Source organism: Mixophyes fleayi, chromosome 5, assembly GCF_038048845.1.
Source record: "Mixophyes fleayi isolate aMixFle1 chromosome 5, aMixFle1.hap1, whole genome shotgun sequence".
Lineage (NCBI taxonomy): Eukaryota > Metazoa > Chordata > Amphibia > Anura > Limnodynastidae > Mixophyes > Mixophyes fleayi.
The window spans coordinates 210,338,997-210,411,085 of NC_134406.1; positions in this window are offsets into that span (position 1 = coordinate 210,338,997).

Sequence of the window (72,089 nt, forward strand, 5' to 3'; positions counted from 1 at the left end):
CAGGACATTCCGGGAGAGTTGGCAAGTATGCTTTAAAGGCAGGACGGGGGAGGGAAGGGGCATGCAAGCGCAGGTTGAGTACACTAAAGACGTGTTCACGCAAATGCAGCTCATGCAGGTTCACTGAAACACACATATGCTGCTGATACAGCGGTGGACACAGCTCAAGAAATACACTTCTTTTCTGACTTTAAGAGTAATTTACTCTCTACATCAGTCCCAATGTCCCCATAGAATTTTCAATAACTGAGCCCCCAATAGATGTTCTCTCAGCCACTTGCCATCTAGTAGGTTTTTTTGACCCACTCCCCCTGGTGGAGCAGAGATTAAGGAGGTGATGCAGAGTGGGATGTACACCAGTTTGTGTAGAGTATCCTACATGAAATTCCATTGCACATGCCCAGAAAGTGGGAGCATGCTTATTCACCTTGCATGATTATGGCCCTTATGCCCATCTGCACCTGAAGAGGCATAGTGGTGTAGGGAAGGGGTAATGGCAAGTTTGTGGAATTGCAAGCTGTGGCAGACTTGAACACAGACACATATAGGCCTTTACAGCCATATTATCTGCACAAGCCACGGGGTTGGAGCAAATGTCGTAGTGCGATAAAGAATAGTGCCATGAGAGATCTTGTTACCACCGATAGCAGTCAAAGATTTAGAACAATCCAAAGCCTGAGTGGGAAGAAACAACTTGGAGGCCACAGATGATGTGATTAGTTACTAGCTTCACCAGTGTCCAAGAACTCTGATAAAGAAGCTGAACACTTAGGATGGTGCAAAATGACCATGGTGACAAAGTTGTTACTGGTATTCTTGGAATGAGAGTAAATCGAAGAACCTTTCATGGCCTCTCAGGAAATAGTTATGTTTTGCAGTTTGGTGGGTTTTCTGGGGCATGCCTCAAGCAGATAGTATAAACAGAGGTTGTTCTTAAACCTTCTCTCCCATAAGCCAAGAGCGTTATAGTTGCATGGGCTTTTCTGATGGGGAAAACTAGTTTTTTGAAACAAGGCATCATTCTGATGCTGGGACATCTAGTTTGTTCCATTACTTGGGTTTACTCAAGTACAGAGAGAAATGAGGTCAGTCAAAGAGAACGGGAACTCCTGAGGAGCCAGTTCATCCTTGGTCCTGTCAGATAATCCTTGCAAAAAGGTTGCCAGAGCCTCATTATTCTACTGGCATTCGAATACAAGAGTATGGAGCTAGACGGCATATGTGAGAGCTTTGCCGAAGACAGAGGATGCCAGAAGCAGCAGATGAGGCTCGGCCTGGTTTATCAAAAATTCTTCTAAAGGAGTCCAAAAAGGAAGTGAAATAATGCAGAAGAGGATAGTTCAAGAGTGGCAAAGTCCAGGTGAAAGCCTGTACTAATAATAAAGAGATGATAAAGGCTACCTTCACCATTTTGAGGGAACACTTCCTTGAAGAAATTCAAACTGAACAGAACACTGGTTTATAGATCTTCTGCATGCCTTGATATTCACATCAAATTTAGGAGAGTTAGGAATGCAAAGCTGTGAGGGTGCCAGGAGAGCTGCAATCATTTAAATTAATGAAATGTGTTTAAAGTAGTGCACCTTCATTTCAAGTTGGCTAACCCCAATATAACTTTATTTTGCACAAAATTATTTTTTATGTATATGCTCATACATAGTGAGTTATACTCCAATCAGACACAACTTTAAAGCCACTGACAAGTGAATAACATTGATTATCTCATTACAATGGCACCTGTTAATGGATGAAATATATTGGGCAGCAAGTGAACAGTCAGTTCTTGAAGTTGATATGTTGGAAACAGGAAAAATGGGCAAGAGTAAGTGACTTTGAAAAATTTGATGGCTAGATATCTGGGTACTAACATCTCCAAAACTGCAGGTCTTGTGGGGTATTCCTATTATGGAGTGGTCAGTACCTACCAAAAGTGGTCCAAGGATGGACAACCGGTGAACCAGCGACAGTGTCATGGGTGTCCAAGGCTCATTGATGTACATGGGGAGCAAAGGCTTGCCCATCTGCTCCAATCCCACAGAAGAGCTACTGTAGTACTAACTTCTGAAAAAGTTAATGCTGGCTATGATAGAAAGGTGTAAGAACACACAGTGGATCATAACTGTCCACCACCGAAAATGGGGACGTGAGCACCAGAACTGAACCATGGAGCAATTAAAGAAGGTGGCCTGCTCTGATGAATCATGATCTATTTTACGTTTCTTTTCACCGTAATTAAGGCTTGTAGAAGCCATATTGGTTAGTTTCTTAATATGTAGTTAAATTGAGGTAAATATTTTGTTTTACAAATAGCAGTGGAGGGGGGCAGGCATGGAGATCATTTTATCTGTGTAGGTTTTTACCAGAAGACCAATGTTTGATCCAATAAACTTCATAATATCAGAATGGATCTGTATGCCCAAGTACTGAAATTTATTGTCCATTTTAAGTAGAGACAAAGTATGTCAATGTGGATTTATTGCAGTTTACCTTTAAGCCTGAATACCTACCACATTCATGAATGACTTGGAGCACTCTTGACAAAAAGCAATAAGCATCTGCCAAGAAAAAGAGCATATCATTCATGAACAGGGATATTCACTCTTTCCTCCAGCCACCCAATTCTCAACCAAGATACAATGAATAAAGAGGACAGCTAGGAGAGTTATGAGTTTGATTCATGACCAGAGCCTTTTCTGTATGAAGTTTGAATGTTCTTTCCATGTTTGCATGAGTTTCCACTGGTTTCCTCCCACTCTCCAAAAACATACTGGTAGTTTAAATGGCTGCAGACAAAATTAACATGTGTGTTAGTGTTAGGGAATTTAGACTGTAAGCTCCAATGGGGCAGGAACTGATGTGAAGGACAAATATTCTCTGTACAAATTTGCGGAATTGGTGGTGCAATATAAATTAATGGTGATGATGATGATCAGAGTGAATCAGAACCAAACCCTACTGCAACATTCAAAAGGATTTAGTGAAGTACAACTGTAATTAGGATGGTTCTCTAGTAAGCCTATGATTAGAAGTCTCAGGGCAGGATCATCACCAGATATACCTGTATTGAAATTGGGGACTACATCCACATAATGTAGGTAAAGATGGTATATGGTTGATGGCTAGACATCCATTTGGTCTACATTCAGAAAGTCGACATCATTAGGTAGACAATTCAAATGTTAGTAGTATTATTAGGTCACCGATTTTAATGTCGACAGTATTATTAGGTCAATAATTGAAATGTAGACAGCATTATTAGGTCAACAATTTGAATGTAGACAGTATTATTAGGTCTACAATTCAAATGTAGACAGTATTATATGTTTAGGGATAGTGTTAGGGTTAGGGTAAGAGATATGATTGTCAACCTAACAATACTGTCTACATTTCAATTGTCACTCTAATTATTTTGCCAATATCATTACTGTCGATTTTCCCACCCTGTCTATATTATGGTGTCAACCATATGGGTGGGACACAGAATAATGATGCTGATTATTCCAACAAGACTTACCTCAACGTCTTCACACCGAAGGGCTCCTTCCCGACGAGGCTGCAGGACCACTGATGTGCAAGTATGCAGCCATGGAAAATGTACTTTACAAACCGTTGTACATTGTCCATGGCCGCATGCTTACATTACCCCCTTAACAGCTGTCAGGCCTTGTTAAAGACTGGAGTTGAAGGAGGCCACTAACCGGTATTATCACTACTGAACTAGCAGGTGCGGAGTCTAATGTACCCCTGGTATTCGCCAGGGATCCCCGCAAGGAGGTTTGCACTTCACTGCACAGGGCACGCAGGTCGCGGTCCTACTAGCCAGTTGCCGGTGTAGTGATAGAAGGGTCCGACGGTCCGGGTCAAAGCCAATCGGGAATGCAAGGTACAAAAGGAGAATCCAGATGGGTAGTCAGACAAGCCAAGGTCGCAGGAACAATATGGGACAGGCAGACATGAGGATGGTCGACAAGCCGGGTCACAACAGAACAGCGGATACACAGGAGAATGGTCAGGGGAGCCGGGTCACAACAGGAAACAATAACTGGAATGTTGGAGAAAGAAACCTGTTACTCTGGCACCCTAATGGCGCCAGAGCTAGGTTTAAATAGGAGCAACTGGAAAAAGATTGGAGGAGCCAGGAAGAGGCACGCTACATGAGAGGTAGCATCCCGTTGCTAGGCGACGGGATGGAGCAGGGCGCATGCGCCCAACAGGAAGCTCCGGCGGAAGCCGCAGCACGTCTGTTGCTAGGCAACAGAGCGCTCCGGCTGGAGGAAGCAGGCGTCCGTCCCCGAATGGCAGGGGAACAGCGGGGACGGCGCCTGACAACAGCACCGATAACAGCGTTGCGGTTCCCAGTGACGTCATCAACTCACGCCGGTTTCTTCATTCATCACAATTGCTTGCAGAAGGTGAGCACATCAGTCGTCCTGCAGCCTCATCGGGAAGGAGCCCTTCGGTGTGAAGACACCAAGGGTAAGTCTTGTCGTGGTAGTCAGCATCGATATGCTGACTACCACCGAACCATATAAATGTCAATCATGTAACTGTCGAACATATATCACACCCGTAAAGATACACATGTGACCAAGTGTACACTCCTGTTCTCCAACTGCACCTATGTTTCTAAGTTATAAAAAAAAATTGCTGGAAATATAGACTTATGGCAGGCCATGGTAATAACTATCAGAGATAAATTGCCATCCTGTCTTTTGGTTTCTGTAATGTTACCAAAATTATCCTCATGTTTTTGTGTCGGTTTTGGCTTAAAAGGAAAATTTGGTGAAAAATGCAAAAAATAAAAACAACACAAATGGGCAGATGCAATTTTGCACAATGTGCATCACTGCGATGTCCGACTGTTTTATTGAGGTGTTTTTGTTTTTTGTTTCCACATTAGTAGTAATTCATTTACATGTAGGTACACTAATTTACAGTTTCATTATACGTAATGTTTTTAGTGTTTGAGCAATTTCCTGTTTGTGCCAGCACAATTTCTCAGTGTCACGTACCAGGCTCTGATGTTCTTACCCCTCCGCTGTCTTTCTAAGCTGTCCCTGCGGGCCACGGCTCAACTGTTCTCAGGTCTCCCTGCAGGGCGCTGCCCAGTCTGTCTCCACTCCAGAGTTCCCTCCAAAACCAGGGATTCAGTCATCTGCTCCCTCTCAGCCAGTCAGAGTTCCAATCCAGTCTAGCAATCCGGTTCCAGTCTGGTCTCTCCTCCTAAATCCGATCACCGCCTTGCTATTTTTGACTTCTTGCCAGTCTCCAGTGTCATTCACACTTAGTAATCTTCTGAACTCTCAGCAACCACCAACTGCACCTGTTCTTTCCCTCTCATGCGAAGGAATCTAATCAAGCCACCCAGCTTTGTGCACGTAACCACCAGTTCTGTTCCAGAGACACACCCAGTTCGGGTACAGACAAATCCTCAGGTTAGACACTCACATTACACTCTGATTTGTTGACAGAAGCAGTACACATTTGTGATTTTGTTTCTGTCTATCTATATTCTCTCTATAATTTTTCTAGATCTTTTTCCTATCTTTCTTCTTCATCAAAAATACCCTTAACTATAACATAAGCAGTTATTTCAAATAAATGCCACCAATATTCATATTATACATACAGTTATTTTAAATCAAATGCCACCATCATATATCCACCAACATATATCCCACCATTCAGCATAATATACACACAGTAATTTCATAACAAATGGCATCATCATTACAGTATATAAAAGCAGTTACATTATGTCCAAGCACCAAATTAATCCAGAATAGAGAAGCACCTATGAGATCCCCAGGAATGTATAACACAACACTTGATCAATATAATACACAGAACCAGGGCATAGCAAACCATACAATCAAATGGACCATCAAACACAATGAGTGAATAAGAAGTTGGAAAATTAGGTTTCTAATGAATCTACTGTAAGGGTAGTTAAAATGTGGAATTCCTTATCACATGAGGTGGTCATGGCAAGGGGATGGGGGCAACTGCTTCAGGAAGTTTAACCATTTCCTGGGTCAAGATGACATCTGACCTATTTCCATCTTACTAAGTAATACAATGTATGCTAAAACTTACTCAGGGAGAGGAGGTCATTTATAAAGCACAAAATGGCCAAAGAAAATTCCTTTGGTGGTGTTGTGCACCTACATGTATGCAGTTGCAACTAGATTTTCACCAAAGCTCATGAATTTGCAGAACAATATGGCAGCATTTTGCAGATGAGTAGATGTTTACACTGGCTGGTGGTAGGATTTGGATGGATTGAGGGCATATTTTGCTAATGGGATTTAGTTTTGTACAGAGAAATTACTGAAATGAGATAAAGAGGTAGCAAGGGTATATTTTCTAGGAATAGTTCTTTCTGTGTAGAAGGACTTAAATTCTGCAGAGCTAGCAAAGATCAGGTCTTGCATTATACTTTTGAAGGGAGGCATTTTGCACCTTCCAGTTGCACTTCAGTGGAGAAGTGCAAATCTAGGAGTACTTTCCACAATGTAAAAAGATTTCAAACACAAAAAATTACACATATAATAAAGGCAGTGCCGTTGTCCACTATGTCTCACTATTTTGCCCACTATGGCTGGATTCCCCAGAAAGATAGGGCCCACAAAAATAATAATGGAAATGATTGTTAAAAATATTTTAAAAAAAACTCTCAGATGAAATGTGCTCAGGAACTGCCACCGCATAATAAAAAATGACAGCCACTAGGTCTATTTATAAATGGGGAATTTCCAACACTGTCAGAGCTGGGCAGTGGGAAAGTCCCAGTCCCTGTATCTGTAGTGCACCAACACAAAGTCATCATCATCATCATCATCAACATTTATTTATATAGCGCCAGCAAATTCTGTAGCGCTTTACAATTGGGAACAAGCATTAATAAGACAATACTGGGTAATACATACAGACAGAGAGGTAAGAGAACCCTGCTCGCAAGCTTACAATCTATAGGACAATGGGAGTTAGAGACACAAGGGCATGTGCTACATCAAATTGCACACTGGACCAGCTAGAACACAAAATGGTGTCTTTACTATAATAAAATATTTTATTACCCCACACCCACCGCCCAGGGGTGTGGGAAGAGTCCTAGTGCTTTCAGCATGATGCTAGGTACCTCTAGATTTAGGGAGGGCATTTAGATTTACGGACCACACCTTCCTACGGATTCCAGCCCCGTGCTGAACAGCCTGGAGCTAGTTGTCATTATAACAGGGGGACCCCACGCAACAGGTACCCCTGCTATAATGCCACCAGCGCCGGTTGGCACAGCCTAGTGCTGATTCTAGTAAAATCGGGGGGACCCCACAATTTTTGTACCCCTCCTGATATTGCTAGTATATTGTGACTGTCGATAATCACAGTGTCTACAATTTAAGCATGTAGACAGAAGATAGAAGATGGTAGACTGTTGACATGTTGGTGTCAACAGCTTAACTGTTGACAGATTCAGCATTGAATTTAAGACCAAGACCAGATACCCACTGGTGCTGTATTTTGTCCAAAAAAGGTAAGTATAGACCACATGTGAAAATCCACATAAAAGCTATGTATTTGCCCATGTGTTTAATATATAATTCACATGCAGCATATTATTATTATTATTATTATTATTATTATTATTATTATTATTATCGTACCATCGATCGCATGTAAAATCGATCGGCATAAAAAGTTGGTGGAAAATTCTGTAGTGTGTACCCAGCTTTAGGTAGCATTGGGCCATCCATGAGGAGACAGCAGAAAGACAGTTGGTTACACAAGATAGTACAGAAGGAGAGAGGTCAGGGGAAGAGATATAGATTTTGGTGTCATCAGCGTAGAGGTGGAATTGGAGCATATCCATGATCATTCAAATTGATTTATGAATGAGTTTAGAATGCAAGTGGCATGAGCATTTTTACATTCATTTTAATATCCAATTAATTTCAACGGGGTTTTCTGCATGCAGAAATCCAATTGAAATGAATAAGTTCTTGAAATGATTGGGTACAATGCAAAAAGTTCATGTAACATCAAAAATTACGATGCACAATTGCACTTGGTTCCAACTCTAAATTGGGCCATTAGTGTGCTTTGTGAATGAGTGGCAATATTGTCAGAATGCACACTTATTTAATTGAACAATCTTTATCTACTTAGGTGTACATCACATTTAGGTATATAACCAATATTTTATTAAAGAATCCTACCCATATTTGGTGATTGAAAACCAAACTAAGGATCAAACTAAGGATTTCCTTATCAAAGATAATTTAAACACAAGAGGAGGTTGAAGATATGGGCTATCTGTTCAAAGGAGAAAAAAAACGGATAAATTATAGCTTATGCCACAATCACAATCAGTAACAATAACAGATGTTTTCCACTACAACAAGCCAGGAAGAATAGGCCAGAATGTCGATAAGCTCCTTTAATAGATATGTGACATTTGTTTGCTCTTTCAGATATGCTTCCTTACTTTCCATGCACTGTGATTGGCCTGATTTCCAGGGGATGTATATTATTCCGTTAATTGATTTGCTCAAGTCTGCTGTTGAGCCGATACAATGTTTCTTTCTGTTTGATGTCTCATTTCGGTTTGCTTAATATTTAAATATATGTAATCCTTTTAATATTTTGCTTCTGAAACAATGTATCTCTTCACTTGCAGTATTTTATGAAATAGGCATTCACTTTTACCATTATTCAAATTTGAATATCACATGACCAATCACATGATCTTCCTCCAGGGGAAGTCTTTTGATGTCATGTATGACATGGGCTTTTAAAAAATCTGGCACTATTATTTTTTTTATTGTCCCTCATTTGAAGTCTCATTTGAACTAATTTGACAGGACACTCACATCAGTACTCAGTGTTGTTGTTAGTTTTTCAAGTTTCAGTCTGCCTACATATTAGACACCTGGAAGCTGTCTGAGCTGAAACAATTTTTGCTGTGATTAACATTAAAAGATTCTGATTGGCTACAGGTTTGTAACAGTTTAGAAGAATGCATGTAATAGCTGCTTTGATCCCAGACATTTTTATGGGTCTAAATAGAGCAAGACATGCCCCATTGCAGCTTCCAAAGCCCAGTGATGTGCTATGATATGCTTAAAATACCATAGTATATAAGCATATGTTCATTAAATTCTCTTCCTCCTAGCACATATAATCAGCACACATAAGTTCAATAATTAAACATTTCTCCCTGTATACTATTAGATTAAGTTTTATTATTTTTTTAGTAATCAGTTACCCACGGACTATGGGTAGAGAGTGTATTCCCAAAATAATTGTAATAAAATAAATAAAGATACACAATATGTTATATTAATGACATTTGGAAATATTGTTACTAAACTGTTTTGGAACCCATCTCAAAATATGATTAAACAGCATAAAATAAGGAACAAGGAATAAGGATTTTCTTCTGCCAAAATATACTAGCTATCCTTTTCTGACTCATCACCACTTCCCCATTTCACCAACCACATTAATCTAGTAATTTATCCTTTGAATTATATATTATAAAATGAGTCCAGGTGTTTATGTAACAGGAAACCAGATCATTCTGGTTAAAAATGTCTTGTTAATTTGCCTGGTTAAAACCTGCCAGTTTATGGTGCTGATAGACCTGCACTGTCCCAAAGGAGTGTTCAGTGGTTATTAGTAAATTAAACAAGTCTAAAATAATATAAATATAAATTTAAAAAAGTAAAAGATAAGTATGAGTCTAATATAAAAGAGGGAAACCACATATTAAAATTAAACGATTATTGTGAAGAACAGAATCTAGAAGAACCTTTAGTTTGTTAGCTTTTTTGTTTATCCAATGTGGAGCTAGTTAGCTCAGTTAGATGTCAAACTGCTAGGCATATAGAAGGTCACCAGTTTGAGTCTGAACATAAGTGTTAAGTTTAATGGTTGTTTTTGTTTTGTTTACTCTTCAATTTTGATTAACAAAATGTTTTAATATATGTCACAACACACTCCCAGCTGCCGTGACTTTGGGGTGTTCACTGTATGAGGTCACACACTATTTCAGCTCGCGGTCTCTCCCTACCTATCACACAGGTTATAGACCTACGGAATCATCCTAAAACACAGCGCTCTCACACCCCCAGACACTTCAGGTTTGCCACCACCTTTTGAATACGGGCAATAGGACCCCAATACACTGTCCCACACTGGCACACAGGCTTCTAGCTATTTACAGACTAACAAGACCCACACCAGCACACAAGGGGTTACCTCTTCACACCTCCAGACTGTTACACAAATGTAAATGCAAGCACACACAGTTTCTTAATCAAATGTATCAACAAATCACACACTGGCATTCCAAGGGTTAACTTGGTCGAGCAATCTGTCTCTTCTAAACAGGCAATGGATTCTTTTAGAGCAATAAGGACAGAATTATTACATTTTAGATTTAATATACAAAAAGTACAATGTTTACAGATAATAAAAACAATTAGGTAAAGATTTGACATACAAATAAAAAATGGCAAACAGTATAAAAACAAAAGGGATAACAGTACAGAGTATAACTTACTTATCATAATCTGTGTGCCTGGGGGAGGCAGAGATGGCCAGTCCTTTAATTAGATTGATTCCCAAGAAGCTGACAGTTTGTTCCTTCAAAACACAGGTTTTTAAGCAAAATGAAATGGGATGGTCTTCACAGGGACAGTGTTTAATGCTAATAGGGGGCAGGGATGTCCCCTGGGTGTCATTATACTTTGCTCACAAATATTCCCAAAGTCTTGACCTGTGGGTAATTTTTCACAGATATATCCCAGAGAAATAACCCCCCCTTCAATAAACCAGTCATAATCTCCCGCACATTTAAATACCAAACATGACTGAATTATGACAATGTGACATACCTTTTCCAAGGATGTGTGATTTTAGCTGCTCACGGTTACCACCCGTACTTGTCATTCACAACCCTGGTGTGATTTCTGCTCCTCAGTATGGAGTAGCACCCAGATTTCCCAAAAGATGAACTATGACAACATTTTCCTTTGAAGGTCATATTTCTATATACCTGTATAGGCTTTCACATGCTGCCTACCAGGATCTCCAGCTGTGATCGGCCCCACACAGTCTATTCAAGTGTCTAAAACTCCCTCCCAGGCCAGGCTGTCTCACAGTAGGAGCCCTTTGAAGATGTCACAGGTGACACACTTATCTTTTCACACTGGAAGGTGCAAAGCCAGCAAATACATTTACATCAGACTCTCTGTCTTTACATTTTACACTTTCTACACTTATCAATGCACTCATTTGATATAACATATTTACACTGCAGTTATGATTTATCCCTTATAAATAACTGCAAGCTCTCTATGTTCACGCCAATATTATTTTATGTGATTGAAATAAGTCTTATTGATGGTCCAGCCATGAGGCTGCAACACAATCACGCTTTATGAACATCCAGCATGTTTGGATAAACTTGATTATGTGCTTCTGCACAGCTTGAATCTCCTCTCAGTCCAAGTTTTTCTATGCATTTCTTTACACTCTTTACGACTCTGCACAATACAGAGAAGGCAAAGTGCTTTTCCCTAACGAAACCGTGTGCTACACTGACCTGTAGGAGCCTTGGCTGGGCCCCCTGGTCCCGTGTTGCCAGATCTCTACACCGCCTCTCTTCTCACGTGGAAGTGTCGGCTGAATGCTTAACAATTAGTCCTTCTGTCACTGGAGATTGCTCATCATCCGACCTGTTGCTCTGTAGCAGGACCGGTTCTGAAAAGAAACAGATATGTAAATGACCAAGGTAAAAGTCAAAAGCATACATCAGACACAAGATTTCAAACTTACCGACCAGGTCAATGTGGTCAATCCTAATGCAACACATGTGTTGTAGAGAAAAAAAAATTTCATCCGTATTTTGCAAAACTGGAAAAAATTATTATGGAACAATCTCACCCACTGTATGTAGTCCTCTGAACAGTCAAGGTATTAGGATTCCAATTGTTATCTTTTAGTGTACTGGCCAGACACTGTGTATAATCTATAAAGAGATATATTGTACTGAACATCTAGAGTCCATAATATGTAACACTTTGATATAGTTTTTTTGTAATATTTATAGTTTGATTTTAATGTTTTAATAAATAAAATTATTATACTATTATTATACACCGATCATAAGAATTTACTTTATCTACGGTCTGCACATTGTCTAAACCCTCGTCAAGCCAGTTGGGCCTTCTTCTTTTCACGCTTCAATATCAATATTACCTTCCGCCCAGGCTCAAAAAATGTCAAAGCGGATGCCCTTTCTCGCGTATCTAGATTCTGGAGAGCCTTTGGCCAAAAATTAGGAACCAAACTGGATCTTTCATCTGCATATCATCCCCAGACTAATGGGTTGACTGAGAGGACTAATCAAGAATTGGAGAAGTTTCTAAGGTTTTACATTTCTGCCAATCAGGATAATTGGGTTGACCTCCTTCCTTGGGCAGAGTTCGCTCACAACTACCATTTCCATGAAGCAGCCTCCAATTCCCCCTTCTTTATCTTGTATGGTTGTCATCCCAGGCTACCAGCCTTCTCTTCTCTGCCTCATTCAGAGGTACCAGCGGTAGACTCTCTCTTTCACAGGTTTTCTGACATCTGGGATCTAGTGAAAACCAGCCTGAGGAGGTCCGCGATCCGCGGTAAGAAGGCGTATGACAAGAAGAAGAGGGTAGCTCCTCAATTCATCCCAGGGGACAAAGTGTGGTTATCCACCCGTAACATCCATTTGAAGGTTCCTAGCAAAAAATTGGCTCCTAGATTCATCGGCCCTTTTGAAATATCCAAGATTATCAATCCGGTGGCTTTTAAGTTAAAGCTTCCTTCGTCATTACGTATTCCTGGTGTCTTCCATGTGTCTCTCCTTAAACCTGTAATTAACAATCAGTTCTCTACTGAAGAGAGGCCTCCACCTCCTGTGGTCATTCAAGAACAGTCTGAGTTTGAGGTCAAACAAATTCTGGATTCCTGTCGGTCAAGAGGAGTTCTGCAATTTCTAGTGGACTGGAAAGGATACGGTCCCGAAGAACGTTCATGGGTTCCTGCTGCTGATGTGCATGCTCCACGACTTCTACGAGCCTTTCATAAGAAATTCCCCACCAAGCCGGTATAGATTTTAACCTAATCAGCCCTAATTGGCTGAACTGTAACAGCCCTGTGTGCACGCGCCCGGCTGTTTGACAGCGCGTGGCAGGGAGCCTGATGCATCCCAGTTCTTGCCCAGGTAACCAGGACATAGGAACCGGTAGTGACGCCCCGGTCTTCATGGAGACGGCCGGGACGTCAAATACAGCACAGGAAGAGTCGCAGCGGCCACGGGCACCGCCACAACTGCTGACACACAGCAAACAGAATAGACCTGAACTCACTCAAAGGGTAAATAGTTGAAGTCCGTATCACATCAAACAGGATGAAACAGTAACATTGGTGAACTGGAATGGAACCAGGATCTAGGAAGTGTTGCACTGGCAATTAGCTGAGTATAGGAGGAGACTCTTATAGTCTGCAGAAGAAGATAATTGGTGAATGAGATCAGCTGTTCAGAGTCAGGAGGATGTTTAGCAAATGTCTCATCCAAGATGGCATCCAGTACAGCAGACAGAAGTCACGCTTTGTCCCAGGATTTAGAACGCTGCATTCTGACAGAACGAAGATGCACAGTGATATGATACTGCTGAGTGGGATAAACAGGACTAAGACCACTAGTCATGACAACATGTTCTTTAATCGGATATATCTCTAAGCGAGGGGGGTGTTGGGAGATCAGCGCTGCGGCGGTCTCTGGTGCTCTGTGTGACAGAAGTAAGGTGCCGCCGGGTCTTGTCAGGTCCTGTCCTCTTGTGCCTACAGTGCATGCGCAGAGGCTTCTGCTTCCTGTGTAAGAAATATCTCCCTGTGATGTATCTGTGCTGCATATGTGAGTGATAAAATTGGCACTGTATAGACGTGAAGTGTCTGACTCCAATGTGCTGAATAGATAGACGTACTACACAAAACTGTAAGATATATATATACCTGTATTCTGTATGCTGTTAAATAAACTAACAACCTGTTTAAATTTATAAGCGTGTGGATTAACATTCTGCTGACACCGACTATTAAGCATCCGCCAATAAGATATGCCAATAGAAACAACAATTTATAATCGACAACACATGATTTATGTAGCTTAATTATGTATTGGAGAAAAAAACAGTACAAAAAGTCAAATGCAAAACACAAGTTGTAAGGATACAAACCAAAATGTTTCATATGTGATGTATAGTTAAAAACATAAACACAAATATAAACTGATTTTAAAATCAAAATTTTGTCATGTCAGTAAACATGTCTATAGCGATGTCCTATGATATAACATGAGTAAATGCCAGGGCAAACTATGGTGTAGTTGTAAGCAGTGCTTTCATTAATTCAAAATAAATTAAGAGAATTATAAGATATTCTACCTTCACAGTTCAGTAAACATGGCAAAATTGTAGCAGAAGTCCCTGCATTTATTATGTCAGAGCCAAACTTCACTCTGTAGTAAGCAAATTCTAATAGAAATTGAGATCAACCTTGCATACAAATCTGAGTCTGAAAGTTGGCATAAAATCTCTTCAATATAAAACTTTACACTTTTTTCTGCGGGAGGGGGCTACATACCACTTTTTTCCAAAATGCTAATTCTTCCAGTAGCCTCTGACCGGAAAATACTCTTAATGTCAAATACAGATAGTTTCAGTATACCCTAAGCAAAGCACAAGAAATTTTGTGCTGTAAATTCTAATAATCCTGCATCGTGAGCTGAACTCTGAACATTTTATTTCAAGAAGCATTTCCTGCATATTCCTCTTTGTGTTTACTATGAAAACATGGGTGGGGTATGATTTAGCAATGCTTATAATTACGACAACATGTATACCGACAAAACAATTCCGATTACAAGAATGCTGAAAATAAGTAAATGCAGACTTACTAAAATAAAGGTACAGTACATGCCCAACACGCCTCCTATAGATTCCGATTGCAGTAAATGTCGGCAGTTGCAATTTATGCCACTTATCATGGCGACTCTGAGATTTCCGGATTTAAAGCAGCAATGCCAGCACTCACTGCATTTATATCATAATTGTAACTGTTACCCTAATCGTTGCTCTAACCCTAACCGTAAACCTAACCCTTAAATTAGATTACAGAGGCGGTTAGTTGTTTCTGTAACAGGGCAACATAGTTCAACAAATCACCATGTGAATGCTGTAGTTGTTGTGGGAAATAATAGCCTGTTCTTTGTGTTGTACCAAACAGAATCTCATATGGTGTGAGACCCGTATCCTTCCTGGGTCCATGATAACCCTGTTTCAGCCATTATTTTCTGCATTTTCAATTTCAGAGTACCATTAAGCCGCTCCACACATCCCAAACTTTGGGGTCTGTAGGGGGTGTTGAGGGCAGGTATTATTCCCATGTCTTTTGACAGTTCCTGGAATCCTTGCCCCATAAAGTGTGTTCCTCTTTCACTTTAAATGACCTCTGGTACCCCATATCTGCAGATTACCTCACTCATAATTTTCTTGGCTACTGTTTTAGTCAAAGCTGATGTAATTTTATCAGTGTTTCTTTTTTCTTTAATGTACGGTATCAATTCTAGTTTCAGGGACGGGAGTTGGGGGGCATATGCCCGCTTGGCCGGACAGAAAAAAAAAAAGACTATTTTGGTCCGGTCCCTGCACTGGCCCAAGTCTCTATTGGTGGCTGGCCCCTCCTCCGAGACCAGCCACCTTCTATCATTGGCTGTGTATCCTTTCAATCCATCTCCCCCATCCCCTGTGTGGCCTGCTATTGGTGTCACATGAGACGTGCAACACGTGACAGGTCCTGTCCCATGTGTGAAGAAAAACAAGGTCATACAGCGCGCAGATAGAACAAAGTTAGTGGGGATAGTATGTTAATATAATGTGTGTGTGAGAGAGGGGTAGTATGTTAATATAATGTGTGTGTGTGTGTGTGTGTGTGAGAGGGGTAGTATGTTAATATAATGTATGTGTGTGTGTGAGAGGGGTAAAAAGTGTGAGGGAAGGGGGGTTCATAATATAATGTGGGAGGCAGGTTATTAATTTTATGGTGGACTGCAGGTGGGTGCTAATTATTTAATGGGTGCTATTTTATTTTAGGGGGAAGGTGGGGCAATTTAATTTAATAGTGGGGTCTATCAATTTAAGATGGGGTGATTGGACCTTTAAATTTAATGCTGGGGTGGTTTGGAAGCTAATAAATGAATGTGGGGCTGTTTGGGGAAAATTAGGTCTTTTTTATTAAATGTGAATATGAATTATTTAATGCTGTGGATGGTTGTGGGAAATTTTTATAATTTTTAAATGTAAATGCCATCTAATTTATTGATAGGGCTGTTTGGAGGGAGGGGAATGTGTTTATATATTAAATGGGAATACTATTGTTTTAATGCTGGGGCTTGTTGGAATTTTCTAAATTTCATGTACCCATTTTTTTCCCAATTAGGGCCTCCAGCATTCCAGGATCCAGACAAGCAGCAACTGAGCTAAAGACACCAGCAGCCACAGGCGGAGAAAGTGACAAGAACATGTAGGAGAGAGGAAGACAGTCTGCCAACTGTCCTGAATCTGTTGGGGCAGTCCTAAATTTGGGTGACTGTCTCGCGTATTCAGGATTTGGTCTGACTACAAGGACAATTGGGAGGTATGACCCGCTTCACACTGTACTGCTCCTCAAGGCAGAACTGGATGCATCTGACAGTAGTGCACACAGTAGTGCCTGTGTATTTGTCTAAAATGATAACCATGTTACATCTTAGGGCCGCCCCTGTCTAAAGTGCCCCGGGCCCCCCAGAGCCTTATTCCAGCCCTGTGCGGCCTGGTCTACCAGTCTATTTCCTCAGCTTCAGGGGTAGTGTCTCTGGTATGTGCCTTCACCTTCATCACTGACAGTTTGGAGGGTAGCTGGATTGCAGTGAACAGTGCCCTGATGTGTTCTGCATGCTTGACTGATTTATCTGCTGATCCCATAAAATCGCTACTTTTCCATATGGGACTATAGTCATGAGCAATTCCTAAAGCATACCTTGAATTAGTGTAGCTGTTTGCTTTCTGTCCTTCAGCATATATGCATGCAAGTGTCAGTTTCAGTTCAGCTTCTTGTACTGAAAACAAAGAAGTGCCCTATCGGATCCACGCGTGTTGTCCGCTCCAAGTGTGGATCCGATGAATCGCTTCTAATATCGAGTACTAAGGAAGGAACTTTTTTCATGTGGGACTGCCAATTGATGATTTAGTTTCTGTCTGGACAGTTTCAGTGGTGTGTACCATATTCTACGCATTTACCAGGATCATCTACAGCCGGGGAGCCGCGTTCAGCGATTACAAGTGAAGACTGTGAGAGGCATTGTTCACCTACTTTCTCTACACTCTGTAGCCGGATTACTTACCGACCATTGATTCCGGAGTTCTGTACATTGGTTTTCATGCTATCTACCCATTATGACTTCTATGATACTTTAATCTACATGTGACATTTTCATTAAGGTCTGGATCCCTAATATTTATTAGCAGCACTTATTATTATATCCTTGTGATTTTGTCATTTTTATATGCTCTATTGAATCAATTTTATCTGTCTCATTGGTTTCAACTGTTGTTGCTGTGATACAATTATTCCTATTGGTTTATTATAGGATTATATACTATCTTTATGCGTTAATTGATTTTATATAAATAAATATAATTTACATTTCTACCAATTATTTCACTCCTAATATTTTGATTACAATTTTTTCCACTCTAGCCTGGTACCTATCTTGCGCTGGAATTTTGGATTGTTTTTTAGTGGGTTATCACTTCCCCATATCCAGCTGCAGTCAGTTCTAGGTGAGTGAATACATTTCCTTGTAGTGCTTGATATCTTTTCTCTTTTGTCAGCTTCTGTTATGCCTGGCAGAAAATACCATAAACTTGTAGAACAGGCAGGAGAGGTCTTCACCTATAGCAGCGGCCTTTCCCGTAGAACTGGACGCGCTCACAGGTACTCAGATACCCCCAGGTCTTTAACTCAGAGTAGTACAAGTTTATAATATTACTGCAGCGCAGGCGAGGGCCTGATGGTATATGGTAGCGGAGTCCAGAAACAGGCCGAGGTCAGAGGGGCTATAGCAGGCAGCAGAGTAAGGTCCAGGCAAGGGTCAGGGCCGGCTGAGAGCAACGTACCCGGAAAACAGGCAGAGGTTAGGGTCACAGGAAATCCAACAAAGTCCAGTAAGCAAGCCAGGTGTCATACACAGAGAATCAATCCAAAATAGCACAGGAGCAGGAGAAAGGAGCAGGTCAGCAACAGAGAATGGAAGCTATAACCGGCAGTGAGGCTAAGCCCTCACTGCCTAAAATAGTGATGTGGCCCAATGAAAATGCAGAGAGAAAATGCCCAGCACACTAATCAGCCTAGGTGGTAAATGGAACACCCCCCAATCAGCCAAGGAGGTTGAGCTGTGCAGACCTGTGTGCGCGCCCAGCTTTTTAACAGTTGGCCGGACGCGGTGGCAAGGAGAGACAAGCGTCCCGGGTTGTTGCCCTGGCACCCAGGACGAACAGGGCAGAAGTGACGTCCCGGTCGTCCTGGTGAAGGCTGGGATGCCCGAGCAGAGAGAAGCGAGCTGCGGTGGCCAGCAGTGGAGCCACGGCTCGTGACAGTTTCTTGTGTGACCCAGTTCAATTACTATTTCTGGGTATGTGTTTACAGCACATCCTTTATGTGGAACACCATCTATGTAGTATCGTAAACCATCCAGAAAATTAGTGATGTCTGCATCTGGTAATGGTGTATCTTTAATGTCAGATAAAACTAAAGATTCTTGTCTCATTAGTTCTACACAATCATGTTCAGAAACATTTTGTCTGTGTATTTTTTCTACTTGTTCAAACTGGGATTCCTCCAGATCCCTTGGGAAATCCTGGTCTATCCTCCCACCTTTTGAATCATGCGGAAGTAATGTAGCAGAACTCAACATTGTGCACCGTGTAACATTACTGGGAGTCAGCAGTGCTGCTTCATATTTGGTGAGAGATGTTTTGTTTGTGCTTGGTTGAAAATTTCTGTTACTGCATGTGGCACCATTAGGGATACTTAGGGGCATATTCAATTGTCCCAAAGTTCCGCGGTGTTAAAACTATTATAGTTATTTTGGTAAAATCTAGCTGGATTACCAGATTATTTACCGTATTAACTGATTTTCCGTGCACGATTACCGTAATAACGGTAACCGTGCACGGACCGCAGGATTTTCGGCATTCCCGCCGACAATTGAATATGCCCCTTAGTGTCCTAGCACAATATCTGTACTTTTTTTCGAGTACTAAGGCAGCTGCAGCTACTGCTTTAACACAAGTAGGTGCTGCTTGTATGACTGGGCGTAGTTGTGCAGAATAGTACGTAAGTGGCCTTTATTTGTGACCATGTATCTGTGTTTTAACACTTTGGGCATGTGCACTGACTTCATGACAAAATAATGTGAAGGGCAAAGCCAGTGCTGGCGCTGATGTTACTTTAGCTTTCAAATGGTGAAACATTTGGTTCTGCTCAGGGGAGAGTGTAAATGGTTTGCTATCGCCCAGTTAGTGCTAATGCAGGAACACAAATAATAGCTCATATAGTCCTTTTTTTTCCTAAAACACAATAGTCATTACTCAGCAGAGTCTATATCACGTAAATCATTCTAGTGTTTACTTATATTTGTTGTGGCTGTGGACAAAAACATATTGCAAGCTTCTTTTCATTGGGAGATGGATAAATTTAATCTGGATTACCTAAATGGTCTTTCTCTATAGCTGGAGACCTTATGTGAAGAACAAACTTTTTGCATAGAGACCAACATGTATTCATTAAGGATTATAGTAACTGTCATTGATTTACATTTTTGTTTGTCAAACCTTTTTTTTCTGCCGACTTTTATTACTTTGTCAGTTTCTGGTATTAAACAATACCCCAATCAGTGTGTTGTTGTTGCATGTAACATGCTTGTCAGTATCAGTGTGTGTCCACCCAAGATCACTGCCTCACTCTCCTGTATACCATTATCAGGTAACCAGTGTGTCACGAATCTGTAGTATATTTAGTGGATCCCTGTTCTCTGTCAATGAATGGTACTCATTCAAGAGCGCGGAGTCTAATGGGTAGAGGGTTTTCACCAGTGACCCCCGCAAGGAGATATGGGCTTTGCTGCCCCTATCCCGCAGGTTGCGGTCTCCCAAATGAGTGACAGAGAAGTGGTGGAGCTTGAAACTACAGGTTTTGATAATTTCAGGTATCAGCACTGGTACAGCAACAGTTCAAACAATCAATGAGAATGGTTTAGAAATAACTGGTTTATATTTGGTAACCCGGGGTAACAACAGGAGCATCATTGATACAGCAACAGTTCAAATAGTTCAATAGAGATGATAAAACTAGCTGGCTTGCAATTTAGTAACTCAGGGTAACAACAAGAGAATCACTGATACAGTAACAGTTCAAATAGTCAATGAAGATGATAAGACTAGCTGGCTTGCAATTAGTAACTCAGAGTGACGGCAGGAGAATCATGATACAGCAGCAGCTCAAATAGTCAATGAAGATGGTAGAACTAGCTGGCTTGCAATTAGTAACTCAGGGTAATAGCAAAGAAATCACTGGTACAGCTGAAGTTCAAGCAGGGCAGATGTGGAATAGAACTTTAGCTGATCCATTCATGATAATTGTAACTACAGCTGAGTTACTGGTTACAGCAACAGTTCAATATGCACATAATAAGAAAGGAGAGCTTAGCTGATTGGTAATGGTGATTCCAATAACAAGTGAGTTACTTATACAACGGCAGTCCCAGCGTAGAGGCAGTGATGGAGTTGAGCTGGCTGATCTGTAGATAGTGATTCTGGCAGCAGGGTAGTTTGCTCATTACAGCGGCAGGCCCAGCATGGAAACAGTAGTAGGATTGAGCTGGCTGATCTGTCAATAGCGATTCTGGTAACAGGTGACTTTGCTTGTTACAGTGGCAGTCCCAGCGGGGAAGTAGTAGTAGAGTTGAACCGGCTGAACGGTGAATGGCGATTCTGATAACAGGTGAGTTTGCTTGTTACAGCGGCAGTCCCAGCATGGAAGTAGTAGTGAAGTAGAGCTGGCTGATCCAAACAAACGAAGCAAGGCACAATGGATGGGATAAGCCAACAGGAGCCTAATCCCATAGGAAGAATATGTAACTCAAAGAACAGACAATCAACAGAGGGACCATGGGAGGTTTAAATAGCGCTCCATAATCCTATGCACCAATGGGAACCGATAGAAGGTAACAAATAAGGGCAACAGGCAGCACATGCGCAGAACCAACTACATAGGAGCCTTGACACAAAGTAGTAGCCTGGATCAGCGCTTCCAGGAAGGAGGTAACAACGCTGGCACTTATCTATGGGACCGGCGTGTGACACAGTGAACAATTTTGTGCAGTGAACAGCTGCTCGTAAGACACTTGTTTACATGTTTCTTTGTGTAGCTTAACTGTGACACTATGCATTCCATGCCATGAAAATATGATTTCCTCAAAGCGGCAGTCCCTAATCTCACAAACAGGGAATGTCAAAGTCACGTGACCTGCGTGAGTGTTCAAAGCCACTCCTTTCTCATCATCACCTAGTACAGCCCACTTGAATGACTCCGATGTTTCTTCCTGGATTTCAATCATTCATTCACACACAGACCTCTAAACAGGTTACAGGCATTCAGCCATTTCACAGGAAAAAAGGGACATATGGGTTTCTTAAAAAGGTAAGTCCCTTATGCGTTCATTACCCCTGCGATCTTGCCAAAATATGTACAGAAGCCATATTACAAATAGGACAACATCTAATGCTTTCAAGCAAATCTCAATTTCAAAATCCATGAGGTTATGGTGTTAAAAAGCAAACTATAGCAGCAAGATTTACAAGAAAAACACAGTCAACTCCCTGGCCTCTGGCGCCTCACATGGGTACCAACAAGAAACCGCAGAGGACCCTGTCCAGACTCAGTGGGCAGTTCTATCACACTTTTACAGTGCTTATTTAACCATCACTTTTTTTAATCCTCCTATGAGCTAGGAGATTCTAAGATTATCCGACCTAGTGGTCGCAGTTCTCGAGAGACGAGGACAAGAGTTTGGTTGAAAGCGAGAAATGCAGTCTTTGATTGGGTATCTTATTCAGTCATTTTTCCTTAATACATCATATGACAGATACAAAAACATTCATATAGACAGACATACTTCATTTAGGACAAGACAAGTGGGTTAGTAGTCACTGTATAAATCTGAGGCTTACAGATCTGCGCACCAGATACCATACATGGGGCAGCTCTAAACAGAGGAGTCTAACGAATAGAAAGCTACTCACCATAGGTTAAAGTCAGAGTCCTGTGTCCAGGATGACCTCATGTTGCCTCACTGTAGCTCAGGTCAGCAGATCTCGGTGAGACCTCCAATGATGATGGATCCAAGACCCCCGGGTCTTCACCAATCAGTCAGTTCACCTATATCAGTTTAACAGTTTGTGTTTGAGCTCAATACAGCTGGAGAGAAATAAAACACATTGCAAGTTCTGAGTGTTCAAAATATTCTCTGCTTTATTGTTTGCAAGTTCACAATTTTATAGTATTCTGGTTATACAGAATCAGAATTGCGCACTTCAGCAATCTATGCCCCTGTCTTATTTTTGTCTTAACCACTTATTGTGCATGTTTTCTTTACACAAACCTTGCTGCATTCTCCAAGGAATTCTCCCAGGGGGTGTTAGTGGTTTATATCCTGTCTACTATATTCAAGGCTGTGGGCGCAGCTACTTGCAAGCAACAAGCTAATAATGAATAACTCCTAGAAACTAGCTGTCTTTAAGCTGTAAAAGGAAAAAATGGCTGACAGGTAACAAGATGGCGTCAGTTTAGCAGAATCACGTTTCTCAATGCTACCATAGTTAATTGTATGGTGTTAGTTAAGTGTGGTTTTAAATGTAACATGCTAGAATGGAAATTGCAAGTGTTGTATAATAGAAGTGTATGGTTATAGTTAATGCAAATTACTTGTACCGTTGCCATACACTTTGAACCTTTAAAACGAAATCTCCTTTTATCTCTTCCTTTTGATATTTAGACTCATTGTGGCTATGCTTTTATTGCTGCTCATGTGGCTGAGCTCACTAGAATTTCTTGATCTCACCACTGTAATGAGATATTATCTACTCATCCCTTCCTGGGATGTTGTCCGACATCAATGAGGTACCTGAACAAGATTCTTCTGTCTGATTCCACTGTAGATACAGAAATGGGTTAGATACTTAACATTTATTTCCTAGAAAATTCTACTATGAATGTTTCAGATGGTCATAAAGTAGTGCTGAGAGGTCACTTAATCTAGTTAAGCTGCCACAGGCAAAAAAAAACCACTTAATTAACGGACAAAATAATGGATTTGTAAATCTCTCAAAAATAATAACTTCAGTCTGTGAACTTGCTCCACCCACTGTGAAGTTTTTAGATCTGGGGTTGTGGACACAACACCATCTAGGATTGACACATCCAGAGATGCAGTGGTGCAGAGTCTAAGTTACTATCAGTATTCACCAGAGCCCACCACACGCAGTGATGGATTCAGCTGTGTGTAGTAACCAGGTCATGGTCTACCGAACTGACCTATCTACTGTACATAAAATTAATTTTTACAGTTGCTGCTGATTGCAAACATATGTTCTAGCTTGAATCACTAGAAATCACCAGACCCAGGCCCGGCGCTCCCATTAGGCAAGGTTAGGCAATTGCCTAGGGCGCCGGGCTCTGCAGGGCGCCTTGAAATAAAAAGAAAATGACTATGGTCATTTAAAACGGAAATCCACGGGGAGGAGAGGAGGGAAGGAATCTGACAGTGACAGGCCGTGATGATGTCATCATCACGGCCCGACAGTGTCTGTGAGTGGAGGGGAGAAGACAGAGCAGAGAGGAGCAGCTTCATGCAGGTAAGTTAAAGAAAGACATGGGGAGCTGAGGGGAGGGAAGCGCAGCGCCAATTTTGAAAGGAGGGGGCGCCGATTTTTAAAGGGGGGCGCCGATTTTCCCACTGTGCCTAGGGCGCCAAGGACCCTAGCACCGGCGCTGACCAGACCTGTAACTGGTGCAAGTTATACGACAGAAAAACACATACTTTACAGATGCCCAAAGCTTGAATCAGGCACTGCTGTAACTGCATGAGCTTGGCACGCCCTTACTCTATATTGACTACATGCATAAGCCCATTCCCCTCCTAGTTCTGCCTATGAAATTGTAGGCTGCAGTAAGGCCCCTTTGCACTTGAAGATTAATTAGACGTTGCTGCTTTCAATTTGCGTATAGTCTGGTTCGGGGCATGCACAGTATGTTTTTATGCAAAATACGGCACATATCAGCATTTATGCTCCTTAATGAATCAGAATGAGGGTATTCAGAAATTTTTCACACAATTCATTCTTGATATTTTAATCACTGATCATGTCAAACCCCAGCACCTGTCTTTTGCTGAAATGTCCTGGAGCTCTTTCAGACCACCCCTCAAGAGCTATGGAGGAATGAGTAATTGGAATAACAACTTTTCCATTCCTATGGACCTTGCATAATGTACAAGGAGTCTGTAAGATCCATTAAACTAAATGAGCAAACTACAAAATAAATACTTCCACACCTTTTACATAAATACATTTTAATTGGACAAAATACACTCACTTCTTACTCTCTTCACATTAAAACCATTCTTCTTTTTGTGACCCATCCAATACCAAGAATAGAAAAAAAAAAACAGAGTCCCCCAAAAAATCTTTGAAAAGAGACAATGAAATGACAATGAAAGAATGAATAGTTTCAGCATATTTAATTTAGACAACCCAGCTTGCTCATTTCTTATGTATATAGTACAATTTAAGTAAATTCAATTTTGGAACTACAGTTTTTTACGTCATTCTTATTGGCTGGCTTTTGTTTCCTTATCATCCAAAGTAAACATCATGATGTTCTTATTCTAATTATTTTGCAGCATCCCTGAAGTAAGGCTGTGTACACACTACAGAAAATTTCTCCCGATGCAATATCCTCAACGATTTTACCAATGACTGAAAGCCGATTCATGTGTACACACTATACACGATTTAATTTCAGATCTGTGCTCTTCAGGGGTGGACTGGGAACTTAAAGTGACCCTGGAAAAAATTCTGAAAGTGGCATCATGTAGGTGGGACCAAATAAATGGTAGGCGGGGCCAATACACAATTAGGCATGGTTTGCAAACCATTATCCCTAGCCACATTAGTGGTAGACAAGGTCAATGCAACACGCAATGGTAGGCAGAGTCACAACAACAGCAGGCATTTTAGAGACTTCTATACAAGGTAGGCATTTTATGAATTTATATATAAAACAGAGAGCATTTCATTGACTGATATACAATACAGAGCGTCACTGATCATGGCACTTTATGCTGAAAAAGCGTTTGATCGCATCTCTTGGACCTTTATGTCTAGAGTTTTAAGGTCAATGGGTTTCTCTGGAAAGTTTTTAGATGGCCTGTTAGCTTTATACCAATCTCCCAGAGCAACGGTAGTGGCCAACGAAGTTGCTTCTTTCCCATTTTCAATTTCTAATGGGACACGGCAGGGATGCCCCCTTTCACCTTTAATCTTTGCTCTTTTAATTGAACCATTGGCGGAAAAAGTTCGATCTAATGGGACGATACACGGAGTTAAAACAGGGAAATCTGAACATAAAATATTATTATATGCCGACAATGTTCTTTTGACTCTCTCGGATCCTGTTGTTTCTCTTCCTCCCCTTCTTGCAGACATCAAAACTCACAGTTACATTTTGGGATACAAAATCAACCCACAAAAAACAGAAACTCTTGATTTCTATCTCACAGATAGTATTAGGTCTTCTCTCACTCAACAATTCCCCTACAAATGGCACCAAAAAAAGATAAAATATCTAGATATACAATACAGAGTGTATCCCAATTACCTATATACAATATAGAGATCATCCCAGAGACCAATATACAATACGACGTGCATCCTAGTGACTGTTATAGAATACAGAGAGCATCCCAGTGACCACCGTACAATACAGAGAGCATCCTGGAAACCGGCGTACAACAAAGAGAGCATAAAATAAATGTTAGTAAATCGAAGTGACCATCATACTGTCAGGCGCCGCTCGGCGGCCGCCCGCCCGTCCATACAAGAACGTCTGGTTGCCTAGCAACCAGACGCGTCATTTCCCCTTCCGCCCGGCCGGCCAGCCCAGACCCAGAAGCGTCTCCGTTGCTAGGCAACGGGACGCTGCAGATAGAGAGCGCTACGGCGCTGCCCTATGACTAGCGCTACGGCGCTACAGCTATTACAGCACCACTAGTGCTGAGGGCATTGGTTAGCAGCCCTATTTAAGTGCCTCTGACCTCACCTCCTGTGCCAGAGTTTCAGGTCCTTTCCTGTCCTCCAGCGTTCCAGTGTTCCTGTGTCTATCTGTTTCCTGACCCTTGCCTTCCTCCAGTTTATTGCCGTTTGCCTGTGACCATTGTGACCCGGATTGCCTTGACTACCCCTTTGGATCTCCCTTTGTACCTCGCTGTCAGAACGTTATCGACCCGGCTTGACTCACACCCCGTTTGAATTCTCCTTGTGTACCTGCATTACCCGCATCATTGCTGAACCCGCCTGTCTGATATCCCTCTCGTGCTTCGCTATCTGACTCGTGGAAGGACCGCGACCTGCGTGTTTCCTGCAGCCAAGTCCATACCTCCTTGCGGGGGTCCCTGGTGAACACCAGGGGCACGTTAGACTCCGCGCCTTCCTCCGAGTAGTGCCAACGATAGCAGGTACGCTATACTAGTCGTGACAGTAAACTCTGGCGATGACTACCGAAGGAACGGGGGAACCCTCAGCCCGGGACCTTCTCATTCATTTGGCTCAGCGAGTAGAACAGCAAGAAGCAGCCCAAGCACATCTCCTACAATGTGTTCAAGGTATCGCTACACGCTTCGATGCCTTACAAGGCTCCCTGTCTGCTGCTCCTGCCATTACCACCGCCCCAGGGGCGTCCGCCAGTGTGGTTACGGTATCCACTGCAACTTCTGGCATGCGTATCCCCACACCTGAAAAATACGATGGAGATCCCAAGAAATGCAGGGGTTTCTTGAACCAGTGCTCCATCCAGTTTGAGTGCAATGCAGGAGCATTTCCTTCAGAGCGAACAAAGGTGGCGTTTATGATCTCCCTCCTGAGTGGTCAAGCACTAGCCTGGGCTTCGCCTTTGTGGGAAAATGGAGACCCTCTTCTTAATAACACCGGCTCCTTTATTGAAGCTTTCAGGAGAGTCTTCGATGACCCTGGGAGAGTAGCCTCTGCGGCCACCAGCTTGCTGAACCTGCGTCAAGGCAACTTATCTGTTGGGCAATATGCCATCCAGTTCCGGACCTTAGCGTCAGAGCTGAAATGGAACAACGAGGCGCTGGTCGCAACTTTTTGGCAAGGTCTAATCGACCGTATTAAGGACGAACTAATTTCTCGGGATCTCCCCTCTGATCTTGATACCCTAATTGCGCTATGCATTAAAGTAGACCTACGTTATCAAGAACGCACCCAGGAACGTCCTGTCTCTAAGCGGGTGGTTCCTCGTCTGGCTCCTCAATTTCAAAACCCAGTTTTGCCTATGGATGAACCCATGCAAGTAGGACGGTCCCGTTTATCCCCAGAAGAAAGAGAGAGGCGCTTCAGGCAGCGTCTCTGCCTTTACTGTGGCGATTCCGGACATGTTCTCAAGGTCTGTCCTAAGAAACCGGGAAACCCGTCCTCCTAAACGGTAGCAGGGAGGCCGGTTTAGGAGTATCCACAGTTGCTCCTTACTCAAAAAACACCCCTGAGCTTCTTATGGCAGTCACCCTGAGCACCCCTAGAGGTCCCTTCTCCACCACGGCCTTTGTGGATTCTGGCTCCTCCGGGAACTTCATTTCTGCCACTCTCATTGCTGGGCTTCAAATTCCAACTCTCCCCTTGCCTCAACCATTATCGTTAACAGCAGTAGATGGGAACCGTGTCAGCAGTGGCTCCATCTCCTACATCACGTCACCTATTCGGTTAATGGTTGGAGCCCTCCATAGCGAGATGATTCAGTTGTTGGTGTTGCCAAAATCCATCAATCCCATTATCTTGGGGCTTCCATGGCTACGAAGACACTCTCCGCAGATGGATTGGGACCGAGCTCAGGTTACTCGTTGGGGTACAGAATGTCATCATAGATGTCTACCTAGTGTTCTGCCTCCTGATTCCCAAGTTGTTGCTCAGTCCACGGTTACGGAAGTTAGCCTTCCAGCTGCATACACCGACTTCCAAGATGTATTCAGTAAAACGGAGGCCGAGTTATTACCTCCCCATCGGCCCTGGGATTGCTCCATCACTTTGCTTCCCGATCAACCTATACCCAAGGGGCGAACGTATCCCCTTTCTCGCCCAGAGACCCTGGCAATGTCCCAATATATCAAGGAGAATCTGGAACGTGGTTTTATTCGCAAGTCTACCTCTCCTGCTGGGGCTGGATTCTTCTTTGTCAAAAAAAAAGACGGGTCCCTGCGCCCATGCATTGACTATAGACCCCTGAATCGTATTACCATCAAGAATCGGTACCCGTTACCTCTTATCTCTGACCTATTTGACAGAATCAGCGGGGCTCAAGTGTTTACTAAATTAGACCTACGAGGGGCCTACAACCTCATTCGTATAAAGAAGGGTGACGAGTGGAAGACCGCCTTCAATACGAGGGATGGGCATTTTGAATACCTGGTAATGCCCTTCGGTCTTTGCAATGCCCCCGCCATCTTCCAGAATTTCGTTAACGACATCTTTCAAGATCTATTGTACACCTCCGTAGTCGTTTATCTAGACGACATCCTAGTGTTTTCTAAAGACTTGAGTTCTCATCAAGAACAAGTGAGGGAGGTCTTACGAAGACTGCGCAAATATCATCTTTATTGCAAATTGGAAAAATGTGTTTTTGAAGTTCTCCAAGTGTCCTTCCTTGGGTTCATTGTGTCCGGCTCCGGGTTACAGATGGATCCCACCAAGGTGTCATCCATCTTGAATTGGCCTCAACCGCAGAGTCTTAAAAGTATCCAAAGATTCATTGGATTCGCCAATTATTATCGACAGTTCATCCAAGATTTCTCGTCCATCATTGCTCCAATTACAGCATTAACTAGGAGATCTGCCAATCCTAAGATATGGTCTCCAGAAGCTGTTTCTGCCTTCACTATTCTGAAGAAAGCCTTTTCCTCTGCCTCTGTGCTCTCTCAGCCGGATCAACAGCGACCTTTCTTTGTGGAGGTGGACGCCTCTTCAATAGGCATTGGAGCCGTGTTATTCCAAAAGACACCTTCAGGTACCCACTCTCCATGCGGGTTCTTCTCCAGACGATTTCTTCCCAACGAGATTAATTACGGAATCGGAGACAAGGAGCTTCTCGCTATTAAAGCAGCCTTGGAGGAATGGCGGCACCTATTAGAGGGAGCCTTATATCCAGTTACCATCTTTACAGACCACCGAAATTTGACATTCATTCGGGAAGCTCGCTGTCTGAATCCTCGGCAGGCCCGCTGGGCATCATTCTTTGCTCGCTTCAACATGATTCTTACCTTCTGTCCAGGTGCTAAGAATGGGCGGGCAGACGCTCTATCTCGTTCTTTTGATGATACAGACCGCCTGAACCCATCAATTCCTCATTGCATTATTGACCCTTCGAACATCATTGCTATTACCAATACGGTGAAGGATGTTCCGCCCACAGGACGATCATTTGTGGAACCACAATTACGACTCAAGGTGTTGCGTTGGGCCCATTCGTCCCGTATCGCGGGTCACGCGGGCATAAAGAAGACCACATTCCTTCTCTGCCGTCGGTTCTGGTGGCCTACCATACGCGCTGATATACGGGACTTTATTGCAGCATGTACCATTTGTGCCCAACACAAAACTTCCAGGAAGGTCCCTGCTGGGTTGCTCCAGCCCCTACCTACGCCGGATGCTCCCTGGGAGAGTATAGCCATGGATTTTATTACTGACCTTCCCTGCAGTTCTGGATTCAATACTATCTGGGTTGTCATTGACCGATTTTCTAAAATGGTGCATTTTATTCCTCTTTCAGGTCTACCTTCAGCCAGTCACTTAGCCGACACATTTATCAAGGAGATCTTCAGACTTCATGGCTGCCCTAAGGAAATTATCTCTGACAGGGGAGTGCAATTCATCTCCCGGTTCTGGAGGGCTTTCTGTAAAAAACTGGGTACGGAGTTAAAATTCTCATCGGGATATCACCCCCAGACCAATGGTCAGACCGAGCGGATCAACCAGGATTTAGAGACTTTTCTCCGTTGCTTTACCACGGATAATCAAAGCAGATGGTCGCAATTCCTTCCCTGGGCAGAATTCTCACACAATCACCATGTCCATGAATCTACCGGGTTTTCTCCATTCTTTATTGTGACCGGGATGCATCCTATTATCCCAGATCCATTTCCCAATTCTTCCTCCTCTGTTCCAGCGGTGGACTCACTTTATCGAGAATTCTCTATCATTTGGGCCACAACCAAAGCAGCTCTACAAAAGGCATCACAGCACCATAAGATCTTTGCAGATCGCCACCGTAGGGCTATTCCCCTATTGAAGGTAGGGGATCAAGTATGGCTTTCCACTAAAGACTTAAAACTCAAAGTACCATCTATGAAAATGGCTCCACGTTTTATTGGTCCTTACATCATCTCACAAGTTATTAATCCAGTGTGTGTTAAACTAAAGCTACCGGCTTCTTTACGATGTCATAATACTTTTCACGTGTCCCTACTCCGGCCATTGGTGCTTAACAGGTTCTTTGTACCTCCATCTCGACCTCCTCCGGTTCAAACCTCCTCTGGAACAGAGTTTGAGATCAGCCGGATCCTGGATGTCCGCATTCGCTACGGGCAACAACAGTTCCTTGTGCACTGGAAGGGATTTGGCCCGGAAGAAAGATCTTGGGTGGATAAACCGGACCTTCACGCTCCTCAATTACTTAAGAGATTCCTCCAAACAAGGGGAGAAGGAGGAGGGCATACTGTCAGGCGCCGCTCGGCGGCCGCCCGCCCGTCCATACAAGAACGTCTGGTTGCCTAGCAACCAGACGCGTCATTTCCCCTTCCGCCCGGCCGGCCAGCCCAGACCCAGAAGCGTCTCCGTTGCTAGGCAACGGGACGCTGCAGATAGAGAGCGCTACGGCGCTGCCCTATGACTAGCGCTACGGCGCTACAGCTATTACAGCACCACTAGTGCTGAGGGCATTGGTTAGCAGCCCTATTTAAGTGCCTCTGACCTCACCTCCTGTGCCAGAGTTTCAGGTCCTTTCCTGTCCTCCAGCGTTCCAGTGTTCCTGTGTCTATCTGTTTCCTGACCCTTGCCTTCCTCCAGTTTATTGCCGTTTGCCTGTGACCATTGTGACCCGGATTGCCTTGACTACCCCTTTGGATCTCCCTTTGTACCTCGCTGTCAGAACGTTATCGACCCGGCTTGACTCACACCCCGTTTGAATTCTCCTTGTGTACCTGCATTACCCGCATCATTGCTGAACCCGCCTGTCTGATATCCCTCTCGTGCTTCGCTATCTGACTCGTGGAAGGACCGCGACCTGTGTGTTTCCTGCAGCCAAGTCCATACCTCCTTGCGGGGGTCCCTGGTGAACACCAGGGGCACGTTAGACTCCGCGCCTTCCTCCGAGTAGTGCCAACGATAGCAGGTACGCTATACTAGTCGTGACACATACAATACAAAGAGCAGTTACTGATATACCATACAGAGAGCATCCAAGTGACTTCCATAAAATACACTTTACATATACACCAGGTAAATGGTCAGTGACTAAGAGGTCAGTATATTCATGTATTCACTGATTAGGGTCTTGGACATTGAGATGTCTATTGGTGTTAGTGACTCAGAACTCAGTAAACATTTTGATCAGTGTTTGTAGGAAGACATCACCCTCCACTCAAATACTTGAGGCCGGGCAGATACTGATATCCATCTTGGCCTGTCCCAGCCTCTTCTTCTTGAGGCCTAGTTGCACAATGGCGATGGCGGAGGCCCCGTTATTGCTGAGGTTCAGACTTTAACTAAGCAACCTGTTGGAGTCAGCTAGTTCTCTGGTGAAGAATTTCCCTTCTTGGCTGCGATCTGGAGAAGGAAGAGGGGAATCTGCAGCTTGCAGCTTATTCTGTGGGGGAGGGGATGCTCCACTGTAGCAGGAGTTTTGGAAATGTGGAAGCCAGGAAGTGCTGGTGTAGGGAGGTTTGGGGCTGGAGAGATGTTTGTGTATGTCTGCTAAAGTGTATGGGCTAGATTTACTAAGCTGCGTGTTTGAAAAAGTGGGGATGTTGCCTATAGCAACCAATCAGATTCTAGCTGTCATTTTGTAGAAGGTACTAAATAAATGAAAGCTAGAATTTGATTGGTTGCTATAGGCAACATCCCCACTTTTTCAAACCCGCAGTTTAGTAAATCTAGCCCTATGTGTATGTCTCTCTGCTATAAAGTGTGTGTGTCACTGCTAAAGTGTGTGTGTGTGTGTGTGTGTGTCTCTGCTAAAGTGTGTGTGTGTCTCTGCTAAAGTGTGTGTGTGTGTGTGTGTGTCTGCTAAAGTGTGTGTGTGTGTCTCTGCTAAAGTGTGTGTAATAGGGGCCACTAAAGGGTGTGTAGGATTGGATGGGGGCCACTATAGGGTGTGTAGGATAGGAGGGGGGCCACTAAAGGTTGTGTAGGATAGGAGGGGAGCCACTAAAGGGTGTGTAGGATAGGAAGGGTGCTGCTAAAGGGTGTGTAGGATACGACTGGAGGCTACTAAAGGGTGTCTAGGATAGGAGGGCGGCCACTAAAGGGTGTGTAGGATAGGACTGGGGGCTACTAAAGGGTGTTTAGGACAGGAGTGGGGCTGCTAAAGGATATGTAGGATAAGAGTGGGGGCTGCTAAAGGATATGTAGGATAGGAGAGGAGCTGCTAAAGGGTGTGTAGGATAGGAGTGGGGGCTGCTAAAGGATATGTAGGATAAGAGTGGGGGCTGCTAAAGGATATGTAGGATAGGAGGGGAGCTGCTAAAGGATATGTAGGATAGGACTGGAGGCTGCTAAAGGATATGTAGGATAAGAGTGGGGGCTGCTAAAGGATATGTAGGATAAGAGTGGGGGCTGCTAAAGGATATGTAGGATAGGAGGGGAGCTGCTAAAGGGTGTGTAGGATAGGAGTGGGGGCTGCTAAAGGGTGGAATAGGAGGGTCTTAATATATTGTGTGATATGAGGGAACGGAGGGGGACTGTCTTAATAGTTCATGGGTGGGAGGTAGGGTATTAATTTAATGGTGGAGTTTAGGTTGGGGCTAATTATTTAATCGGTGCTATTTGTGGGGTGAAGGTGGGACAATTTAATTTATTGGTGGGACATTTAACACTGGGGCCTATTAAATTAAAATGGAGTGAAGGGACCTTTAATTTAATGCTGGGATGGTTTGGGGCTATTAATTGAATGTGGGGCTGAGTTTGCGGAGGAGAGCTATTTATTAAATGTGAATATTAATTATTTAATGCCGCGATGTGTTTGGAAAATGGTTATATTAAATGTAAATACTATTAATTTATTGCTGGGGCTGTTTGAAGGGAAGGAAATATGCCTAATTATTACATGTGGGTGCTATTGATTAAATGCCAGGAATGGTTGGAGTTTTCTAAATTTCATGTACCCATTTTTTTTTCCAAATAGGGCCTCCAATATTCCAGGATCCAGACAAGCAGCAACTGACCCAGCAGCCACAGGTGGTGACAGTGACAAGAACAGGTAGGAGAGAGGAGGACAGTCTGCCAACTGTCCTGAATCTGGTTGGACAGTCCAGAATTTGGGTGACTGTCTTGCTTAGGATTTGGTCTGACTGAAAGGACAGTTGGTAGGTATGTCCCACTTCACACTGTACTACTTGTGAAGACAGAGCTGTGTGTACCTAACAGTAGTGCACACAGTTTTGCCTATTTATTTGTCATATATGATAACCTCCCTGTCTTAAGTGCCCCAGGCCCCCCAGAGCCTTATTTCAGCTCTAGCGATACTTTAGTGGTTCTCGCCTTGATTCCATTGCCAGCCTTCTACCTTGCACTGGTCCCATTCTCAGATCACTTTGCTGAACATATGGCCAGCCCCCATTGTACTGACAATAAAATTAATCCTGCCTACTTTAAACTTACTATATCACCAACAAACCCTTGGAATAGCTCTCCCCTTCACTTATGCCATTGTCTGCCAACCCTCCCTGCACTGTTATTAAATCAAACCACCACCAATCACTGGGCACATTTAGGGCTCATACACAATTGTTACCAAAGAAGTGTTTTCTTGCAGATGCTTGAATCAGCTTACCTTTCTGGTGATCGCACTGGATAGCCATTTATTATAAAGATTATTTTTAATGCATTTTTTGAAACACACAGTACACATTTTTAAATATTAAAGAGAGAGATTTGACTGGTAGTTTACAGCTCATGTTGTTAGGGAAAGATGCATCAGTGCGGTGAAGTGCTCATATGCTGCTCTGGCAGACTGATCAAATAGGTTTCTGCCAACATGTTTCCTAATAGTTAAACTTATTAAACAAAGTCAGATATGTTTCTATGAAGGGAATTTTGTAAGGATGTGTTAGTAGGCAACTAAAGAAGTTTTAGCACAGAGGCATAAACCAGTCACAGATAATGTTAAAGGATTCATGTATTTTTATAGCACAGGACTGGCAGCTTTTTCCCTGCTTTGCTTTAGAAATGACCCACTGTCTTAAGTCATCACATCTAGGTTTTCCTAATTGTTACTACAATCGAATTCCAGTAGTTCTAAATCCCGCCTACTTTTGTGTTGGCCTCACCGACAGTTGATTTGGACCCGCCCACATAAGGCCACTTCAAGAATTTTTTCCAGGGCCACTTTAAGTTCCCAATCCGCCCCTGCTGACAGCTGTCTCTTTCTAAGCTATCAACCTTTCTCTCTAAGTCTGACTCTCTTATACCTCACAGTCTGTCTATCTCATAGCTGCCTATCAACCTTCCTCTCTATCTCAGTCTGTCTCTGCCTAAACTCTCAATCTGTCTCTCTTAGCCTGTTTCTTTTACCTCTCAGCCTGTGTGCCTCTCATCACTCAGCTCATGTCTCACTCAGCAGGGGCTGGTCAAAACCAGATAAACATATCAAGCAGCCAGCCTTCCTCATATACATAACCACTAAATTAAAGCTGCAGGCTCTGCAATTAATTACAAGACCTGCAGATCTGCCGAGCAGGGTTTGCTGCATCTCAAGGTGTACACACAGCCTGTCACTGGCACATTGCCTTCAGGCGGCCTCAGGAAACCATCGGCCTACTGGGAAAAGTCCCGCTAATGTCTATGGCCAATCCACCTCTGGTGCTATTCATTTATCATAACCATCAGCTGCAAAGATCATGGGGTATATTTACTAAACTGCGTGTTTGAAAAAGTGGAGATGTTCCCTATAGCAACCAATCAGAATCTAGTTATCAATTATTTAGTACATTACACAAAAATGACAGATAGAATCTGATTGGTTGCTAAAGGCAACATCTCTACTTTTTCAAACCCTCTGTTTAGAAAATATACCCCCATGACTCTGTAAACTCTATAAAGGTCTGTCTACACTACTGATCATGAGTATGTACACACTGCAGAATTGGGACGACATTGTTCTATCCTTCCCTGAAATTTTCAGTCCATTTAAAAAATTAAATCAAATGATACGTTTTGCTTTGAAAGATAATCGTTGATCGTTGGAGTGTACACACTAATGTAATATTGGGCTGAACGGACATTTATCATGTGATTGACCTGGTTAATCTGGTGAAAAACTTGTAGTGTGTACGCAGCCTAAGAGCTTGCACTAGCGAACTAAATAGTGTAAGTAAACACCGACTAGCATATGTAAAGACCAATGAATATATCAAAAGTTTTATTAACTACTTTATGACTGGATGTATTTCACCCTTTTAGGACAAGATAAATATTCACATTTTAGCTTGGTTCATGGGGAATAACTGTTTTATTTATTAGTATACACAAGTAAACTTTATAGTGTTTTTTCATAACAGATAGTTTTTCAGTAACATAATGGAATAATCTTTTTAATTCAGGCCCATTAGAGAGGTAAAACAGGCAATAATAGAAGAAAACACTTTCCTAAGGATAGTGCAACCCCATCTATTTCCCTGAAATTTGTACCTCTGCCGGGTATAAATTAAATCAAATGATACGTTTTGCTTTGAAAGATAATCGTTGATCGTTGGAGTGTACACACTAATGTAATATTGGGCTGAACGGACATTTATCATGTGATTGACCTGGTTAATCTGGTGAAAAACTTGTAGTGTGTACGCAGCCTAAGAGCTTGCACTAGCGAACTAAATAGTGTAAGTAAACACCGACTAGCATATGTAAAGACCAATGAATATATCAAAAGTTTTATTAACTACTTTATGACTGGATGTATTTCACCCTTTTAGGACAAGATAAATATTCACATTTTAGCTTGGTTCATGGGGAATAACTGTTTTATTTATTAGTATACACAAGTAAACTTTATAGTGTGTTTTCATAACAGATAATTTTTCAGTAACATAATGGAATAATCTTTTTAATTCAGGCCCATTAGAGAGGTAAAACAGGCAATAATAGAAGAAAACACTTTCCTAAGGATAGTGCAACCCCATCTATTTCCCTGAAATTTGTACCTCTGCCGGGTATAAAGGTTTCAAATATGTGTACATTATACACTTCACCTTCAACTTACCTTGGATAAACCTTGTGTGCCTCATCTGCTCCCTCCTCCCCCCCCCCCCCCGCCTTCCCCTCCTCTTCTCCTTTTTTTGTTATCCACCTACTTTCTTTTCTTATCTTGTGCTATATTATAGTACAACAGTGTAATTTAATACATGTTAGAAAAGGTGCTACGAAATCCAGAAAAAAGTTCTAAGCATTCGAAATATTAGATTTCATATCTGTACTTGCTTCAGTGAGCTTCCACATACAAATATTTAAAATATAGAAAATGTCTTTCTCAAAAGAATGCCCTTGGATCTAGATCAAAAAACCTTCTGGATAGATTTACTAAAGCTTCCAAAAAGGCAAAGTGGAAGAGTTGCCCATAGCAACCAATAAGATTCTAACTATCATTTTCTTGAATGTACTAATGAAATCTAGAATTTGATTGGTTGCTATGGGCAACTCCTTGTTTGTTTTTTATAAGCTTTAGTAATCTACTCCTCTGCTCCTCTCTTATCGTGTTTTTGGAATCCACACAAGCTGTTTAAGATATTAAAATATTTTATTAAATATGTGTAATTGTTACAAATATTTAATAAAAGTATACAATACAACAGTTAGTTATTTTCCAAGCTAGTACAGCATTTGTGTAACTATTAAACAGTTGTCTTTGTTGTATTGCATAGTATATGAAAGCATTTGAGTCTCTGATCCTTAATCTGCTAGGCATGGGCAGAATTTAAGCTTAGCCCATTTTATTGCCAATTTGTTTCTGTGGAAATAATAATTCACATACTTGTTCAAGGCTCCTAGGAACAGGAGCTGGAAAGTACCATGTAATAATGCATTTTCCACACCAAAACGATCAGCATAATCAAACTTAAATGGTGAAAGAAAATGCATAAAAAAGTCTATAAAATGTAAAACCATTTAAAACATGTAAACGAGACATATATACACATAGCAGTAAAGATAACACATCATAATGTTAAAAAAAAAAAAATTGTATCTGATAATACCTTAATGCAATATCCAGCTAAAGCTTCTTTTTGCATACAGGGAAAATGCTATCTACTATAAATACTAGGCAGTGCAATTTAGAATTTAGCTAGGATGCCTCCCTGTGTTCAAAAATGTTTAATCCTCACCACATCCCCCCGAAAACACAACATGATTATGCCAAGGTGCAAAAATTGCACCTTTTAGTGGTATTTACTCGTAACATTATGGACCTGATTCATTAAGGAATACAAATTCTGCTACGTTACGTATTTTGCGTGATATTGCTAAGTGCATGCCCAGAAACGGACTATATGCAAATGCATGCAATTCATCTTCATACACAAGGACACTTAATATCACCTACGATTTGAAGGGTGGAATAAGGGAGGGAAGGTGCAGTTGAATGTAGCCAAAGTACAGTGGAGGTAATCCCAAACAAATGCGGGAGATTCAAGTTCAGCCATACGCAGAAGTACGCTCCTTTTCAGATGTAAGGTTTGCACCTGCTCCAGGACAAGTGTAAGTGACTGATGCTAGTGATGATCAAACATGGTATTCACTCTCACAATCTAATGGGATGATTGACAATCCACCGGCACACATGACTCCACTTCTCTCACCAAACAACACTATTTAAGATCAATGGAGGGGAGAGGGGAGAGGGAGAGACTATTATAGTGCCTTTTTGTCAAAAACAGTCCTTAAAGAGTGTTAAAGAGGTAGATGCAACTTTAACATCAGCGTTTCAGAAAAGCACAGCATACTTTAAGCATTTGTCCCACTGACCTTTTCAAATAATTTACCTACATTTGCAATGTAATATAGGTTTTGAAAAAATAAAAATAAACAGAGCTTGTAAGCTTAAAGTATGATTGGTCTATAATGTATAATGTCAAAGAAGAACTAAAAATCTTCAATGCTTAAGGTAATCATGTTGTTTTTCCCTTCATCTTTATCACATATGGCCAATCATTGCTGATGCAGTGAATCTGGAGGACAACAGGTGTCGTCCTCTCCAAAACCAGCCACTGGCACACTGTCACGTCTTGAGTCCTCGTGTCAGCCTTTTTTGGGATGTCAGAGGCTAAGGTGGTCCTTCAATATTGGCTTCCACCTCATGTCATCATAGACACCCTGTGCATTGTGCAGCGTGACTTTAAGCATCTGTGCAACATTACACTTCTGTTAGTTTCAGACTACAGTGGGTGTCGTAGCAGGATTGTCCAAGGCCACCTTCAGTTGTGTGCTGAATGGTTAGAGTTAGGGCTTTCCTGTTGCGCATTCATTAATTTATACATCTGTCACCTGATAAGGAGTCCCTTGTAAAGCGGCAGTTTGTCACCACAGCTGGGGCAGTAGATGGTACACATACAGCCCTGGTCCTATTGGGTGGGAATGCTTCTATTTTTTCCAATGCCCCGGCTACATGTGATGCATTTCTCCAGATTCGATGGCTAATAGATGCTAGGTCTAGCACCTTTGTATAATTGTAACAATCTTTGCATTATGATGTACTTATATAATCAATCATCGAATATTGTAGCATTATAATAGCGCCATATCATGTAACAGTATCTTCCTATTTGTATGTATGATTTCGTTAATTTTACTGATATGTAGTTTTTTTTCCTCTTTAAAGGATTGCTTAACCTTTACGTCCTTGGGTTCTTACTCCCATTTAAAATTCCCACACAGAGCAAGAATTCACATACAATTCAGCGCATACCTCTAGCAGGAACGGAATTTTGGCCTTTTAGAGTTCAGATTCTGCTGCTTTGACCAGTCTGGTGGAGCTCTTATGCATGCGCTGGATATTGTGTGTGACATCGCAGTTCTGTGTGTGATATTTCATAATATTGCCAACAGGTGTGTGGTTCCATGGGTGGAAGAAGCTGAGGTTGCTGTCCAGGAGGAGGATGATGTTGATGCTATTCTTCCAGATTCCCAAGATTATTCTGCCTTCTCTTAATGTCTTGCAACCTGTGAGAAATGTGAAGAAAGTTGTAATGTATACCGGCAAAAAAAATATAAAATACTGTTGCATAACATAGATAAATATATAAATGTAATATTTTATTGGGCCTAAAGGTCACACAATAATCACAAACTGCTACACAGTCATGATCATTTACACTATATACAGGTTGCAATATAAGTTTGCAAATATTCAAATTGCTATATTTATAAAATGGTTTGGTATTCCCATGCCTTGCACAGCAGTTTTGTGATTGACACAGACCTCCAAATAGCAGCCATGGCATTGACCTACTTCGTGATGTACTCCCAAATGGTGCTTCGCTGGGATGGATAGCTGCTGGTTGTTATGGTGTCATCTGTCCACCACAGCTGCACATGGATTTCCACCTTAGACTGGGCAAAATTTGGCTGCTGATGCTTGGTGGAGGAAGATTGGCTTTGCCCAGATGTCTCTTCATCAGAAGACATCTTGTCAAATCAGATGTTAGACCAAATATACCAGACAAATATTCTAGGTACAAAGAGCTAGATACAGCCTAACAAAATAGCAAGGCACTTTGATTGCCTCACCATCTTTATATAATCTCTACAGAGGCGTATTCATCCGGCATTGGTTGTGTTTGAATGCCCAGGTGTTCAAATGGCACTAATTGACAGGTGAAAGGAAATCCGTCACTTTAGATATGGAATGAAGGGATCTGCGACTTACAAGCCTACACCCACTCATTACTCCCATCTCCATTAGGACCACTTCAACAGCAAGTATTCTTTAGTCTAACGATTGGAGCCTTTCCATGTCGTAATTGGTTGAACTCTGGTACATTTGGACAGCATGGGATTGAACTCCCATATGATTATTACACTTCGTTTGCATCCTTGATAAATATGTGAACTTGCATTATACAGTAGTTCAATGAGTACTGGTTTTAGATGCTTTGTGGGAATCTATAGGCATATATTATGTTGTTGCTTTTGTTTTTAATGTTGTTATGATTTTAACGATTAAAAATTTGTTTTACTATAGCTTCTAGTGCAGAAATATCATATTCACAATCTGATATACCATTGATGTTAGAATTGATAGTTGGCACATCTTCAGCAGACGTTTATAAGTAGTTGTCAGCTAAGGATCAATGCAGCGTGTGTGAGCTCAATCCTTTCACATCCCTTAAGCAAATGTAAAGTAGATGAGAGGTCTTTAGAGACACACACATACACAATACATTTTAGGTACAGACTATTTGACAGTTATTTAACATACAGGTTTTTTTCCATTATACTTATGTTAGCACTGGGTCTGAAATATATATAAACATGCTAACTGAAGTAGGTCTGGACTACCTATAAGATAGATCTTCAGCAGCTCTTTTCTACACTAAGGCATTAGCCCGTATGTTATCCTGTGTGCACAAATATACTGCATGATTCTTACTCCTTTTTTGTCCTATACTCCTTAATGAATCAGGCCCATTATGTTTGGTTTGCATTCCGTGACAAATCAGACCCTATATAAGGCCCAAAGTTTTTTTTATTAGTTATGCTTTGCTTTCTGTATGAGTATAAGCATGAGCTAACCTAGTCTATTTTCTAGATTTTTATCTTGTACGATGTCTTTTAGTAATTTGCAGTAATATCTGTGAATACTGATGCACTTTATAAAGGAGATGATTACATTCAAGTACTATATATATATATATATATATATATATATATATATATATATATATATATATATATATATATAATATATATATATATATATATATTGTGACAAATATGCCTCTTTGTCACGGATCCCCTACAAGGGATCTGATAGAAACACAGCCAGTCTGCAGCAGCAGGCTGCAGACAGGGTTAAAGGTTACCTGGGATCCTCTTTTAGTACACACACACAGGTGTTCCACATGGGTGTGATTGGTTTGCTCTGATTTGTTTGAAGTCCTTGGGCTGGAGGATAAAGACACTGTCTGTATGTGTGGGTGGGACCACCGATGCCAGTAAGTGGCCGGCTTGCAGACAGGGATGTAATGTCTAGCCAAATGTAGGTGGTGGGGATTTTTTTGTGTACTGCCACTGGATATGATTGCTGAACCAGCGTTGGAACTGTTTAACATCCTAACAACTGCTAATAAACAGTTAAATGGTTCAGCATACCTGTGTCAGATTCCTGTGAATGTTGTACTTTCTCACAATGTATATATATATTTCTCACAATATATATATATATATATATATATATATATATATATATATATATATATGATTGTACAGTGCAACCACCATTTTACATTCTTTGAGTTTACGCTTTCCCGGTTTTTATACATGTACATGGTCTCCTCAACCCTCATACATTCCATTGGGCCCAATTGTTTGATTTTAGATGAACTTTCACAAATTTTTACACGAGGCAGTTACCCAGATACAATAGACAATAGGAGAGGAAGCGCAAGACAAATAGTGTAGATGTTATAAAAAAAAAAAAAAAAAAGAAACAGTGGACTAGTATGCAAAAGTAATGTTTGCAGCTCTTTCAGGAAAAAATGGGGGCAGATAAAAACTTACCCTAACGCTATCCCTAGATATCAGAGTGGTCCGCTTGTGAAGACAGCCTTTAGGTTCCAATGTGGCTGTAAACTCCAATGGTGGACCGCAAACCGGAAGTGGATGGATTGCAGTTTGAGAAAAAAAGAAAGAAGATGAAGGGGAGTATTGTAATGGTATAACCCTACGCGTTTCATCCGCTGAACGGACTTTTTCAAGGATGGGCTTGTAGCTGACACTGAGGTTATAAATACTGTCTGCAGCCTTCAATTTAAAAAAAATATATATATATATAACATCTACACTATTTGTCCTGCGCTTGCTCTTCTACTGTCTATTATACTACGTTTTTTAAGGAAGCAGCAATCTATTTCACTACCAAAGAAAGCACTTACTATTGTGTTTTTATATCAGTTACCCAGATACAGTATTTTATACAGCCATAGTATTCCTTAGTGTTGGTTTTAGTATTAATTGACAATTATACAACACAGGTCATATTTTATTTTACACAAAGTTACAAAATACTGTATACAGAGTATACATTATAGGACTAGATGTTTGTTCAGGTAAAGAAAGCTTTATATTTTCCCCCAAGTTAACATTTCATTATAATGCAGTGAGTCTGCCATGTTTGCAGTTAGACATCTTAGAACATTTTGTATCCAAATAATTCCTTAATTTTACGCTTTCTCTTATTTTGCACCAATTTATCTTTCAACAATAGAAATAGAGAGAGTTTGCGCTCAACCTCCACATCATCTATTATCAATTAGTCAGTGAGCGCAGGGATTTTCCATTATCTTTCAACAATGCAAAAATGGGGCTTCATTGTATTACCTTGCTGCCATGATAAAAAAAAATGGTGGCATGTGAATGTGCACCCTGGGAAATGTGGTAAAAGTGCAACACTAAATCGCATTAATTTATCAGAGCATTGTGGCTGGATTACTTATAAATAATTTATTATATAAATATATTTAATTTATTAGCACAGTGCGCTAATTTGTTTAATTGCAAATGTACTGATTTTGATACTATGTTATATTTCTGTATTAGAAATGTACTGATTTCTGAGGCCATAGGCATATGCCAAGGGAGGAAATGTGTTTTCTGTGACTATCTGAAGGCAGGTAATCTAATGTTAATTAGACCTTGTCATCTCAGTGTCCAACACATTCCGTAGCCTGAAGGCACATGGGGTGGCAATTAAACTTGTTAGGTTTCCTATGTCTCTAAGACAGGATGCAGGAAATCAAGAGATTTATGTAAATTTTGTTAAAGCTTAAATTGCGTTAAATCTAGTCTGGAGGATTTTACATCCTGAGATCTGATGTAATATTTTAGACTTTGCAGAGCCATCTAGGATGAGGAGGCAGTGTTACTCCCTGCCAGGCTGTGTCCAAAACTGTATAAAAAAAAGCACTGTTTGACCATTTAATGTATTATACCATCTGTACTTCTGGAGATCACAAGTACCTTAAAACTACTGTGTATTACTGTGCCTATTAGCACACTTGAGCTAATAAGACATCACTGCTTTAAGTTCCTGCTTTGATGACTATTTAACCATGCTGTAATTCCTGTGATCTACAGATTAGACCAGTGGCTCCCAAACTGTGCGCCTAGGCTCCCTGAGGTGCCTTGGAGATCTCACAGGGGTGCCTCGTCCAAGGCTAGTGGTAAGCAAGGTGGGGGACTACTTGCTAATTATTTTGGCTTAGGGGTGCCTTGAAAATTTTTTGAAGACCCTAAGGGTGCCTTGAACTGAAAAAGTTTGGAATCCACTGGATTAGACCAATCTATCCACAGCAACCCTGATCTAAAGAAAGAGGTCAGGGGTACCAGCCCAGGTGCCCAGCGAGGGGGTAAAACAGCAGCTAAAGTTACCCTGAAGGAACAAGTTCTAGGCACTGGTGAAAGAGCCTAGTGGTGGTAGCAGACTCCTCCTACTGCGACAGGAGGGGTGCAATTTTGGATAAGGAAAGGGGACGGTGGCAAGGCAAGACCAGAGGTTCCTCAACACTAGAGACATGGTGCATAGGTGGTCCATCCTGTCACAAGCATTAATGTCTTTTTTGTTTATACTAGGTAAGTCTCTTGCATCCCATTCTTTAAATTAATTCATTCCAACTTTTGTCACGTGAACTAGCCTTTGAAAGCTGTGTGTAGGTAAGCCTGTAACCCAGATAAAAAAGCAAAGCATTTGATCACATTAGGACTAACCAGAATTGGAAGAATTTGGCGTTAGTTGGTCAGCTTAACATATATTGCAATATGTGGAAGTAACATTCCCTGGCTTTAATATAGAAATGTAGTTAGTACAGCATTAATTATGAGTTTGGAGAGTGCACAGTATCCCTGTTTTTTGTCTATACAATGTGGACAGTCCCCTCTTGCACCCCAGTCTGTACATGGAGAGTGTAGAGGATCTCTGTCTGTTTTATGTATATACTGTGACAGAAGCACTGGGAAAGAAGTGACTGACAGGTACATAAGTCCTAGATTTTAAAACACCAGGGAGATTGTTTGTGTCTGAGGAAAAGCTTCTCAAGATGTGTTTCTCAGCTTTAGGAAAGGCTGGTAAGGGTTCCTGGTGTTTTGTATGGAGAGAGTAGGTTGGGCTCAGGGGCGGATTGGTCATTGCCCTGACCGGGAATTTTGCCGGGAGGCCAGTGACATCTGAGGCCGCTGCAGGCCACCTGATTCTTATTTTTATAAGTTATTTTTTTTACTCCTCCCGGCGGCGCCGGCCTCGTTCTATCCGGTCCCCTCTCCCCCGGACCAGGGGTTCCAACGAGGGGAGTGTATAGAACAAGGCCAGCGCCGCTGCGAGGAGTAAAAAGAAATAACTTATAAAAATAAGAATCAGGGGGCTCCCCTCCTCCCATACTTTGCCTCCTCCAGTCCCATTCAAGCAGAATGCCACATGGGACGAGCACCACGTGACAGGTGCTGTCCCATGTGTGCACGCGCGATGCAGCAGAGAAGACTTCAATAGAGCATGACTCCAACAAAGTAAGTGTAAGTGTAAGTGTGAGGGGGGGCTGTTATACTATTCTTTTGCTATGTGGGGGCTGTTACACTATTCTTTTGCTATGTGGGGGCTGTTACACTATTCTTTTGCTATGTGGGGGCTGTTACACTATTCTTTTGCTATGTGGGGGCTGTTATACTATTCTTTTGCTATGTGGGGGCTGTTATACTATTCTTTTACTATGTGGGAGGCTGTTATACTATTCTTTTGCTGTGTGAGGGGCTGTTATACTATTATTTTGCTGTGTGGGGGCTGTTACACTATTATTTTGTTATGTGGGGCTGCTACACTATTATTTTGCTATGTGGGGGCTGTTACACTATGATTTTGCTATGTGGGGGCTATTACACTATTCTTTTGCTATGTGAGGGGCTGTTATACTATTCTTTTGCTATGTAGGGGCTGTTATACTATTCTTTTGCTATGTGGGGGCTGTTATACTATTCTTTTGCTATGTGGGGGCTGTTATACTATTTTTTTGCTATGTGGGGGCTGTTACACTATTCTTTTGCTATGTGGGGGCTGTTATACTATTCTTTTGCTGTGTGGGGGCTGTTACACTATTATTTTGCTATGTGGGGGCTGTTACACTATTCTTTTGCTATGTGAGGGGCTGTTATACTATTCTTTTGCTATGTGGGGGCTGTTATACTATTCTTTTGCTATGTGGGTGCTGTTATACTATTCTTTTGCTATGTGGGGGCTGTTATACTATTATTTTGCTATGTGGGTGCTGTTACACTATTATTTTGCTATGTGGGGGCTGTTATACTATTCTTTTGCTGTGTGGGGGCTGTTACACTATTATTTTGCTATGTGGGGGCTGTTACACTATTCTTTTGCTATGTGGGGGCTGTTATACTATTCTTTTGCTATGTGGGGGCTGCTACACTATTCTTTTGCTATGTGGGGGCTGTTATACTATTCTTTTGCTATGTGGGGGCTGTTATACTATTCTTTTACTATATGGGAGGCTGTTATACTATTCTTTTGCTATGTGAGGGGCTGTTATACTATTATTTTGCTGTGTGGGGGCTGTTACACTATTATTTTGTTATGTGGGGGCTGTTACACTATTATTTTGCTATGTGGGGGCTGTTACACTATTATTTTGCTATGTGGGGGCTGTTACACTATTCTTTTGCTATGTGGGGGCTGTTATACTATTCTTTTGCTATGTGGGGGCTGTTATACTATTCTTTTGCTATGTGGGGGCTGTTACACTATTCTTTTGCTATGTGGGGGCTGTTACACTATTATTTTGCTATGTGGGGGCTGTTATACTATTCTTTTGCTGTGTGCCGGCTGTTACACTATTCTTTTGCTGTGTGGGGGCTGTTACACTATTATTTTGCTATGTGGGGGCTGTTATACTATTATTTTGCTATGTGGGGGCTGTTACACTATTATTTTGTTATGTGGGGGCTATTATACTATTATTTTACTATGTGGGAGGCTGTTATACTATTCTTTTGCTATGTGAGGGGCTGTTATACTATTATTTTGCTGTGTGGAGGCTGTTACACTATTATTTTGCTATGTGGGGGCTGTTACACTATTATTTTGCTATGTGGGGGCTGTTACACTATTCTTTTGCTATGTGAGGGGCTGTTACACTATTTTGCTATGTGGGGGGCTGTGATGCTATTTTACTATGTGGGTGCTCTTATACTATGGGGGGGCTTCTCTACTATTATATGTGAAAGAAGGGGCTGCTATACTGTTATACTATGTGACAGAAAGGGGGGCTGCTATTTTACTATAATGTGTGAGGAAAGTGAGTGGGGGGGGTCTTAATATAATGTGGGTGTGAGGTAGACAATTAATTTAATGATGTAGTGTAGGTTGGGGCTAATTATTTAGTGAGTGTTATTTTTTTTTGGGGGTGATGGTGGGGCAATTTAATTTAATAGTGGGGATGTTAATTTAGGATGGGGTGATGGGACCTTTAACTTAATCCTTGGGTGGTATGGGGGCTATAATTTGAATGTGGTTTTTTTTTGGGGTGAATGTAAATATGAATATGAATTATTTAATGGCAGTGATGGTTGCAGGAAATAGGTATATTTAACATAAATGCTATGAATTTATTGCTGGGGGGGTCTCTACTGTAATTTGGGTGGGAGGTAGGCTATTAATTTAAAGGTGGACTGTGGGTCGGAGCTAATTATTTAATGGTCAGTGCTATTAATTTATTTGTTGGTTGATGGTGGAGCAGTTTAATAGTGGACTTTATTAATTTACGGTGAGGTAACAAGATCTTTAATTTAATGCTGGGGTGGTTTTGGGCTATTAATTGAATGTGGGGCTGAGTTTGGGGAGGAGGGCTATATATTGAATGTGGATTGTTGTGGGAAATGGTTATATTTGTTAAACGTTAATGCTATTTATTTATTGCTAGGGCTGTTTGGAGGGAGGGAGATAGGTTTATTTTTTAAATGGGAATACTATTATTTTGAAGCCAGGGCTGTTTGGAGTTTTCTAAATGTCATGTACCCATTTTGTTTTCCAAATAGGGCCTCCAACATTCCAGGATCCAGACAAGCAGCAACTGAGCTAAAGACACCAGCAGCCACAGGTGGTGAAAGTGACAAGAACAGGAGAGTCTGTCAACTGTCCGGAATCTGGTGACTGTCACGCTTGGTCAGGTTTGGTCCGACAACAAGGACAGTTGGAAGGTATGTCTCGCTTCACACTGTACTGCTAGTGAAGGCAGAGCTACGTGCACCTAACAGTAGTGCACAGTTTTGTCTGTGTATATGTCTAAAATGACAACCACCCTGTCTTAAATGCCCCAGGCCCCCCGGAGCTTTAATCCAGCTCTGGTGATACTTTAGTGGTTCCTATATTGATCCCATTGCCTGCCTTCTACCTTACATTGATCCCATTCTCAGATCACATTGTTGAACATATGGCCAGCCCCCATTACACTGACAATATTATTAATCCTGCTCCTTTGCACTTACTGTATCACCAGCAAACCATTGGAATAGCTCTCTCCTTCACTTATGCCATTGTCTTCCAACCCTCCCTGCACTGTTATTGCAAACCACCCCCAATCACTGGGCACATTAGGGCTCATACACAATTGTTGCAAAATAAGTGTTTTGTTGTATTATGGCAAAAATTTCAGCTTTGTGATGATCGCACCTGGAAAGCCATTTAATATAAGGATAATTTGAAATGCATGTTTTGGAACACACAGACACACACACACAGACACAAAGTATACACACACACACGTTTCATAATAGTTAAACTTATTAACTAAAATCAGATATGTTTCTATGAAGGGAATATTGGATGGATGTGTTAATAAGCAACTAAACAAGTTGGAGACAGAGGTATAAACCAGTCGCAGATCATGCAAAAGGATTCATGTATTTTTATAGCTCAGGACTGGCAGCTTTTTCCCTGCATTCCTTTAGAGATGATTCCCTGTGTATTAAGTCATCACATGCAGGTTTTCTTAAATGTTACTACAGCCAAATATCAGTACTTCTAAACCCAGCCTACTTTTGTGTTGGCCCCACCTACATTTGATTTGGTCCCGCCCACACGAGGCCACTTCAATTATTTTTTCCAGGGCCAAATTAAGTTCCCAATCCGCCCCTGGGTGGGCTCCATACAAAAGGCCCAGTCCGGGTCTTCTGGTTTGCAGGCTTACAGCAGACTAATTAGAAGCTGCACCTGAGGGGTGTCTGTTAAAGGTTGCAGCTCTGCCTCACAGGGATAAATGTATCAAGCTGAAAGCTTTCCAGTGGGTTTGAAAAGTGGAGATGTTGCCTATAGCTGAGCTATCATAGCTGCCTGCTGAGTTGCAATAGCTGCTTGCTGTACCCTGGTAGCTTCCTGCTGAGCTGCATTAGCTGCCTGCTGTTGCCAGTTCGATTCCTGCTGGACCGCAGAAGTTTGTATCAATGCTTTGACTATATCTTCCTTGTTATCTCCGGGTGCAGGAAATGGGCAGAATGTAGTCTTTTTAATCAGCTGGTGACGTCCAGGATTTGGGTTCATACGTTTTGCGATACACAGTCTTTTCCCAAAATTGGGTGCCTGTCTCTTTAAATTTTCACAGTCTCTTTTTGACTGAAATTAAAGTGAAATTCTCCACCATATGTAATAAAATCCTATTGGGGATACTGTCTTCTGGCGTTGATGGTTGCACTTCAGCCAGAAAATCACACATATCCAGTGTTTCAGGTTCAATAGCCTCAGCTAGTTTTATTCACCAGCTTGCACTACAGAACAAAAACATAAACAAAATCCTAGCTGTTCAGCTACTAGCTAATACAAAAGGTATTCCCTCTCTAGAGTGAGGGGCCTAGTGTCCCTCACTTAAACCAAACTAATGTAACTCACAGAAAAAATTTGCAGTTTCTCTCAGGAGCCATCTGGCCTGAGAGACTGTGGGGTAAATGTATCAAGCTGGGAGTTTTCCGGCAGGTTTGAAAAACCAATCAGATTCTAGCTATCATTTATTTAGTACATTCTACAAAATGACAGATAGGATCTGATTGGTTGCTATAGGCAATATCTCCACTTCTTCAAACCCGCAGTTTAGTAAATACACCCCTTAGGCCCCTCCTACTTTTCTATATTAGACTCGGTAATATCAATCTACAATATAATATCTGAAATAAACATGAGGTTCTTAGTGCATGTTTTGATAAAATTGTGAATGGCCATCCAACACCTATCAAGGAACATACCTCGCTGTTGCATCTGTATACAGGTTAGAAATAAGGCTGGCACATATATTATACATATCAGCATAAACTTTTTCCCACACCCTTCAAACTATATTTTTTTCTTTAAAGATTTCCTCCAATTTTAAGAAGCACAATCAATCAATGTACCATAATAGCATGCCACCATATGATAATAATTTGCATCTTTTCCTTAACAAACAAATTTAATAACAAATAAAATACAGTAAAAACATATAAAAAAAACCTCCAGATTTGAGAATAACAAATATTATTTTCCACAAAGTCTGCTGCCTCAGTTTTTATGATGGCATTTTGCACATACTCCAGAATATCATGAAGAGTGTGGTCAGATGAATTGCAATTGATTTCAAAGTCCCTCTTTGCCATGACAATGAACTTTATCCCAAAAACAACATTTCCACTGCATTTCAGCCCTGCCACAAAAGGACCTTACATAAGATCAGTGATTCTCTCGTTAACACAGGCGACTGTGTTGACGATGACAAAGCTGGAGATCACTCTGTCATGCTGATTGAGTTAGAATAACAGACTGGAAGCTTTAAAGGGAGGGCGGTGCTTAAAATCATTGTTCTTCCTCTGTTCACCATGGTTAGCTGCAAGAAAACACATGCAGCCATCATTGCTTTGCACAAAAAGGGCTTCACATGCAAGGAAATTGCTGCTAGTAAGATTGCACCTAAATCAACCATGTATCAAGTCATCAAGAACTTCAAGGAGAGAGGTTCAATAGTTGTGAAAAAGGCTTCAGAGCACTCAAGAACATCCAGCAAGTGCGAGGACCGTCTCCTAAAGTTCATTCAGCTGCGGAATCGGGGCACCACCAGTGCAGAGCTTGCTCGGGAATGGCACAAGGCAGGTGTGAGTGTATCTGCATGCACAGTGAGGTGAAGACTTTTGGAGGATGGCCTGGTGTCCAGAAGGCCAGCAAAGAAGCCACTTCTCTTCAGGAAAAACATCACGGACAGACTGATATTCTGCAAAAGGTACAGGGATTAGACTGCTGAGGATTGGGGTAAAGTCATTTTCTCTGATGAATCCCCTTTCAAATTGGTTGGGGCACCTGGAAAAACGCCTGTCTGGAGAAGGAAAGTTGAGTGCTACCATCAGTCCTGTGTCATGCCAACAGTAAAGCATCCTGAGACCATTCATGTGTGGGGATGCTTCTCAGTCAAGGGAATGGGTTCACAGCCATGAATAAAGAATGGTACAAAAACATCCTCTAAGAGCAACTTCTCCAAACCATCCAAGAATAGTTTAGTGATGAACAATGTTTTTCCAGCATGATGGAGCACCTTGCCACAAGGCAAAAGTGATAACTAAGTGGCTTGAGGATCAAACCATTGAAATTTTGGGTCCATGGCCAAGAAACTCCCCAGACCTTAATCCCATTGAGAATTTGTGGTTAATCCTCAAGAGGCGGGTGGACAAACAAAAACCCACAAATTCTGACAAACTCCAAGCATTGATTAGGCAAGAATGGGTGGCCATCATTCAGTATGTGGCCCAGAAGTTGATTGACAGCATGCCAGGGCAATTTGCAGAGGTCTTCAAAAGGAAGGGTGAACACTGCAAATATTGACTCTTTGCAAAACTTAATGTAATTGTCAATAAAAGCCTTTGACACTTATGAAATGCTTGTAATTTTACTTCAGTATACCATAGCAACATCTGACAACAAGGTCTAAAAGCACTGAAGCAGAAAACTTTGTGAAAACCAATACTTGTTTCATTCTCAAAACTTTTGACCATGACTGTAGAACAATCAATGATCACACTTTCTCTATGTATATCAGGACTCTCACTCAATGTTCTACATCTCCTCCTTTCTCATGCAAAATAATAGGAAGATTAACTGGTAAAGTGCTTATAATGAATCATTGATCACAAATTGTATGATGAAAGTGGATAACCAAAACAATTTATATCGCCATATATCGAGGAAATAAACTTGCTTCCGCTAGTAAAAATACATATGTTCAACTTTAAGTCCGCCTGTTAGGATCGGGGTTAACGAAGTCTGTGCCAGTGTTGAACATACCACCAGCTGCAGACAATCGATATCTCTCCCCTCCAGTAGTCAAATTACGGCTTCTTTATAGTAGCATTCAATTTTATGGGCTTTTCCTCGTGTGTTTGTCACAGCCTTTAAACCCAGGTCTTTGGAATTTTTTGGTTTTGATGTATTAATGGGTTGGCACACAAACAACCCTTTAAGGAGCAGCAAATAATCAATTAATTGGTCCTTTATAAATTATCTGGTATAATTGTTTAACTCTTTATATAAAGTACAGATTTAAGAGTCGAAGTTGATGAGCGGCCATTAGCAGTCCATTTAGGTGGACAGAAATATATGTAAATTTTCTTTAAAGAGTCCATGTCTCAGTATAAAAGTTCATGTAATGTCCATAAAAAATAAATAAAATAAATAATAATAATATTAATAATAATAATAATAATAATAATATTAATAATAATAATAATAATAAAATGGAATTAACTTCATCCATTGTAAACAAATGTACATATATCAAAATAATACATCAAACTGAAATTTTTGCCTCAACATGGACTAAAGCACTAGAGATACAAGCATCAAACATACAAGCAAAAATTACATAATTAAGCTTTTTGATGCATGCAAAGCCACTTCTACTAGAAAAAAAGGCTACCTTACCAAAATTTAAGAGGGTGAAAATATAAAAAGCCCATAGATGGAAACAGCACCACCTCTTATCCATCAGATCCTGGGGTTCCATATTGCGCCTAAGGCTGGCCCAGCAGGCAGCTTCCATTTGGCCCTTCTCCATGTCCTTTATTTTTCAAATCTTGTACAGAATATCACCCACTGCAGGGGAGGATCTTCTGTCTTATAGAAACCAGACACAGGCCATGGCAAATATCTAGTTACTACACTGACTAGAAAAATAGTGGTTAACTCAAAACTCCTTTTGACAGTCCCATACATCCACTATGGGTAATTGAGGCCACAAAGGCACAGAATGCCCAAAGCAACAAAAACTCTCCTGTAAACATCAATGTTGAAAGGAAACCTGAGAAAAAATTTGTCAATTTTACTCCTCCTCCCCTTACGTGGGCAGCCACTATCATCGGCATGTCTATACTTCAGTTATCCCCTGACATAGTCTACCATGAAAAGAGAGTAGGACAATGTCTCTGCATTCCGGGGGTATAAGTTAACCAGAGTTATACCCTCTGAGCAAACATCAGCTGGACAGTGACAAGGGTTTCAGGGAGTGAGACTGCAAAACTCTCCATTCCAACACCCTTGTAGAGGAGCTTTTGACTTCTCCTACCTCAAGTTGCCATCTCCTTGTCACTTTCAAGCGCAAGAAAGTAGGCTGGGAGGTACCCATTTGTAACTCGAAAGCTCTTAACTGCACCTCCCTCTATCCAAGCATTTAGGAAGAGATGCACCGAGACTTGAACACCCACTGCCCACCAAGGAGAATTCTCCAAGAAGAGACTGTCAAGATGGAGTTGAAGAAAAGTGATCAAAAATAAGAGCACTGGATTCATCAAAGTCAAGCCCCGTTCCCTTATGGTATGTATTAATTATTTAAATTTAGCCTATTTCCCCAAAGCATATGGAAGTAAATTTAACACATAGTTGACGTGCAAATACACTTGGATAAGATTGCTGTTTTATGAATATACAAGTCTTTTTGTGGGTGACTGTTTCTCAGCTACTGTGTGGTGTAAATGTGTGCCTATATCAGTTTCACCTATTGTCAAATGTGTGTGACTGTATGGTGGGAGGGCATAGTATAAATCAGTGCTTATTGTGAAGGGTGTGTGTGATGTGTGTGGGGGGCAGGAGCTGTGGGAGAGTGGGGAGGGAGAGACTCTATTTTAAGCATTTAAAACATACTTTCAAACTTCCAAACATATACTCCACAACAATATTCTCACATTCTCACACTATAAACTCCATTTATCTCACATATAAACCATTTATTCACATAACATGAGGTGGGGGAGGGAACCTGATTTTGTTCACTAATCTAATTCAAGCATGGCTGAATCTTTAGCTCATATATTAGAAAATGGAACATAAAATAATAGATTACATATATAATCTTCTTCACTTCCCAACCATTAACAAGACGGAAACTCTCCTCCTGTCTATAGACTACATTGTGCCAATCATCCACTCGTATTGTGTGACCATACCAAGCAACTAAGACCCACAGGTGCTCATGATATAACCTATGATGGGCCATAGTCTGATCCAATGCTAGCCACAATATTTCTATCAACATTGAGAAAAGCGATTTAAATTCTAAATTGTAGATAGTCCTTCCTTTTGGACAACAGTATAAGGGCAGGAGTCCTAATGGATGGAGGGAGGCACTCGTTAAACACCTCAGTGAAACATGGGGCCAAATGTCACAATGGTTCTTATAAAACTCAGAAGTCAAGCTATTCGGTCCTGTGGATTTATTCTGTAATGTGCGTATTGTCGCTAACCAATAACGATTGTCGAACCTCGATTTGTGTTTCCAACGCACAAAGATTTATTCGCAATAAGTTGAAAAAAATATGCTCAAGCGATGTAATAGTAAATACAGCCGTTACTTAACGCAGGCGCTCTGGATCCAGTGCAGTCATTCAATCCTGAAGTCTGGGGACAAGAAGTCTGCACTCTGGATCACAAGCTGCTGCTTATATACACAATCAAGTACAGTAATACAATGAAGATGGTATGGCTTGCATCTATTGGTCCGGGTCTCAGGAATGTCCAAGGGGTCGTCAATCATTGGCTGGTTCATCCTAAGGAATCCAAAGGAGGGGGTCATCTCTGCAGGGGGTATGCTCTGCTCTTCCCGCCAGAATTCCTTACTCTTAAGTAGTTCATAATTCCCTATCATTCATAACTTGCGTATGCACTCTGCGATTCCTTCGCAGAGCGCACCAAACAGTAGGATATGTAACAAGGTTCATTATGATACCACTCATGATGTTATTCCTTTAACCCGTTCTGTGTATTTCACTAATATGCATGTAACTCTGATATAACATATAAATACTACTATATTTCGACATAACTGACTATGTGTTGCAACTACCAATAATGTGTACTATTTTATAAGTATGCGTGTTTGTGCAAATGTATGGTAAAAGACCAATTACTGTTGCTGCCACGTGTAGTGGATGCGTACGCCCTTTCACGCCGTAGCGTGCCCTTGTACGACATAGCGTACCGTACGCATCTTTTCAGACAAAGACAACCAAGTTTGCTAGACTTTAATTGAAATGACTTTATCCAATTTGCTGACTTCGACAGTTCCACCCTTTGATAGTGTAATAAACTATCACCCAATCACCGTTTCAAGTTCAGGATTATACAATACTTCTTCACAGACCATGATCTCGGTATCTGGTACCACCCTTTCAGTCTCTTTCTCAGTGTTACTCTTATGAGACCGTTTTCCACACTTCAACACAGTAGGAACACATTTGACAACTAAACCAATTGCTAAGATGACACCCAGTATAAGGAGAAGGAGCTTACCTACACTCGCAATCATTTCCTGTACCCACTCCCCCAGACCAGAGAACCATTTTGCTGGGTTCAACCATGAGAACCAACCCGCCACCTTTTCCCCGACCTCATATAACGAAGAATTATGGCTCTTTCGAAATTCCCATTTCAGCTGCAAAATTTCATCCATCTTCCGGTCTATAACCTCTTTAGGGTCTTCCGTATTATTAGTAATGTACGTGCAACATTTGACACCGAACTGGGTGGCCAGTGTCACACAGTACCCACCAGTAATAAAGGTGAGATAATTTAGTACCAGTCTATGTTGCACCAACTCCTTCTTGTACGCTTGTAGCTCCCTTCCAGTATACCTGAAAGTGTCATCATACATCTCGGTGATATTATCTATTAATTTAGCTAGGTCTTGGATATACTTAAAGTTTAATGTTCCCCGAGCGGTCCTGGTGAGATCTAGAGCAACCATAACTTGGAAACCAGCAGTTTCACTAATCAATTTTGTAGCTATGGGTTCCTCACCAGGAATCATATTTCTCTTGCCACGGTGTTCATACTGTGTGTGTATGTATGGTGGTGATGTAGTCTTGTGAATATCTACCATTTCTTCATGAGTAATAGTCATGATTTCAGGAACCAGTTTAGCTAAGAAACACAAGCCCTTGGAACTCGGAGTCACCCAGGAATAAGCTTTCCTCCCACAAACAAAATACACATCATCAGGGAGAACATAAGGAACAGTATGCCCATGAATTATATCACACAGAGTTTTGATAAAACTACCCATGCCTAGTGTCTCCATCTGCTCTAGACACGTGTCGGCATTAATGATATTTTCACATTTATCTGTAGAGACTTTTCCAATAGATACCTTCTTATGTTTGGTTATACGCCCTAACTTGTGACTTCCATCAGCATTCCTGCCTAGTAGTGACCTTGTGGGTCTCTCTCTAAAATGAGTGTGGCGAGCCATTGTCTGATCTGATAGGTCAGCCTCCCAATTCTCCAGGCGCTTTGCATGAGATATGTTTAGGCACAGCAACGATCTGCCTATGGAGTATTGTCGAAGCGTCAGACTAGGGGACCTAGTGTTATTGTACCTCCCATCTATGGGCCTCCCAACCCTTAATTCGAGTACTTCGGATATGTTTAGCGGGAATGGCACTAGTCCTATGTTATGCTGCCCTTGAGGCACGTGAGAGCACACCCAACACTCAGTTTGGTTTAGCACCTTACCCACCAGGGAGTGATAATCCTCCAATGGATGCCCGCCTATATTCAGAGTACTGGGGGACTGGCATCGTTGGATGCATCTCTCGTCAACTAGGGAGTTGCAGAACTTGCAGAAACAATACTCATCAGACAATAGCCCCTCACACTGCCTCCGAGTTCCTGAGCTAGCAGACCTTTTCATAACCCCTGGACCAAGTTTGATAATGGGCTGCTCAGGATATCCTATTAACTTTTCTTCGGCCTCCATTTCATCCGTATCACTCCCAGAACTCTCCTCCATCCTCCATTCTCCTTCACAAAAATAGAATGTCCTAGAAAAAGTAAAAACAAGGAAAATCCTGGAACAAAAGAAAAACAAAAACCGCCACTCCATCGCTGGAAAGATAGTTCTGAGGCAACGTCTCTGGTTCAGGTGTCTTAACTGCAGGCTTTAGGTCTCCCGGAACAGGCTCACAAGTGACAGCTCTATGTCGTCGGTCTGAGTCTTGTCTTGCACTTTCTCCGGATTATGGACTCTCCTGCAGTGGGTGGAATGGACCCAAGTGTCTCTCTCTGCAACCTTCAGTGATGTAGTACTGGTCAGCAGCACTTGGTACGGGCCTTCCCAACGGTCTGTTAAACAACCTGAACGTAAGAAATTGCGGATCATAACATAGTCTCCAGGTTCAACATCATGACAGTTCGTTTCTGGCATACCAGGTGACAGCATTTTTAGTTTTTGTTGTTGTTGTTTCAGCTGTCTACTCATTCTTATAAGATATTGTACAGTCACTTCATTATTACACTTTAAGTCGTCTTGTGGACTCACGATCAAATGAGGTTGTCGTCCGAACAGTATCTCAAAGGGGGACAGATTAAGAGGAGGTCTAGGAGTGGTTCGAATGCTGTGGAGGACCAACGGCAAAGCCTCAGGCCATGCCAACCCAGTTTCAGCCATTATCTTACCTAGTTTGTTCTTGATAGTACCGTTTACTCTCTCCACCTTACCACTGGCTTGTGGTCGGTAAGGGGTGTGAAGTCTGCTACTGATTCCCATGAGTTTACACATATTTTGGAAGACATCACCAGTAAAATGGGTACCCCTATCACTTTCAATGATTCTAGGGATACCGAACCTAAACACAAAGTCTTGTACAATTTTCTTTGCAGTGAACACAGCAGTATTAGTGGCTGCCGGATATGCTTCTACCCAACCGGAAAACACATCAATACACACTAACACATACTTCAGATTCCTGCACGGTGGTAGTTGGATATAGTCAATTTGTATTACCTGAAAAGGTCCGTCTGTAGGAGGGATGTGGGATGGCTCAGTTGGAATAGTTTTCCCAACATTTTTCCTCAAACAAGTAAGACATGACATTGCTTTCTTACCAGCTTGAGAGGAAAATCCGGGAGCACACCAGTATGCTCTCACCAGTTTGCACATACCTTCTTTACCCAGGTGAGTCAGGCCGTGTGCTGCTTCAGCCAGGCTTGGATAGTATGTTCGGGGAGCTACAGGCTTACCTTGTCCATCCCTCCAGAGTCCTGAGGACTCTTGACCACATCCCTTCGCCTTCCAGACCGCCTTCTCCTGCAGGGAACACAAATCTTGCATTTCAATTAATTTCTGCGTGTCTAATGTCTGAAAAACCATCATAGTCTCGGTCGATACAGTCATAGGTTGCCCTGCTGCCCATTTAGCAGCTTCGTCTGCCCTGTTGTTGCCCAATGACACTGGGTCTTCTTCAAAGGTATGGGCTTTGCACTTTATGACGGCTACTGTTCTGGGTAACTGTATCGCTGTCAGAAGTCCTTTTATGTGTTGTGAGTGTGCCACTGGTGTACCTGCTGCTGTCGTAAAGTTTCTAAGACGCCAAAGGGCCCCAAAATCATGCACTACCCCGAAGGCGTACCTAGAGTCAGTATATATGTTGGCTGATTTACCCTCTGCCAATTCACACGCTCTCCTTAGTGCTACTAGTTCCGCCACCTGGGCTGAGTGAGGTGGACCAAGGGGTTCAGCTTCTACCACATCCTGATCGTCTACAACAGCGTAACCAGTACATAGCTCTCCTGTCTCTGTCTGTCTATGGCAACTTCCGTCTGTATAAAACGTAAAATCTACATTTTCTAAGGGGGTGTCACATATGTCGGGCCTTGCAGTAAAGGTCTGATTCAGGTGTTCCATACAGTCATGCGTGTCAGTATTCTTGCCTAACTCATCATCAACCAGGGTCTCCTCACCTCCCACCCTTTGTGTCTCTTGAGACACATACGGAAGGTATGTAGCTGGATTTAGGGTGCTACATCGTTTGATGGTGATGTTTGAGGGTGCCATCAGGGCTAGTTCCCACTTTGTGAATCTAGCTGAAGAAACATGTCTGGTTTGGGCTGAATTTAACAGAGCTGATACAGCATGGGGTGTATAGATGGTTGAATTATGTCCTAATACTACATCCTCGCTCTTACTTACTAGAAGGGCCGTTGCTGCTACACTTCTGAGACATGTTGGGAGTGACCTTGCCACATTGTCTAATTGTGCACTGTAGTATGCTACCGGTCTGCTAGCGTCACCATGTTTCTGTGTGAGGACACCTGCTGCACAGCCATCAGCTTCTGTACAAAATAGCTCAAAAGGCTTTTCATAATCAGGTATTCCCAATGCAGGTGCTTTTGTCAGACTATCTTTAAGATTAAAGAACGCTTGCTCCGACTCTTCTGTGTGTATGACACGTTCTGGTTTTGAGGAAGAGACTAGCTCCTGCAATGGTAATGCCAGAATAGAAAAACCTGGGATCCAGGACCTACAGTATCCACACATCCCCAAGAAAGTACGAATCTGCTTCTGGCTCTGCGGCAGGGTCATGTGTTGTATGACCTCAATTCTGTCGGTTGTCAGGTGTCTTAGCCCCTTAGTGAGGCAGTGTCCTAAGTATTTGACCTTAGTCTGACATGGCTGTAATTTATCCTTTGCCACCTTGTGCCCTGTTTGTGAAAGATGAAGCAACAACAATTTAGTATCATGTAAACATGACATAAAAGAATCAGAGCACAACAACAAATCGTCCACATATTGAATTAGAACAGACCCATTGTGGGGTTGAAAGGATTGCAAACAGTCATGTAAGGCTTGGGAGAAAATACTGGGGCTGTCAATGAACCCCTGGGGTAGTCTGGTCCATGTGTATTGCACTCCCCTGTAGGAGAATGCAAAAAGGTATTGGCAGTCAGGGTGAAGAGGGACTGAAAAGAAAGCAGAACATAGATCAATGACAGTAAAATGACTGGCAGACGGTGGAATCTGCATGAGGATGACAGCTGGATTCGGCACTACGGGGAATTGGCTCTCAACAACTTTGTTAATTCCCCTTAAGTCCTGGACTAATCTATAGCCCCTCCCCCCACTCTTCTTCACAGGGAAAATGGGACTATTTGCTGTACTGGCTGTACGAATTAAAATCCCTTGTTGTAACAGCCTCTCAATAACAGGATATACCCCTAGTTCCACCTCCGGTTTTAATGGATACTGTGGGATTTTTGGGGCTATCCTACCACTTTTTAGATTGACCATGACAGGGGCTACGTTTGCCATCAGTCCAGTGTCCTGTCCATCTCTGGTCCATAGGGAACCTGGTATTTCCAGCAACATCCCCTTTACTTGAGATGGACTTTGTTCTATAACAGGAGAGTGTAACATTAACCTTGGAGGGGTGTCCAATATGTCCTGTACCTCATGTGCAACCTTCTCGGGTATATCTAGGAACACACCATCTGAAGTACAGTATATGACACATCCCATTTTACATAACAAGTCTCTCCCTAGCAAGTTAGTAGGAGCCGCTGCAGCCAAGAGAAACGAATGCTTAGTATGCAGAGGCCCGATAGTAACTTCGGCGGGTTTAGTTAGAGGATAATGTAACACTTTTCCCGTCACCCCCATAGCTGGAATAGTTTTGCTGGTCACCTGTAGATTGAAAGGAGAGGTTATCACAGATTTGGCCGCCCCTGTATCTACAAGAAAAGTTTGTTTCCTGCCAGCTATGTCAACTATCATTGTTGGTTCTTCACTCTGACTCTCAGTTAACCTCACTGGCTGTAGACTACAGGTATGACCTGACCCCTAGCGCTGACTAGTGATTTCCCGCGCAGCATTTGCTGCCGTAATATGCGCGGGTAGATGTGAGTCTTCTAGTCTATGTGAATCCTTTCTTGGAGGATATCTATGTGACCCACCCTTATGTGTATTGAGTCTTTCTTTATTACAATCTCTAACGTAATGTCCTTCCTCGTTACAGTTGAAACACCTGATCACTTTAGGTTTCCTGTTATATGGGTTGTATGCTGGTGGTCGTGTATGCACCCCTTCTAGAGCCTGTATACTTACCGTCATTAACCTATCACTTTTCTCTTCCCTTTTTCTAAAAAGGTTCTTGTCATGCTCCACAGCAGACTCCCTAAGGAAGTCTACCGTGACGCCTCTCCAATTAGGTAATGTGGTTTGTACTCTCGTCTTTAAATTTTCCCTAAGGCCATCCATCAGTACCCCTACAGCTACCTCTCTGTGATGTGGGTCCTCACTTATGTTGGATATCCCAGTAAATCGTGCAATCGCTGTTATAGCTCTAGCAAAGTAATCTGAGGCAGTTTCACTATCTTTTTGTTTGATGGTGAAAATCTTACTCCAATTTACTACTACTGGAAAACAGATGGCTAAGTGTTTGACAATTTGTTCTATATTCCGTTGGTTAATCTCATCAGTCAGGGTGTCATCTTCCTCCAACAAACAATCTCCAATAAATTTTTGTATGTTAGTATTGGGAGGAAGACACGCCCTCAACACTACCCGCCAATCCTTACTGGTTGGTTCATGAGCATTCCCTAAGTCTTTAACAAATTTCTGACATTTAGCTAACTCTTTTCTAGGATCTGGGAATTCAGTCATAATGGAACGTAATTCTGATCTAGTCCAGGGACAATGCATTGTAACATTTCTTAAAGGAACTATACCATCCTTATCTGGTTTCCCATTGGGAACTGATATTGTGCGGACCGGGAACACACCCTCTGGTACACTAACTTCAGGGGACGCTACAGGATTTACAGGCCCTAGATTTAGAACACTTTCACTCCTAGTGATCACGCTACTCTCACCTATCTCAGCCATTTTCTCATACTTGCGCTGAGCCTCTAGTACATTAACAGCATGGGCAATGGCCGAAATCACAGTGGGTTCATCTTCGTTTTCAGATACACTTGATTGAAACTGATTTAAAACAGGGTACAACTTAGTAATTTTTCTATTTTCAGTTTTAACAACGGCTGTACTTACCCCTCCCGCCACATAAGGTGGCGGGGGCGCGCTTGCGCTGAGTTCGCCACGCTTCTCAATGGTTACATCCGCCTTGCGCGCGCTTTTCGCCACGCCTATTTCCGGTTTGTATTCGCTGCTCTGCCACGTGTTACCTTCCATTTGCCACAATTTTAAACAATCATTATGTCTATTTCTCTTTTTCGTTGACTTGATCAACCATATTCTATCTTTTACAGTATTCAGTACCTCTGCATTAAAACTCCCTATTGTTGGGAAAGGCCTATCACAAGCTTTGGTCATCCCGACCCACGTGTCACAATACACAGTTGCATATGCACCATACTTCTTACACATGAGAAACCTCGCTGAACCAATAGGGCCTTCCTTAGGCAGTACACTGACCATCTCTAGCGTATGCTTAGCACCCATGTTGAACAATATACCTTCTACCCGGAACACAGACACACCGCAATGCTCTGTTCCTTCCGGCCAAATGTGAAATACAGACACACCGCAATGCTCTGTTCTTTCCACCTAATAATTTCAACTCTGTTGCTATACTCACCGCTAGAGATCTATAATCCTCGGTGAACGTATTTCCTTTAGCCGCGTTCACTCGCTTTTCTCGCCCCTGGCGAGGATCCCTAATACAGAAATATCACTGTGGGCCCCAAGGGCTATCAGCTCCTCGATACCCTGGCTAAACCACAAAATCTGCTGAGTTTATTATCGCTGGGAGCGCAAAGTCGATACAATCAACCTGCCTTTCCAGTATAATTCCTCCTAGCTGCTTCACCAATTCGCACTAACGGTGCGACCGGATCGCACTGCCTACCAATACTAATTATTAGCAAACCTTGCGATCTATTGGTAGCGCTTTGCGAAAACCCAGTTTTCGCATTCGGTATACCTGCCCTGTATACCGTCCTTCAGTTGGGCAATCCGCCTCGTCAGACAGCAACTGAGCACCTCAACAATAAAACAGTGTATCTACGTTACAACATCACACACTATACACCTTTTCTGCGCAGAAAATCAAAAGTTCCCAACAATAGTAATAATGTCTCAGAGGCTTTCACAAGTAATTATACTATGCATGTATAATAACTATCAAAACGATTGTTTAACCACGTGGCAAGTTTACCGGAAGTTCGCGTACACACAGCAGGAAGTACACATACGCTAAACAATGCAATACAGTTAAAACGCACAATGACAGAAAAAAGAAACAGTTTTCTCTTTTGTCCCTAGGTTCTAGTTAGCGTGCCCTAGATAATGCAAAACGGACATTCGGTTTCACAACACAGAGTAAAATTCAGGTTTTAAACACAATGCGTTCTTACCCGTTTATGACGCGTCTCCACCCTTTGTTGAGGAACCGAAATCCGTTGGTCTTGCGTATCATCGGCAACGAAACCTCCAAAGCTCACGAGCCCCCAAATTGTAATGTGCGTATTGTCGCTAACCAATAACGATTGTCGAACCTCGATTTGTGTTTCCAACGCACAAAGATTTATTCGCAATAAGTTGAAAAAAATATGCTCAAGCGATGTAATAGTAAATACAGCCGTTACTTAACGCAGGCGCTCTGGATCCAGTGCAGTCATTCAATCCTGAAGTCTGGGGACAAGAAGTCTGCACTCTGGATCACAAGCTGCTGCTTATATACACAATCAAGTACAGTAATACAATGAAGATGGTATGGCTTGCATCTATTGGTCCGGGTCTCAGGAATGTCCAAGGGGTCGTCAATAATTGGCTGGTTCATCCTAAGGAATCCAAAGGAGGGGGTCATCTCTGCAGGGGGTATGCTCTGCTCTTCCCGCCAGAATTCCTTACTCTTAAGTAGTTCATAATTCCCTATCATTCATAACTTGCGTATGCACTCTGCGATTCCTTCGCAGAGCGCACCAAACAGTAGGATATGTAACAAGGTTCATTATGATACCACTCATGATGTTATTCCTTTAACCCGTTCTGTGTATTTCACTAATATGCATGTAACTCTGATATAACATATAAATACTACTATATTTCGACATAACTGACTATGTGTTGCAACTACCAATAATGTGTACTATTTTATAAGTATGCGTGTTTGTGCAAATGTATGGTAAAAGACCAATTACTGTTGCTGCCACGTGTAGTGGATGTGTACGCCCTTTCACGCCGTAGCGTGCCCTTGTACGACATAGCGTACCGTACGCATCTTTTCAGACAAAGACAACCAAGTTTGCTAGACTTTAATTGAAATGACTTTATCCAATTTGCTGACTTCGACAATTCACACACAAACTGCCACCCTGACATCATCTACTGATATATCACTTTTCAAATAATCAAGCAAGAATGAAGGTCATCCAAACTTCAGAAACGGCTCCATTTTTTCTCAAATAAGTGACTGCTCAGAGAGAATGCTAGAGTAGAAAGACCTGACAACACCAAGAATGCCCTTCCATGTTTCACGGAGGACACCTCGCTTGTTATGCAAGCCTCTCACCTCTTTCTTGTCAACAATTTTCCTACAACTCTGTTAAGGATCCAGTGAGTGGAATTGACCATAATCCCTTTCTAGAATCAATGAAGCGTATCAGCTGAGCCTTCACCTGGGAGATTTCCCAACCATCATTCTGCTCAGAGATTAGGTATCTCTTATCAAGTTCCTATGGGATACAAGGTTGTGAAAGAACCCAATCATGTAGATTGTCCTCTTGCATACCAACCACCACTCAGACCAACTTCAGTCCACCTCAAAAAGTAACTTCTAGGCCACATCCTTTTTGAGGGTTTTCTGAGGCATTTAAGATGACACACAAAGAATGTGATCCTAGAACTCCACTGGGTTCAGCATTGGGGCCAAAGTCACAGAGCCCTCTTAAGAAAAAAGTCTCTATTCTAGACCTACACCAACCTCTAAAATAGGTGATACCCATGAGGTCAGGTGAATAGCGAAAATGTTCATCCATGGCCATGCAGCAAGCAAGTTCAGAAAGAATAGATGCCACAAATATATAGCAAATATTACAGGCTGGGGAGCCATCCTTCAGAGTGATAGACAGTAGGAATCAACATTATCTCTTCTTTGCTTGTCTTTTCTTTTCTTCATCCGACCAGCACCTCTTCTTAACGTTTTCTGCAGGGATTGCATTTAATTCCTCATACTCAAACTCTATAATTTTTGCAATCTCAACCACTACCCTAGATTTCACCAGGGGTTTACCACCTCCTGGTTCCTTTATTCAGATTGACCCCTCCTTCTCAGGCTGCACTCATACCTCTCCTACCTTGTCTTGTTTTGCTGCCTGATTTTTACCACCTTCCCTCCACAACACTTTTCTGAAGAGACTTTAGGGTCATATTCCTCCTGAGCCTTAACCTGTGTCTCAACCTAAAATGCTGGTGCTACTTTCTCAGCAGGACATACCTTCATCCCCACCCCCTGTTCACTACCTTCTTTTATGAGGACCTTACCTTTCCACTTGCCAATTAACCGTTTACTAATTATTGAGCCCAATACTAGGTCGTTAGTTAGCTTACTTTTCCTTTTCCCACTATTTCCTAACACAAAATGTAGGGAACCAACTTATTTTCTTACCACTTCCTCCCCACTCTCATCACTGAAAAAGGATTAAGAAGTACCATTTCCACTTTATGTACTGATCTTTTCCTCCTTTTCCCCTACACTAACCATTTCTCAGAGGGGCCGCTGACACCTGTCTTCTTCTCTAAATCCTGAGGCTATGCTATCTTGGCTCTCGATTCTTCCGCCTGCACAGGCTTAGGGTGAAGATCCACTGGAATCCCAGGCATTCCTGATTGCACCTCCGTACGCATCATCTTTTTGACACCTAATTATACACAGATGTCCTGTCTCCCCACATTGATTACATTGATTGATTTTATAGGCACTGGCAGGATGGCATAGCTCCTGACAAAGTGCACATTTAATTGCTGAACAATTTGCATTTATAAGCCAAAAGGACCTGCAGCGGTGACATTGCTGTGGCTGACTGGGAAAAAAACAATGTGTCTCTTGAAATGTAAGCTTACAATTGCACTGCATTTGGCAGAGCTTCACTAAACCGGCCCCCCTTTGACAAAAGGGGGGCCAGTAATACATGAAACTTACATCATACTAAAGAGAGCCAGAGGGATGAATGCAATCAAAAAGGTATTCAGCTTCAAAACTCAGAGAGAAAAATAGGTAAATTCCACTCTATTTGGAGGGAAGCCCTCTCCCACCCATCTTAACTCTACCATATTACGCCTCTTATGGAACTGTCCTGTCACATCCATTTGCCAGAGATGGAACACTGGAAGCAGCTTTCACATAAGGGGGTTTTGTATTTTGTACCCCTGACATACCCCCTAAAGCTGATGTAGCGAAGTTATTTCCAGACACCAAACTTAGCAAAGAACTTGTAGACAAGCCCGTGACAAACTCTGCAGCACTGTGAAAATGTTCTATGCCAGCTGTTTTTTAATTTACAGGTATTGTACTGTTATTCCTATGACCAGACATTGTACTTTGTATTGCATCTACTTGTTTATTTACCAGTTTGTTTCTATCTCTCACACTGACAGCTAATTCCTGCAACAGTTGTTAAACTGCACACTGACAGGTGCAGCTGCATCGTTGGAAATCTGCTGCCTTTTTTGCTGCACTTCTACAGTTAACTTTTCCACTGCAGAAGTTTTAAGAGCATTTGCCCCCTTTAAACTACTATGCTTATTCTCATAATTGTTTTATCAAGGGAACAATAAATTTAAGAAATCATTGTTTCTCTCTTAAGTAACTAACAGAGAGCTTGCATCCTGTTCTGATGCTAGTAAGTGTTTACATTTTCACTCCAAGTTAAGCCACTCTCACATCACACTTCCATACACAGTGCAGGCATTACTTCATGTTGCTCAGTAGAATTCATTCCCTCCTCCAATCTCACACTTTGGCTGAATAGGTTACCACCTCCTTCTGTGTCACTCCCTCCACACTACTGTATTTGTGCAGCAGTGCGTTCAGAGTGACATACCTTTGATAACACATAGTAAAACCCTCATCATACGTTCTATAAAGGAATAACATAGGAGAAAGAAACTAATATGGCATTTTATTTTTACTAAAATTATCAATCTCCTTCAAGGTGCTGTTATCAGGAGCGCCGAGAGGGGGGTGTACAAATTACCGGGGCCCGGGGGCCGCAGTCTGGTAATTATTATTATTTATTATTTTCTCTCTACCCGCAAATTGGAGGTGTGGGAAATGTTAAGGGGGAGGGATCAAGCTGACAGCTGTTAGCAGCTACCAGTCCCTGGACAGTGTGTGACATCACACACTGTCCCAGCAGCAAGAAGAACAATGAGGAGGAGTTCCAGATCAAATAGGCAAGTGTGCTGGGCTGGGGTTGTGGGGGGGTTCTTATGTGTCTGCTGGTTGGGGCTTATGATGTTTCTGGGAGGTTATGATTTGTCTGGGGGAGTTATGATGTGTCTGTTGGAGGGACTTTTGATGTATCTGGGGGAGTTATGATGTGTCTGGGGAAGTTATGATGTGTCTGGGAGCTTGTAATGTGGCTGTGGTGGTGGCGCAATGTTTCTGTGGGGTTGGCTTTATGTGGCTGAGGGGTGGCGTGTTAAATGTCATGTTTTACTATAATGTATGTCTTATATACTGCTTGCTAAAAATTACGAGGCATTCAAAAACCCTTAAATATTTAAATATATATATATATATATATATATATATAAACATATATGTGTGTGTACATATATATATATATATATATATATATATATATATATATTTATATATACACATACAGGAGGCGTCTTAGAGCTGTCATTATCAACAAAGTCTTTTGTACAAAGTATTAAATAAATTTCAGGGAGCGTGTTCAATACTCTTCCCCTGTGTCATTTCACATTATTACACAAAACTTAAATTATGGACACCTATGGTTTGATTTCTTTGCATTTGTGGATTGTAAGGGTTGCTGCTGACATTTGGTATAAATTTCATTACAACAGCCACATTAAATATATTATATATATTTACTGAGAAAAATGTTGATGTGTTCAATATTATCATTTATTACTTATCACTTACTTCACCCGCTGTATTTACATATGTATATATATATATATATATATATATATATATATATACGAGGTATGTCTATTAAATAACGAGACTGTGATTCCACCTAGTAAACAAAGCAGTCAGAACCGGTTATAACTGCATACGTAGTAACCTTGAACCTGTCTGAACCTACATGACAAGCTGCAACACTCTATGACGTTCAGTTTATTGTGAGTCGCCATTTAGTTTGGTTGTGTTTTCTGTAGAGTGCCAAAAAAATGCTAAGTTTACAAGTTGAACAACGTGTCAATTTGAAATTTTTAGTAAAATTGCGCAAAACACCAACACAATGTTTTCAAATGCTTACTAAGGCCTATGGAAATGACTGCCTGTCTCGTGAGAATGTCGAAGATGATAAACGCCCTGGACGACCTTGAACTTCAAGAACCGAAGAAAATGTAAAAAAAATCTGTCAGATTGTTCGAAAAGACCACCGACTCAGTGTTCGAATGATAGCTGAATCCATGAACATTGACAAAGACACAGTATGGAAAATTTTGCATGAGGATCTTAACATGACAAAAGTTTGTGCAAAGATGGTCCCAATGGTTCTCACACCAGAGCAAAAAGAACGTCGCAAGGAATGTTCTGTTGACATTCTGCAGCAACTTGACATAGATCCAAAGCTGTTTCATAAAGTAATCACTTGTGATGAGACCTGGATCTTCCAGTACGATCCTGATACCAAAACACAGTCAATGCACTGGAAAACACTGTCATCACCAAGAATGAAAAAAGCTTGTCAAAGCAAGTCAAAATTCAAAGCAATGTTCATTGTTTTATTTGATATCAAGGCTTTAATTTTGGAAAAATGGGTTCCAGAAGGCACAACAGTTAATCAGCATTATAATAAAGAAGTTTTGAAAGAGCTGAGAGAAAGAGTCAGAAAGAAACGGCCGCAACTGTGGAAAAATGGTTTCTTTCTTCACCAGGACAATGGGCCTGTTGACACAGCACTTTCTGTGAAGCAGTTTTTGACCGACAAACACATTACTACACTTGAACATCCTCCATATTCGCCCGATTTAGCACCTTGCGATTTTTATCTTTTCCTAAAAGTTAAATCAGTGCTTAAAGGGACACATTTTGAGTCAGATGCTGTAAAGAAGAAAACGGCAGATATGTTGAAACAAGTGACAGAAATTGATTTGCTCCATGCCTTCGACCAGTGGAAAACAAGACTACAGCGATGTATTAGTGCAAATGGGGAGTATATTGAAGGGGACAAACATTACATTTGTAATGCCAATAAATAAAGGTGGGTTATTTAATCTGTCTCGTTATTTAATAGACATACCTTGTATATATATATATATATATATATATACACATATATACACACACACACACACACACACACACACACACATATATATATATATATATATATATATATATACATATATGAACATACATATATATACACACACATATACATATATATACATACGTATATATACACACACATATATACACATATATATATATATATATATATATATATATATATATATATATATATATATATACATAGATAGATAGATAGATAGATAGATATGGATAGGCTTATGGGTTTTTCAGCGCCTCTTAATTTTTATAGTACGTAAATATATATACACGTATATATATAATTTTTTGTATTGTGAGACGTAGGGGGGATTCAATTAGACGTGAGGTGTCTCAGGAACGTTGCAGTGGACATTCCAACTATAATTGCCTGCAATATCCGTGCGCAATGTATGTGCCACATCGTCAGCAATCGAATGTCCCCCATATTGTTACTTGATGAATAAATTAGTTTGGAGTTTAACATTTTATGTCATTTTCTCTCATCATTATTGAATTTATGTTTACGGGTTTTTGAGCGCCTCTTAATTTTTATTGTGTGTTTATCCTTTGTAAGGGTTGTAGAGCCTCTAGAAGCAGCCATTTCTCCTATACACTTACAATTCTGTTTCATTATCTGACCATTTCCAAACATATAGATATCTGTGATTATTTTTATCACACATATTTTGCTTGTTATATAATTATATATTCAGTGTTCTGTGTTGTGTACTGTGTTCACTTATTATTTCTTATACTTCATGCACCCAGGGCCGGTGCTAGGGTCCACGGCGCCCTAGGCATTTTTAAAAAAGCGCCCCCCCCCCCCGCAAAAATCGGCGCCCCCCTCCCCCCCTGCAAAAATCGCCGCCCTCCTCTCCTTACCTTGTCTCACCACCACCGCCTCTCTGCTCCGTCTCCTCCCCTCCACTCACTGACACTAGTAAGTGGAGGGGAGGAGACGGAGGAGAGAGGCGGCGGTGGTGACAAAATAGCCTCTTCCCCCCCTCCCCGTGCATCTGAATGCTGTGCGGCGGCCGTGACAGGTATGGTCAGCGGTCGCCGCACAGTTTTAAAGTATTTAAGAATTCTGTGGCGCCCTCCAGAGCCCGGCGCCCTAGGCAAGTGCCTAACCTTGCCTAATGGGAGCGCCGGGCCTGCATGCACCTATACATTTTCCAAACAGGCCCCAACAATCCAGTACCAGGTTGTGAAAGCTGCAATAACAGGTATGTGAGAAAAACACCATTTTAATACATAATGGGGGGAATTCAATTGCCGGTGATGTGTCGCACGGACATCTGGCCGCACACATTGCCAGGAATTACGGTATAAATTTCTGACAAAATCCAGAGACACTTTGTGGCTATTGAATTCCCCCCATAATGTCATGTGTAAAGAGGTGCAGCCACAGCCATGTTGGCCACGTCCCCTTCGCCAGTGCCGCCGCTGCGCGCCACCGCTCATCCCTTCTCCTACTACATGTAGAGGGGGGCCCAGAAAGTTGCTGTACTGAGGCCCAAAATTCCTCTTGGCGGCCATGGCTGTTATATGATTAATATAAAGAAGTGGCTACGAATATCGCTATCAATCTGATACAGATTTTTAGTTCAAAAGATTCATGTGACTCCTACCGTGCCATCCAATGCATGATTGCATACAGGGGAAATAAAACTGAACTGTAATTTTTAGATAACTCATACTAAATATAGATATAGATATCATCCTGTGTCTATCTCGGCAAATAAGACATTTGAGGACACGATACGAGCCAGGCAATCGATAACAGTACGATATACAATTAAGTTACTAAAAATTTACATACAATGAATGGATAAATACGGTGAAATACAATTGAATTTCAGTCAAATAATTTATACTAAACAGAGATGTTATCCTGTGTTTTGTCTCAGCAAATAATATTTTAGGGGACACGAAACGAGTGAAGCAATAAATAACAGCACATACAATTAAATTACTAAGAATATACTTCTTGACTATTTAGGGGATTAATATTTATTAAAAAGTATAATGATAAGAGCACCATATTGATTGCTCAAACGATCTAGTCAGGCATAACAACGCTAAAGTAAAAACACTATTTAGCTGTCCTAACGGGTATCTATCTTTCTTTGTGTTCTTTCATCTTTGTAAAACACATAAAAAAAAATAGAAAATTGACAAATTATAAATGGGTTCTTTTTCTCGTTTGTCTCTCTTCTCGATTTTGATGAAATGCTTAAATAATAAGTATAATAATGATAAATAAATTTTTTCCAAAATTGTTCCTTTAATTCTAGTGGTTCGCAGGGCCCTGTTTTTTAAACATTTTGGGCCTGATTCATCAGGACACGTAGCTGTCAAATT